This window comes from Coenobita brevimanus, chromosome 70 (assembly GCF_032717465.1).
Source record: "Coenobita brevimanus isolate Jiangsu-jjx chromosome 70, ASM3271746v2, whole genome shotgun sequence".
NCBI classification, from domain to species: Eukaryota; Metazoa; Arthropoda; class Malacostraca; order Decapoda; family Coenobitidae; genus Coenobita; species Coenobita brevimanus.
The window spans coordinates 26,223,815-26,295,903 of record NC_137023.1 but is presented as its reverse complement, the minus strand read 5'-3'; positions in this window follow the sequence as shown (position 1 = coordinate 26,295,903).

Sequence of the window (72,089 nt, the reverse complement as noted above, 5' to 3'; positions counted from 1 at the left end):
TCAACTGCTACATTTCCCACTCTAGCATTCAGATCTCCCATCATTACCACATTCACATTCTCTTCAAAACTCTGCAGACACTCGTCAACATCATACCAGAAAGACTCCTTCTCTTCTTCATCCCTTTCACTACGAGGCCTATATGCACTCATAAACACCCACAACTCAGATTCATATTTCGCGTTCACCTACATCAGTCTAGATGACACCTCCTTCCATTCAATCACACACTGCTGTACTTCCGGACTCACTAACAAGGCCACACCGTCTCTTGCCCTTCCTCTATCAACACCAGACAATCTTCCATTCACACTTCCAAACACAGACTCACCCTTCCCTTTCATCTTCGTTTCACTCAGAGCTAACACATCCAACCTTCTTCTCACAAACATTCTCCCAGTCTCCTCCTTTTTAGCCTCAATCCACGCACATTCATAGACCCAATCTTTATGGTACGGGGATAACTCAGTCCTCCATCCCTTTCTCAGTTTATGGAAGAAGAAAAGACCACGTATACTATACTCATGGGAGACTTCAATGCAGAAGTTTGGGAAAATAAAAAAAATGGAGAAGCATGTATGGGAAAATTTGGAGTTGGAATGAGGAATGAATGAGGAGAATCCATCCATCCATCATCCAATTCTACATTGTCCCATGAGGAGCGCAGGAGCCCGGGGCTAGGCAGTTGGTCCCAACATTTAAGATGAGTGACCAGCCTCACTCATCCCTGAATGGCATTACATGAGCAATCAACCCCAACCACCCCTGGGATATAAACCTTCACCGGCTCAATCCGATTGAAGCACAATAATTACCCACTAAACCACCGGGCGCCAAAATTTTGTTATATGGTTACCACCCAGCGTAGTAAATGGTTTCTTGGTGCACAGGAAACCATTTGGCTTGTCACTCAGTGTAGAGTCACCAACAGGCTGAAGGAAGTGGAAAGAATGAAGGAAAGAAAGACAGAAGAGGGAGTGCAAAGTCTCCCGTAGGCAGAAGGACAAGGAAAGAATGAAGGAAAGAAAGACAGAAGAGGGAGTGCAAAGTCTCCCGTAGGCAGAAGGACAAGGAAAGAATGAAGGAAAGAAAGACAGAAGAGAATAAAAATGGTGGTAAATTTTGCTGACATGTATAACATAAGAATAATGAACACATTCTTTCACAAAGAACAGGGAGGAAACTGACCTGGAGAAGTCCGTAAGAAGCAGATAAGAATAACACGATCACAAATGTCACAGTTATCAACAAAGTAAATATGGGAAGTGACCATAAAATGGTGGGTTGCACAGGAAGATTCAGTTTTGGAATCGGAAGAAAGACGGTGATTAAAATAAAAAGGTATACTCAAGAAAAGTAAACGAAAACTAAGCAGCCTTTCAGTTGGAAATAACGAACAGATTTCAGGTCCTAAGTAATTCTGAATGTGACACTGATGAGTAACTATATATATATATATATATATATATATATATATATATATATATATATATATATATATAATATATATAACCAAAGAGAGAGAGAGAGGGGGAGAGAGACATCTTGCATATTATGTACAGCCTACCTGTACTGACACAAACTACATTAGTAAAATGCAAATCGTTCTGTGATAGGCATGCTATATTATTTAGGAAGAGGCATTACGATTTTTCGAAAGCCAAGAAGAAATAAAAGCAAGTGTCCGCCAACAGAGGAACAGGTCCGCCGTGACATGGCTCACGCCCATCATCAGGAAGCGTTGCCTTGTCTCCACAAAGTTGTTTTACATTAGTAATGCAGTGATAGGTAATTTGAAACTTACGAAAAAAAAAAGTCGCCTTATCTGCAGCCGTAAAACCGCCACATCGTAATAAAATGGCAGTAAGCGGTCTGAAACTCTCGAACCCACAACGCTGATAACCACCAGCCCAAACAAACATATGCATTACAAGAAGTCAAGGGACGGGGTAACAGCAGCTTTTAGACGTGATTTCATTGATTCATTAACTGTCATTATGTTCGCACGCCCTTGTTCATTCCTGCCCGTGCCATTCCCAAACATTATTTTCCCTTACCCTCCACAGTCTGCAGTTTGTTCCAGTGCATTAAGTCTTTGCGTATTAAATGAAGTTATCGCATCATTACCTTCTTCCTGCTTGTATATTGTACACATCTATGTCGTGAAGCTGGTAGCATTTTATTTTGCTTATTCACGACGAGAGGATTCTCCTTAACTATAAAAAAAAGAGAAGAATTATATCTCGTAGTAGCAAGAACAAAATGAATCACTCATCTTACTTAGGCATCGTATTTAAGGGCTGTTATTGCTGTTGACGTTGCTCAACCATGGTCTGCCTGGCTGAGCAGACCCGTCGACTGCAGATAAGCAACTGCCCCTATGGGATCCTCACACAAGTTATTTACACCGCTAATGTCTTCTCGGTGTCTTATGTGGCATTTGCTGTACTGTCCTGGGCGTGAAATGTAAATGATGCTGTTTCTTCATTGCTTGCTTTGGGGATGGGATGTGGTTGAAGGAGGTTTAGTAATGTTTGTGTGGTGATTGTTTTACGTGCCTAGTTGTGTCGAGAAGCTCTGCCATGGGATAAGAACGATGATGCGTGTTCGCACAGGCTACCTCACAGAATCATATGCCTTCCATTTCGAAATATACTTTAATAAGGAGGACTTTATTTTCAAAGCTTAAGGAAACTGTGGGAGTGTTATTGATGCAGCCAACGATGGTGCATAGATTATTCTGATTCGTTTGGTCTACAAGATTTTGTACGGAGTTAGATACGATAGGAGCACATATCAAGTAGGCATGGGACATCGCTAATCTCATCTGTTATTGACAGAGTAAGGAAAGTATCCGAAGTCTGTCCTTGTTAGTGCCTTGAGTGTGTTGAGTCAGGGGGTGCACTGCTTCTTGAAATATTGTGTGTAGTCCTTGGGATGAGGCCATTGTCGTATACCATTTCAAGAATCTTAGTGTATATGTGCGGCACAACGACACAGGCACGTTGGCAATTGTGGTGCTGTGCTCATGGTTGTTGCTGGTAATGAGTGTGGTTGTGGATTTGTCTAGAGCGATGTTCAGCCTGGTGTCCTCGAATGCCTGAAATACGTTGAAGTAGTCTTGTTGCAGTGTTCCTCCTGTGTCTGTGATACTGTGTGGGGGCAGTATGGTAATGTCGTCTACATAGAGAGCATTGTTTGTGGGGGGTTTGGTGTGCGGGGATATTAGGCATGTATATGTTGAAAAATGTTGATAAAAGAGCGGAGTCCTGTGAAGCTTGTGGTTGTCTGCCAGATAAACAGCTGGCAGGCTAGCATTTGGGGTTGTTCTCTATGTTTGTGTTGTAGGATTTGGTGATTTCGTTTGCGGCAAGGGATGATATCAAAGGTTTTACGAGTGCCTATTGCTGCAAGAAGTGTACAGTATGAGTCTTGAACAGCTGATAATGTTAGATGCCTGCTGTCTGAGGGTGGTTAGTAAGGTGAGTGTTTGTGGGGGGTGGGGGAGTGTAGTGCTTTAAAATTTTGTTGTGAGAGAGCAAAGAGGAAATGAGGTGTGAATGTTACGAATCAGGCATTCATTTATCTTCGATGGCGTTTTACATACTATTACGCGTCTGCAAGAAGAAGGGTGTGCTTTGTTTTTGAGTAGCTTAAGAATAATAAAGATGATTCCATGATTCCAAATGTTGAAAATGGTGAAATGTAGGCATAAGTAGTTGCTGAAGGTTGTGGGGACCTGGACTCAGTGTGATCCTGAATATTTCATAGGTTCCTTATGCCATCATGCATTGTACTTGTAGAAGACATAATTTTCTTGTTATGCTTCTGCTCTGAAGTAGGGGGTCACGTTCTGGTTGAGTGGATATGTACTGTAATTGTTTATTGGTTCACGAGTGTGTCTGCTTGGTCTTTGTAAGAGGAGATATTTGTTGGAGGCGATGGAAGCATACAGTAGATCGGTGAAGTACTTGTTTGTCATTTATGATACGGTTAGGTGCTATGTACAGCGAAGTGGGGTCTGGAATGACTGAGTGCTGCAACAAAGATTTTCCAGTTATATGTTTTCCTTGTGGTTATTTTGTTGTTAGTTTCGTGTTTCAGTAGCTGCACCCTTGCGAAGGTGTTTTGTGCGTGTGGGAGAGGAGAGCTGCGTTTGAATGAATCACGTTGTTCCATGACAGTAGCAATTTTTGGTTCAAAGCTTGGGTTGTAATGTCCTATTTTGCCTCGAAAAATAGGGTGTTTGTTGGTGCAAAGTATTGGGTTAAATATCATAATGTGTTTGCCAGCGCTAGTGATGAGTGTGTTGTTTAGTGTGCTGAATTGTTTTTCCTTTTCTTTACTGTATTTTGTCCAGTCTTCTTTATTGTTATTTGTGTAAGTGATGTGTGATCGCTCTGGTCTGGAGTGTATTCATATGGGGATAATAACAGGGAGATGATCTGAAGGGAGATTGGGTTATGTCCACCAAGTGGCATTACGAGAAGTGTGGACAAAAAGAGTGTGATGTCTGATGAGGAGTGGAAGCGATCTGCATGGTATGCCATACACATGCATTGTGGGGAGTCACAGAGAATGTGCATATTGTTGAAGAGTGTTGCAAAGTTGTGGGTTCGTCGCTGCTTTGACTGTTTCTGCCAGGCAGTGTTATTAACAATAAAGTTCGTAGCAATGACAACTTTAGCTGCCTGTGTTAGGGGAAGGAGCTGAGACCATTCGCATGACGTGGGAAATGTCAGGGGGAAGGGAAATGTTAAAAATGTTGACTTCTTCTTTGTAACAACAACTGATACCGAGTGGTTGTATCTCAAATGCTGTGCCCTTCAAGAAAAGTCATTTTGTTGTCTGTGTTGTTGTTTTTTTTGTAGATGATGTACTTGTGAATGTAACCGATGAGGCCTCATCCATGGCTATCATTTCCGTCCGTGTGGATGTGTGAGTGGTGTCTGATGTGTGTGCAGACTTACAGGTGTGTGTGAGCTATATTTCTTGTTGGAGTGCAGTCTGTATATTGTGTTAGTGAAGAGAGTCTTCCGTTCATGTTATTCTTGTGTGGAGGCCTTGGACATTAATCTGTGATATATCTTTATTTAACGATCAACATGATGTGCATCTATTGTGGGTCTGCGTGCAAAGGCTGTTTTGTGATGGCAGTGGTTATGTGAGTGGGGTGGTTGTTTCTGGTGTGACAAGAAATGTGTTTGTGGGGGAGTTGCGCTTGTCACATATGCCTATTCTATGCTGTTGTCTGTTACTTATAAGCGTTGTACACGTGGTGTACATCCATTCTCACTGAAAACGGCACTGGGCAGATAGGCGTGTTTGTTTAATGTGTGTGATGCAAGAGGAAGAAACAAGACAAATGTATCGTCGTTGGGGCCCAGGTTGTTCCCAATGTCTCTGAGAAGTGTAAAGGGGGAATGACTGCCGTAAAGTCGTTTCCTTTTGTGTAAATTGCGGCGTATGGAACACCGGCCCCCACCCAAAAGACGGTGTTCTGCGAGGCTGAGTTGGGTCCTCTTTGCATTTACTGCCAGGATGAATCTGCATAGATCCCTAGACTGGGTGTCAATATTTGGGGTTTAAATATTCGGTTAGAGATATTCCGGGTGTAAATATATTATCTAAAAATATAAGGTAAACGTTTTTCATGTAATATGTTTGTGACTTGCACAAAGAACACAGTGTTAGTTAAAGTTAAAACCATAAACTACAAGAAACTATTATACAGGACCCCCCAAAAGAAGAAATAAGGAGGAGGAGGAGGAATGCAGTTTTATTCTACTTCCATTACCGGAAGGAAAACTCTTAATAAGACGTTTTTTAACGTAATCACACACAACAAATATGTATAAAAATTGTTTTTAAATCATTTTTCGATAGTGATACAAGACGATGACTGTACCTGTTTTACTTTACCTTGGCCTAAAATTGCCATCTTTCCATTTTCAGTGCTGAATTGTAACAATTGATTAACACCAGAATATAGTGTTAATCTTATATAAGAGCTATGGGAAGTATGTAGAACCATAACATTGTCTATTTCTGCCATTGAGTTACCAGAAATAAACTAAAAAAAGAACGAAAATCTGGTCCAAGTTAATTTAAAATCACTATAGAATAGACGACCTACATGAGTATTGATATAGGATTGTTTTAGTACAAGCAAACTGATTATGATTATTATTTATTATTATAAAAGATACTGACTTTTTTGGGTGAAGGCGGCCATTTAACGCATACTTTCAATACAAGACTATAAAAAATTTAATATTTCACTTAAATTTCACACCTTCTTACTACGTACGTCAGTAACATTAACATTCCGAACGTTACGTAGTAAACAGACATTATCTTATATGTTTATCTCATATAATATGAAGAAATTACAGAACAAACAGGCTAAAAGGTCTGTTTTATCGGACTTGTTCCGAATCACAACCGCGTCTGAGCAGAACAGAACAGGTGTCTATACTGGGATGATTATTTTAGAGTTTGTTGGTTTCCACCCATCTTTTGGTGGTTAACCCCCGTCTTTTTACACTTTGGGGTCCCTAAAAAAAATTTCAAGTATATAATTGCTTTTTTTAAATCTTACCCTGGTGAGTACATAGCAAATATGACGCCATTCTTCAATTAACAACAATAAAAAAAAGTTTTTCCATTCAGGAAATGTAATAATGTACAGTACACTCTCATCATCATCATCATCATTTTCCCACTTGAACGATGAGAAGTAACATCCAGAAAACAAAGTAAGAGAAAGCACGAATGAGTGATGACTCATTCTTACATCTTAGTCAATCACTCACCGTTGTACCACGAGCCGCCAACAATGGATCTCTGGAGGAAGATAAGCTTGCAGCGTCCCGGGAGCCTATTGAGCAGGTGTCCAGCGTACCTCCGCCTCCGCTTCCATGTCCTCCAGCTTCCACCACACAGGCCGCATCCACTAATCTCACGTCGCTCTGCCCGCCTTGTGCTGCAGCCATCTGTCCTAGGTAACTTCCTCCTCTCACCTCTCCAGTAATACCTTCCGTTGCCTCAATGCTGTCGGTCTGCTTTCGCCTCGAGTCTGTGAAGTAATTTGCCTGTTTCAATAATTATTGAAGGATGTTTCAGAATATCAGCTTTCCTAGGTCCGTCTTCTCATATGATTAAGAGGGTTTCTAACACCTTTCCCTCCGCGAAATAATCTGCAAATTACATCCTAATTTTCTCTGTTTGTTCATCATAGTTATGGAGTATCAACGTAGTTTCTATAAATCTCATAAACGAGGATATTCATGAACGAAATAAATAAACAAACAGCCAATTTTTTCGCCCACGACTATCACCGGCCATCACTGAAAGATTAGATCGATTATCTTTGCTAAAATAAAATTATTGCAATTTACTCCGCCGAAAAATAATCTGTTCAAGCCACATATTTTGGGATACTGCCCAGAAAGTTTTGGTTACTCTTTGCACACTTGATTGTGAGATATTTGGTAACACACACACACACACACACACACACACACACACACACACACACACACACACACACACACACACACACACACACACACACACACACACACACACACACACACACACACACACAGGCGATTACATTATCGCCTTGCTAGGTGGACAATAACTATTACAGAATAGCAAAAGAAAACGTGCTGAAACGACGAGAATGCGGCCTTTTGAGTTATGGATTATACTACAGTGGCGGATTCAGAGGGATAAACCAGGGAATCTGGCCTGACAGATTAAAACAAAATATGACCGCAAACCGGGACTAGATAATCTTCCGGCCTCGATCTTGTATCACTTGCTTATCTGTGTGTGTCGAATTAGGCATCACTTCATCTGAAGCCCTGTGTTATTAAGTTATAAACCTGGTCTTTTGGGTGGCGCTGTTATTTAATTGTTTCAGAATTGAGGGGAACTACTTCACAGCAACTTCATCAACACTTCCCCACTCTCCATGCAACTTCACATGCTGCACATCCTTGCAACGTGGAAATTTCATGGGTCCTTTGAAAAGAGATTCCTCATTTCCCACATGGTTGCAAGTCATTTGAAACAGCTTGGTCTGCTAGTGGAAGTGAGCTTCGTCCAAGGCAAACCACTCTTCGTACTTCCACGCCACATAATAAGCCAGATAACACTCTGTTATAGATCGTCAAACGGCTTTGACCATTCAGCTGTGGATCACCGTAAGTAATCATCTCCCTGTTCCATCTTATCCTGATTACTGAGAACCGCTTACACAGTAGATTTATTAGGCTAAAGACTCTCAGTACTAGTACCAGCCTCTCTGTTCTTGTGGCACTGCAGTATGTCCACCTTCATCGCGTGCATAATCTGTTTTTTAGCAAGGGGAGGAGATGCTGTGGAGCAAAACAGACACGCAAAGCATGAGTTACGGAGCGAGAGCACGGCAATTACTTTGGCAACACACACACACACACACACACACACACACACACACACACACACACACACACACACACACACACACACACACACACACACACACACACACACACACACACACACACACACATGGCAACGCTTCACAAAGCAGCCCACACATGTGCTATGATGTGGCACTTGGCATCAGGGCATCAGCTCGTGTCCTACGTGCAAACACCATTTGGTCGGAAAACATGAAATTTGGCTCACTTTTGACCGACAGACGGCGAATGCGTACAGATGCCGCGGAATCGGGTTAACCAAAGAAATGTTGTTCCCCCACGATGTACTGGGTGAATCGCACAGTGTGAACTCGTGTACAAGCAGAATGTGCCATATTTTATTCCAGCTGGCACAATGTGGTCTTATACATCTGGACGCTAATACCAGGAGCCAAAGGGTTAATTCTAATGCCAGTAATCTCTCACGATGTAAACAAATCCACTAATTTATGCCTTTAATCTTAACATTAAAAGAGCAGTGAATGACATGCCAAGCACTGACAGAAAGGAACATTATTTTGTTATTTCTGCTTATTTATTATGGTTACACATCCTGAACCAAGTACTTAAACTTTTGTCATGCATTGCTGGAAGACAGTAATATTTGGATGGTTGGAGACTTGTGTATTTAACTCTTGCTGCTTGCAGACGATTGGATTCTGATTACATGAGACCTCTTGCATCACAGGGGTGAACAATAATTAACAAGGATTGGGGAAGTGCAAACCTTCCTTAATTATTTTGCTATCGTATAGTTTTAGTAGGTTTCGTTTTAGCGTTAGTCAGTTGTCATTGTGACTCATAAATTTGCAAAGACTTACTTTTTGATACCAACTACTTTATAATCACTGTCATTTTCATCTTCGCCAATAGAACCCGGAACCAATGGAGATTGATCAACAGGTTCGTTTAGCTACCAAAAGTGCCCCGTGAAATGCCTCACACATTCAAATACTTTTCCACTTATTCCTTCGAAAACCTTGATTCTCGCACGCTTTATCAATATCAGCAGTTGAGTTGCTAATAAATACGTGAAGAACCATGGCTAATATAAAATCTTCTTGACTGGGTATTTTTGGACTCAACAGTTTCAATGGCAAGATGGGAAAATGGGAGTTATGTAGAAAGTAAGTGGTTGATCACATTCATATGAGCAAACGCATACAGAGCGCATGGTATTACTGTGTTCTGTTATCGACTCTGACTGGCAGACAGTAATAATAATATTGTCACAGACACCAACCCTGAGCAAGGGCTTATTTGTCCAGATCATATGCAAAGGTGCTTGAAACAAATATTAAAACGTTTAAGGAACATTAATAAGATATATGAAAAGAAGTCGTCACAGTAGGCTACTAAAACCAGAACTCTTTGAGGGTATGGTTTCTGATGGAAGGAAGGATTAACAGACTAAAAGTGTTGCTAGTTGGTTCTTTGTTCATGGATATTTCAGTTAAAATCTTGATGACAGTGTCATGTTGAAAGAGAGATTTGATCAGTGTCAAATGATTTTAATGTAATCAACTTGTTCTCGCTGACTAACCAGCTAACATACATATTACATTTCTGTAATTGCACGAGTGTACTGACCCTGACAACCCTGACGTATGGAAAACAATTATAAACTGTTGTTGACAATGCAAATTTACTTTTCGTGCAGTTTATGTTACTGATTTACCGGTTATTGAGAATATATCACACTCCTGTGTTATGTAGAGACTGTATGTAGGGTGAGAAGTGCTTGTGAGTGTGACTGTAGTGTTGTAGTGGCTTTGGATGTGTGTGTAGTCTGTGAACCAAGTGTAATCGGCCCGCCTTAAGCCGACTGGGTGCAAGCATACCAGTATACGACACTGGTTCAACCACAGCACCCCTTGTGTCCGCCAAAGTAGCAAGTGGCTTGGTGAACGCTTCTCAAAGTTTTTACAACTCTGGCGGGAGGCGAACCCGCGCTTACCAGCGTGCGAAACGCACACTCTACCCCTGTACCACAGAGGCGTGTGTATATATATATATATATATATATATATATATATATATATATATATTGCACACACACACACACACACACACACACACACACACCTGTATATATACATTAGTGCTGGCTGTGATATTTGCAGGACTAACTAATATCCTTTCCATCACAAAATGTTGGCAAATCCCCCTCCCCCCCTTTTTCTTCCATAACATTATTGAGCCAACGATGACTTATTCTGATCAAAAAGTCATAAAAATAACATTCACACCTTCACGGGTCTAGAATTCCGACAATTTTGCAACGACGTGTCGCGCGTGATCGCCATTTTTCAGTACTTTTCAGACACTCCGGGGACTTAGCCGAAGTAATACAAGAAGAATTAAGTCGATATCTATTACACTTCTCGTGAAAGAAACGAATAAACGGAGAGACAGTCATTCTTGCCAATGGCGATATCAAAAAAATCTTCGTGCCGCCGCTTCCCGCGCGATTGCCAAATTTTTTGTTTAGTATTGTTTTGACACTCCCTGCACTTAACACGACCAAATGCAAACAGAATTAGATCTATCTCTATTACGATTCTCGTCAAAGAAACAAATAAACGCACAGACAGGCACACACATACACAGCTTGACAGATATATATATATATATATATATATATATATATATATATATATATATATATATAATTTGTAGGTGAGGGCGCTCACCATCCACTCACTCGATGTAGTGCTGCTCTTGGGTGTCTGCCCTTTCATCTCCTTGATCCTTCTTTCCTTCCATCCTTTTCTTTCTTTCATTCATTCTTTCCTCGTCCTTCTGCCTACGGGTGACTTTACGCTCCCTCTTCTGTCTTTCTTTCCTTCATTCTTTCCTCTGCCTTCTGCCTATGGGTGACTCTACACTGAGTGACAAGCCAAATGGTTTCCTGTACACCAGGAAACCACTTACTACGCTGGGTGGTAACCATATAACCAAATTTTGGCACCTGGTGGTTTAGTGGGTAATTATAGGGCTCCAATAGGACTGAACAGGTGAAGATTTATGTCCAAGGAGTGGTTGGGGTTTATTGCTCACATAATGCCACTCAGGGATGACTGAGGCTGGTCAGTCTCATCTTAAATGTCAGGACTAACTTGCCTAGTCCTGCGCTCCGACGCTCCTCATGGGGCAACGTAGGACTGGATGATGGATATATATATATATATATATATATATATATATATATATATATATATATATATATATATATATATATATATATATATTGATTTGGGTAAGAATATTCTTGTTTTTAATGAATCGAAAACTCAGTTTTTACGTCTTGCATCCCGTAAAAAGCTGCCAAATGAGCATCCCCTAATTTTTTTTTTTTTTTTTTTTTACAATATCCAACACAATTCTGCATCATCTTTGAACATTCTTGGGGTTTCTATCTCTCGGGATTTATCTTGGAAAGATCATATTACCTCTCTTATGCAATCTTCTTCCAAGAGACTGGGTGTGCGATGCCGACTCAGTACATTCTTTTACCCCTGAACATTTGTTGACTTTGTACAAGGGTCTTATTCGCCCGTGTGTACAGTATAACTGTGATGTACTGCATGTAGAGGCTCCCCACATACAACCCTTCGAAACATGGCGAAGTCAAAGGCTTTTCGTCTCATTAACTCTCCTCCCCTTACTGGTTCCCTTCAACCTTTGTTTCCTCACCGCACTGTTGCATGTTCATCTATTTTCTATCGCTACTTTTATGGTCAGTGCTCCTCTGAGCTGTTTGCTTGCATCCCTCCACCACTCCGGCGGTTGCGTAACAGCCGTCTAGCAGCAAACTCGCATCCCTTTTTTGTCAAGCTCTCTAACGCAAGAGTTAACCGTAAGTCCCTGTCCTTCATGTATGTAATAGATCATCTCTGGAACTGTCTTCCCATGTCTGTATTTCCTTCTGCTTATGACCCCCAGTCTTTCGAACGCAGTGTATCCAGACATCTCGAAATGAAAGGATCTTGAATTTGGCTCTATCTTGTTCTATATTTTTCTTGGAGGGAGCTATCTTGGGGGCTGCTAGCCTATGGCTCCTTCTTCCTTACATATAATTATCTATCTGTCTATCTATCTATCTATCCATATCTATCTATCTATTTATCTATCTATCTATATATTTGTGGTCGGTGGGGGCGCCCATCATCCACTCACTTACTGTAGTGGTGCGCTGTTTCAGGGTAGCTCTGCACTCAGTGGCAAGCCAAATGATTTCTCGCAAACCAGGAAATCATTTAATACGCTGCGTGGAAACCTTATAAACAAGTGTTCCCTTAGCGTCAGCAAGTGGGTTGGTGAAGTGTTAGTGTCCCTACCTGGAAAACAACTATACTCAGTTTTTTTTTTTTATTATTATTATTATTGAGGAGAAGATGCACTTGACAGATTGGTGATGATTGGTTGAATGCAACATGTCCGAGAAACATTCACTAACCCAAATTTTACCCTCAGATATTTGTTGTCAATAATAAAAATAACGAGAAACGAGATTATAAAGTACTGTTGCATTCAGCCAATCATCACCAACCTTTCAAGTGCATCTTCGCCTCGAGGAAAAAAAAAATGAGTATAACTAAAAATACAGACAAAAAGCCTCGGACGAGAATGAAAAAACAAATGATGGCCTGGGACCGAACGAAGGACATTATGCGGATTGCAACATGGAATGTAAGGGGTCAGAAGGATGAGGTTAAAGATAGATTATCCAGGCACTTGAGGATGCAAAAGTGGACATATGTTGATTAACTGAGAGTAAGCGGTGAGGTGAAAGTGTGAGAGAATGGGAGACTGGACGGGATGTATGTGCGGGAGGAGGTGAGAATGAGAGGGCAAAAGAGGGAGTATGTATTGCTGTATGCAAGAGGTAGAAGGAGAATGTAAGTGAGTATGGATCAGTTTGTTCAAGGATTGTGTAGGTAAGACTGAAAGTAGGATTACAAACGTGGGAGATTTTGTGTGTGTGTTTGTATGCGCCAGCGCAAGATCATGCAAGCAGAGTGAAAAGTTCTGGTCAAATGTGGAAACATGCATGGAAAAGCTTGAGAGGAATAATAGCGTTTTTGTTTGGATATACGAATGGAAAAGTAGGGAATATGAAGGTGGATGGAATAGCTGGTGAGTGGGGTGTGCCTACAGAGGTGGGCGAGAATGACAGTGCTCTAGTGGACATTTGTGCAGGGAGGGGGTTTGTCATAGCCAATACTCTCTTTAGACACAAAATGATCTGTAGGTATACGCGACAACAGATGAGAAGGGTGGATGGTGAACTGTATGAATGGAAGGCAATGATTGATTAGGTGAGTGTGGATGACAGAATGAGAAGGTATGCAATGGATGCAAGAGCACACTTAGTGGTGGTGAAGGTCAAAGTTCATTTGCAATGAAAGAATAAAAGGAGAGAAGAACAAGAGGAAGTAGTCCACGCATGGTGGGTAGAAAGGCGGAAAGGGGATGGGAAAAAAAACAGAATATAAGAGAAAAGTGGAGGAGCGATTGGGTAAATATGATTTGGAGCAGATGGAGGAGGTGGAAGGTGTGTGCAAGATATTCACAGAAGTATATCTGCACAGCATGTGAGGTGCTATGGGGGGTGAAGGGAAGACGAAAGGGGGAACAAGGAACAGCAAGGTGGAATGAAGAGGTGAGACAAGCTGTGGCGCAAAAGGAGAAAGCATATAGTGAGTGGATAGGAAGCAGAGACATGCAGGAAGCTGTAAGACTGAAGAGACAGTTATATGTAGCGAGGAAGAGAGAGATGAAAAGATTAGTAAAAGAGAGTAAGAAGAGAGTGGATGAGGAATTTGGAAGGAATTTGAGTGTAATGTGGAGGGAATGTAAGAAAATGTTTTGGAAGGAGTTAAAGAAAGTTAGACAGGGTGATTAAAAAGTTTGTAGGGGGATGATGGATAAAAATGGTAGATTAATTGTGGGGAAGAGAGAAAAAATGAGCAGATAGAGAGAACATTTAAAGGAACTGCTAAACATAGGGAATGAAAGAAATGAGCGTATAAGTGGCTGGGGAATGGCTGGGAGAAGGAGGGAGGTGAGAAGAGAGGAAGAGATCAGTAGGATGGTACCGGTGGAAGCAATGAGGAAAGTCATAATGGGCAAAGCCCCAGGAATTCATAGAGTGTGTGGTGAAACTCTGAAGAAAATGGGAGAGATCGTAGTAGAATGGATATGGAAGATGTGCAGACTGGCCTGGGAGGAAGTTAAAGTCCCGGACGAGTGGAAGTTAGGTGTAATTATTCCACTGTACAAAAGATAAAGAGTAAAAGGAGTGTGTGGTAATCATAGGAGCATTTGTCTTCTAAGTGTAATAGGAAAAGTATATGGTAGGATACTTATTGACAGAGTTCGGGAAATAGCAGACGAATTAGAGAAGAACAGGGAGGTTTTTAGGAAGGGAAGAGGTTGTGTAGATCCGATATCCATCCTTAGTTCTTTAATGGAAAAGTTTCTTAAGAGGGGAATGAAGTTCCATGTGGCCCTCATGGATCTGGAGAAAGACAGAGTGAATAGACAAGGAACTGGAAAATATTTAAAGTATATGTTCTCAAAAACTGTGCATCTGTGCCTACAACCTGCCTAGGTAAAGTTTTTCGCCTTTGTGCATCAACTTGTACCTTTCCTTCTTTCTGGAAGCTTGCTCTCATTCAGCCTGTCCCAAAGGAGGGTGGCCATTCCCATGCCTCTATCGTCTAATTGCTTTAACATCCTTTATCTCCAAAGTTCTCGAGTTCATACTAAACACACACACACAAAAAAGCTTCTTTCCTATCACAACTTTCTTTTTGATCGTCAGTATGGGTTCCGTTAGGGACACTCCAATGGCGATCTCCTCACCTACCTTTCAGACTCCTAGCCATCCTCCTTTCAGGACTTAGGCGAAAGCTTTACCACTGAAATTGACATCTCTCTCTCTCTCTCTCTCTCTCTCTCTCTCTCTCCGCTGCACTGTTGCACCTTTATCTCTCTACTATCGCTATTTCAACGGTCATTGCTCTTTTAAACTATCTGCTTGCATCTCTGATCAATTACGACAGACTCGTAGCACCCGCCTCGCCGCGTATTTTCAACCTTATTCAGTCCAGCTCTATTATTCAAGAGTTACCTTGTACAGTCCAGCTCTGTAATTCAAGAGTTACCTTGTACAAAGGAAAAGGGGAAAAAGAAGTGTGTGGTAATCAAAGGGGCATTTGTCTTCTTAGTATAATAGGAAAAGTGTATGGTAGGATACTTATTGACAGAGTTAGAGAAAGAACAGAGGAATTAGTTGGAGAAGAACAGGGAGGCTTTAGGAAGGGAAGAGGTTGTGTAGATCAGATATTCATTCTTAGCTTTTTAGTGGAAAAGTTTCTAGAGAAGGGAAAGAAGTTGTATGCGGCTTTCATGAATTTGGAGAAAGCATATGACATGGTGGATAGACAAGGATTGTGGAAAGTATTAAGAATATATGGAGTAGATGGGAAGTTGTTGAATGCTGTGAAGAGTATGTATGATGGTGCTAAGGCTGCAGTGCATGTGGATGGTGAACCAAGTGAATTTTTCTCTTTGAAGGTTGGATTGAAACAGGGATGTGTCATGTCTCCATGGTTGTTCAATCTGTACATGGATGGGGTAATAAAAGAGGTACAAGGTAGGGTAGTGGATGTTGGAGTGGCCCTGGTGAGAGAGGATAGTGTTTGGAAACTCCCTGTACTGTTGTTTGCAGATGATACTGTGTTGTTGAGTGAAGACGAAGGGGAGCTGCAAGGCTTGGTGGATGAGTTTGGGAGAGTGTGTAAGAAACGGAATCTAAAGGTGAATGTAGGGAAGAGTAAAGTGATGGTCTTTGAGAGAGGTGAAGTCAGTGAATGTACAGCGAGGTTGGATGGTGAGGAATTGGAAAATGTGAGTACGTTTAAGTACTTGGGTAGTGTGATGAGTAAGGATGGAGGTTTGGAGGGTGAAGTGCTTTAAAGGGTACAGCAGGGAAGAAAGGTTGCTGGTTCTTTGAAAGCAGTGATAAGAAACAGGGAAGTGAGCATGGAAGTGAAAAAATACTACATGACAATATTGTGATACCAACTCTAACGTATGGAAGTGAAACTTGGTCGTTGCTGGAGGGACACAAGTCAAGAGTGAGAGCAGTGGAAATGAGTTATTTAAGAGGAGCCTGTGGAGTCACATGGAGAGACAGGCTGACGAATGAGGATATAAAGAAACGTTGTGGTTTGGATGTGGATATGATAGGAAGCGTTATGAGGAACACACTAAGGTGGTTTGGCCATGTGGAGAGGATGGAGGGTGAGAGACTGACGAAGAGAGTGTATGTGAGTGAGGTGGAGAGGAGAAGAGGGAGGGGGAGGCCGAGGATGAGTTGGAGGGATGGGGTGGAGAGGTATATGAGAGAGGGGGGTGTGAGTTGGGAGCAGGGCAGTGAAATGGCGGTGGACAGGGCGATGTGGAGGCGATTTGTTTGTGGCCAGCCCAAACGGGATTGAGGCGTCTGGCAATAGATAGACCTTGTACAGTCCAGCTCTATAATTCAAGAGTTACCTTGTACCCACTCATTTATGTATGCAACTCCAGAACTGTCTTTGTCAGTCTGTATTTCACTCTCTGTGACAACCAGCCTTTTAAACGCAATGTGTCCACGCAAGTCGAAATGGACGCTTTTGAACCTGAATTTTTTTTTTTTTTTCTTGGTTGCATCGACTTACTTGGCTGCACAATAAAAAAAAAAAAAAAAAACTTCTGTAATCCAATTCAACGACAACAACTCAGCCTAATCTAACAAGAAACTAAGCTCTCCAGACTCTAATGAAAGAAAGAAAGAAAAAGAAAACAGCTGTGCATCTTGAACATTTGCTGCTGGTGTATGAAGTCGATTAGTTAATTTCGTGGCATTTATTACTTTCTATTTTTCTAATTATATATATATATATATATATATATATATATATATATATATATATATATATATATATATATATATATATATATATGCAGAGACTTCACTTCACCGTGAAGATATGTATGCAAACTAGCCACAGGAGAAATGAAAGGAGCGAAAGTGAGTACTTTCGTATATTACATCTTCAGACAGAGTGAGACAGAAACGTAAAGGGTAGAGGTCTTTTATGCACACCCTTTACGTTTCTGTCTCACTTTGTCTGAAGATGTAATATACGAAAGTACTCACTGTCGCTCCTTTCATTTCTCCTGTGGTTAGTCTGCATATATATATATATATATATATATATATATATATATATATATATATATATATATATATATATATATATATACACAGTATATATTGGGGTAGGTGGGAGCAATCACCATCCAATCACTCGATGTAGTGCTGCTCTTGGGTGTGTATCCTTTCCTTTCCTCCTTCCTTCTGTCTTTCCTTCCTCTTCTGTCGTTCTTTACTTCATTCTTTTCTCGTCCTTCGCCAACGGGTGATTTACACTCCCTCTTCTGTCTATCTTTCCTTCATTCTTTCCTCATCTTTCTGCCTATGGGCGACTCTACACTGAGTGACAAGCCAAATGCTTTCCTGTACACCAGGAAACCATTTACTATGCTTGGTGGTAACCATATAACCAAATTATGGCGACTGGTGGATCAGTGGGTAATTAGGCACTCTAATCGGACTGAGCCGGTAAAGGTTTATATGCAAGGGGTGGTTGAGGTTTATTATTCACGTAATGCCACTCAGGGATGAGTGGGACAACGGAGGATTGGATGAGGGATGGGTGTGTGTGTGTGTATATATATATATATATATATATATATATATATATATATATATATATATATATATATATATATATATATATATATATATATATATATATATATATATATATATATATATATATATATATATTTATATATTCATATCTCTTCATATATATATATACCCCTGGGGGTAGGGGTGTGTGTCAAGAATACTCCCCCAGTATCCCTGCTTGTCGTAAAAGGCGACTAAAAGGGTTGGCGGAGGGTTAGTGCCCCTCCCCGGAAAACAACTAACTAAAAAAACAAACAATAAGCCTCGGACAAGGACTGACCAAACGTTGACGACCAAGGACCGGACAAAGGACATTGCAATTGGAACGTGGAATGTAAGAGGAGCAAATGATGAGGTGAAAGAGAGAGAGATTGTCCAGGTGCTTGAGGATGCGAAAGTGGATGTATGTGGAATAACTGAAACAAAATGGAGAGGAGAAAGTGTGAGAGAATGGGAGTACGGATGGGGTATATGTGCAGGAGTATGTGGGAATGAGAGGGCAAAGGAAGGAGTGTGTATAGTTGTGAGTAAAAGATGGAAGAGGAGCATAAGACAGTATGGATCAGTTGGATCAAGGATTGTGTGGGTAAAGTTGAAAGTTGGAATACAAATGTGGGCAATTGTGTGTGTGTATGCGCCAACGCAAGATCGTGCAAGAAGAGTGAGAGAAGAGTTCTGGACAAATGTAGAAGTATGCATGGAAAAGTTTGGAAGGAATGATAGAGTGTTTTTGATTGGTGATATGAATGGTAAAGTTGGGAATGTGAAGGTGGATGGAATAGTTGCTGAGTGGGGTGTGCCTGCTGAGATAGATGAGAATGGGAGTACGTTAGTGGACATTTGTGCTGGGAGGGGGTTGGTGATAGCCAATACCCTCTTCAGGCATAAAATGATCCACAGGTATACATGGCGAGTGATGAGAAGGGTGGGTGGTGAATTGAGTGAAAGGAAGGCAATGATTGATTATGTGTGTGTGGATGAAAGGATGCGAAGATGTATATTGGATGCAAGAGTTTATAGAGGTTGGGGAAGTGGACTTTCTGACCACTACTTGGTGGTGGCCAGAGTTAAAGTTCAAGTAAGATGGAGGAATAGAAGAAGGGAAAGACGGGAGGAAGGAGTAGTTGCAAGGAGAGTGGAAAGGTTACAAGAGGATGAGAAAAAGGCAGAGTATAAGAGAGAAGTGGAGGAACGATTGGGCAAATATGAGTTGGAGCAGATGAGGGACGTGGAAGGTGTGTGTAGAATATTTACAGAAGAAATATGTGCAGCATGTGATGTGGTGTGTGGAAGGAAGAGAAGACGGAGGGGGGTGCAAGGAACAGCGTGGTGGACTGAAGAGGTGAAACGGGCTGTGGCACAAAAGAAGAAAGCATACAATGAATGGATGAGAAATAGGGACGTGGAAGAAGTTGAGAGGCGGAAGAGAGAGTTATATGTAGAAAGGAAGAGAGAGGTGAAAAGATTAGTAAGAGAGAGTAAGAAGAGAGTGGATGAGGAATTTGGAAGGAATCTGAGTGTAAAGTGGAGGGACTGTAAGAAAATGTTCTGGAAAGAGGTGAAAAGAGTAAGACAGGGTGGAAGTGAAGTTAGCAGGGGAGTGAAAGATAAAAATGGTAGATTACTAGTGGGGAAGAGAGAAAAAGTGAGCAGATGGAGAGAACACTTTAAGGAATTGTTGAACGTGGAGGATGGAAATAATGCAAGTATAAGTGGCTGGGGAATGGCTGGGAGAAGGAGGGAGGTGAGAAGACAGGAAGAAATCAGTAGGATAGAAGTTGTGGAAGCAATGAAGAAAGTTAAATCAGGGAAAGCCCCAGGAATTGATGGAGTGTGTGGTGAAATGTTGAAGCATGGGGGAGAGATAGTAGTAGAATGGATGTGGAAGATCTGCAGATTGGCCTGGGAGGAAGGTAGAGTCCCGGAGGATTGGAAGTCAGGTATAATTATTCCCTTGTACAAAGGAAAAGGGGAAAAAGAAGTGTGTGGTAATCATAGGGGCATTTGTCTTCTTAGTATAATAGGAAAAGTGTATGGTAGGATACTTATTGACAGAGTTAGAGGAAGAACAGAGAAATTAGTTGGAGAAGAACAGGGAGGCTTTAGGAAGGGAAGAGGTTGTGTAGATCAGATATTCATTCTTAGCTTTTTAGTGGAAAAGTTTCTAGAGAAGGGAAAGAAGTTGTATGCGGCTTTCATGAATTTGGAGAAAGCATATGACAGGGTGGATAGACAAGGATTGTGGAAAGTATTAAGAATATATGGAGTAGATGGGAAGTTGTTGAATGCTGTGAAGAGTATGTATGATGGTGCTAAGGCTGCAGTGCATGTGGATGGTGAACCAAGTGAATTTTTCTCTTTGAAGGTTGGATTGAAACAGGGATGTGTCATGTCTCCATGGTTGTTCAATCTGTACATGGATGGGGTAATAAAAGAGGTACAAGGTAGGGTAGTGGATGTTGGAGTGGCCCTGGTGAGAGAGGATAGTGTTTGGAAACTCCCTGTACTGTTGTTTGCAGATGATACTGTTGTTGAGTGAAGACGAAGGGGAGCTGCAAGGCTTGGTGGATGAGTTTGGGAGAGTGTGTAAGAAACGGAATCTAAAGGTGAATGTAGGGAAGAGTAAAGTGATGGTCATTGAGAGAGGTGAAGTCAGTGAATGTACAGTGAGGTTGGATGGTGAGGAATTGGAAAATGTGAGTACGTTTAAGTACTTGGGTAGTGTGATGAGTAAGGATGGAGGTTTGGAGGGTGAAGTGCTTGAAAGGGTACAGCAGGGAAGAAAGGTTGCTGGTTCTTTGAAAGCAGTGATAAGAAACAGGGAAGTGAGCATGGAAGTGAAAAAATACTACATGACAATATTGTGATACCAACTCTAACGTATGGAAGTGAAACTTGGTCGTTGCTGGAGGGACACAAGTCAAGAGTGAGAGCAGTGGAAATGAGTTATTTAAGAGGAGCCTGTGGAGTCACATGGAGAGACAGGCTGACGAATGAGGATATAAAGAAACGTTGTGGTATGGATGTGGATATGATAGGAAGCGTTATGAGGAACACACTGAGGTGATTTGGCCATGTGGAGAGGATGGAGGGTGAGAGACTGACGAAGAGAGTGTATGTGAGTGAGGTGGAGAGGAGAAGAGGGAGGGGGAGGCCGAGGATGAGTTGGAGGGATGGGGTGGAGAGGTATATGAGAGAGGGGGGTGTGAGTTGGGAGCAGGGCAGTGAAATGGCGGTGGACAGGGCGATGTGGAGGCGATTTGTTTGTGGCCAGCCCAAACGGGATTGAGGCGTCTGGCAATAGATAGACCTTGTACAGTCCAGCTCTATAATTGAAGAGTTACCTTGTACCCACTCATTTATGTATGCAACTCCAGAACTGTCTTTGTCAGTCTGTATTTCACTCTCTGTGACAACCAGCCTTTTAAACGCAATGTGTCCACGCAAGTCGAAATGGACGCTTTTGAACCTGAATTTTTTTTTTTTTTTTTCTTGGTTGCATCGACTTACTTGGCTGCAAAATAAAAAAAAAAAAAAAACTTCTGTAATCCAATTCAACGACAACAACTCAGCCTAATCTAACAAGAAACTAAGCTCTCCAGACTCTAATGAAAGAAAGAAAGAAAAAGAAAACAGCTGTGCATCTTGAACATTTGCTGCTGGTGTATGAAGTCGATTAGTTAATTTCGTGGCATTTATTACTTTCTATTTTTCTAATTATATATATATATATATATATATATATATATATATATATATATATATATATATATATATATATATATATATATATATATATATATATATATATATGCAGAGACTTCACTTCACCGAGAAGATATGTATGCAAACTAGCCACAAGAGAAATGAAAGGAGCGAAAGTGAGTACTTTCGTATATTACATCTTCAGACAGAGTGAGACAGAAACGTAAAGGGTAGAGGTCTTTTATGCACACCCTTTACGTTTCTGTCTCAGTTTGTCTGAAGATGTAATATACGAAAGTACTCACTGTCGCTCCTTTCATTTCTCCTGTGGTTAGTCTGCATATATATATATATATATATATATATATATATATATATATATATATATATATATATATATATATATATATATATATATATATACACAGTATATATTGGGGTAGGTGGGAGCGATCACCATCCAATCACTCGATGTAGTGCTGCTCTTGGGTGTGTATCCTTTCCTTTCCTCCTTCCTTCTGTCTTTCCTTCCTCTTCTGTCGTTCTTTACTTCATTCTTTTCTCGTCCTTCGCCAACGGGTGATTTACACTCCCTCTTCTGTCTATCTTTCCTTCATTCTTTCCTCATCTTTCTGCCTATGGGCGACTCTACACTGAGTGACAAGCCAAATGCTTTCCTGTACACCAGGAAACCATTTACTATGCTTGGTGGTAACCATATAACCAAATTATGGCGACTGGTGGATCAGTGGGTAATTAGGCACTCTAATCGGACTGGAGCCGGTAAAGGTTTATATGCAAGGGGTGGTTGAGGTTTATTATTCACGTAATGCCACTCAGGGATGAGTGGGACAACGGAGGATTGGATGAGGGATGGGTGTGTGTGTGTGTATATATATATATATATATATATATATATATATATATATATATATATATATATATATATATATATATATATATATATATATATACCCCTGGGGTAGGGGTGTGTGTCAAGAATACTCCCCCAGTATCCCTGCTTGTCGTAAAAGGCGACTAAAAGGGTTGGCGGAGGGTTAGTGCCCCTCCCCGGAAAACAACTAACTAAAAAAACAAACAATAAGCCTCGGACAAGGACTGACCAAACGTTGACGACCAAGGACCGGACAAAGGACATTGCAATTGGAACGTGGAATGTAAGAGGAGCAAATGATGAGGTGAAAGAGAGAGAGATTGTCCAGGTGCTTGAGGATGCGAAAGTGGATGTATGTGGAATAACTGAAACAAAATGGGGAGGAGAAAGTGTGAGAGAATGGGAGTACGGATGGGGTATATGTGCAGGAGTATGTGGGAATGAGAGGGCAAAGGAAGGAGTGTGTATAGTTGTGAGTAAAAGATGGAAGAGGAGCATAAGACAGTATGGATCAGTTGGATCAAGGATTGTGTGGGTAAAGTTGAAAGTTGGAATACAAATGTGGGCAATTGTGTGTGTGTATGCGCCAACGCAAGATCGTGCAAGAAGAGTGAGAGAAGAGTTCTGGACAAATGTAGAAGTATGCATGGAAAAGTTTGGAAGGAATGATAGAGTGTTTTTGATTGGTGATATGAATGGTAAAGTTGGGAATGTGAAGGTGGATGGAATAGTTGCTGAGTGGGGTGTGCCTGCTGAGATAGATGAGAATGGGAGTACGTTAGTGGACATTTGTGCTGGGAGGGGGTTGGTGATAGCCAATACCCTCTTCAGGCATAAAATGATCCACAGGTATACATGGCGAGTGATGAGAAGGGTGGGTGGTGAATTGAGTGAAAGGAAGGCAATGATTGATTATGTGTGTGTGGATGAAAGGATGCGAAGATGTATATTGGATGCAAGAGTTTATAGAGGTTGGGGAGTGGACTTTCTGACCACTACTTGGTGGTGGCCAGAGTTAAAGTTCAAGTAAGATGGAGGAATAGAAGAAGGGAAAGACGGGAGGAAGGAGTAGTTGCAAGGAGAGTGGAAAGGTTACAAGAGGATGAGAAAAAGGCAGAGTATAAGAGAGAAGTGGAGGAACGATTGGGCAAATATGAGTTGGAGCAGATGGGGGACGTGGAAGGTGTGTGTAGAATATTTACAGAAGAAATATGTGCAGCATGTGATGTGGTGTGTGGAAGGAAGAGAAGACGGAGGGGGGTGCAAGGAACAGCGTGGTGGACTGAAGAGGTGAAACGGGCTGTGGCACAAAAGAAGAAAGCATACAATGAATGGATGAGAAATAGGGACGTGGAAGAAGTTGAGAGGCGGAAGAGAGAGTTATATGTAGAAAGGAAGAGAGAGGTGAAAAGATTAGTAAAAGAGAGTAAGAAGAGAGTGGATGAGGAATTTGGAAGGAATCTGAGTGTAAAGTGGAGGGACTGTAAGAAAATGTTCTGGAAAGAGGTGAAAAGAGTAAGACAGGGTGGAAGTGAAGTTAGCAGGGGAGTGAAAGATAAAAATGGTAGATTACTAGTGGGGAAGAGAGAAAAAGTGAGCAGATGGAGAGAACACTTTAAGGAATTGTTGAACGTGGTGGATGGAAGTAATGCAAGTATAAGTGGCTGGGGAATGGCTGGGAGAAGGAGGGAGGTGAGAAGACAGGAAGAAATCAGTAGGATAGAAGTTGTGGAAGCAATGAAGAAAGTTAAATCAGGGAAAGCCCCAGGAATTGATGGAGTGTGTGGTGAAATGTTGAAGCATGGGGGAGAGATAGTAGTAGAATGGATGTGGAAGATCTGCAGATTGGCCTGGGAGGAAGGTAGAGTCCCGGAGGATTGGAAGTCGGGTATAATTATTCCCTTGTACAAAGGAAAAGGGGAAAAAGAAGTGTGTGGTAATCATAGGGGCATTTGTCTTCTTAGTATAATAGGAAAAGTGTATGGTAGGATACTTATTGACAGAGTTAGAGGAAGAACAGAGAAATTAGTTGGAGAAGAACAGGGAGGCTTTAGGAAGGGAAGAGGTTGTGTAGATCAGATATTCATTCTTAGCTTTTTAGTGGAAAAGTTTCTAGAGAAGGGAAAGAAGTTGTATGCGGCTTTCATGGATTTGGAGAAAGCATATGACAGGGTGGATAGACTAGGATTGTGGAAAGTGTTAAGAATATATGGAATAGATGGGAAGTTGTTGAATGCTGTGAAGAGTATGTACGATGGTGCGAAGGCTGCAGTGCGTGTGGATGGTGAACTAAGTGAATTTTTCTCATTGAAAGTTGGGTTGAAACAGGGATGTGTCATGTCTCCATGGTTGTTCAAAATGTACATGGATGGGGTAATAAAAGAGGTACAAGGTAGGGTAGTGGATGTTGGAGTGGCCCTGGTGAGAGAGGGTAGTGTTTGGAAACTCCCTGTACTGTTGTTTGCAGATGATACTGTGTTGTTGAGTGAAGACGAAGGGGAGCTGCAAGGCTTGGTGGATGAGTTTGGGGGAGTGTGTAAGAAACGGAATCTAAAGGTGAATGTAGGGAAGAGTAAAGTGATGGTCTCTGAGAGAGGTGAAGTCAGTGAATGTACAGCGAGGTTGGATGGTGAAGAATTGGAAAATGTGAGTACGTTTAAGTATTTGGGTAGTGTGATGAGTAAGGATGGAGGTTTGGAGGGTGAAGTGCTTGAAAGGGTACAGCAGGGAAGAAAGGTTGCTGGTTCTTTGAAAGCAGTGATAAGAAACAGGGAAGTGAGCATGGAAGTGAAAAAGTTACTACATGACAGTATTGTGATACCAACTCTAACGTACGGAAGTGAAGCGTGGACGTTGTTGGAAGGACACAAGTCAAGAGTGAGAGCCGTGGAAATGAGTTATTTAAGAGGAGCCTGTGGAGTCACATGGAGAGACAGGCTGACGAATGAGGATATAAAGGAGCGTTGTGGTGTTGATGTGGATGTGATAGGAAGCGTTATGAGGAACACACTGAGGTGGTTTGGCCATGTGGAGAGGATGGAGGGTGAAAGACTGACGAAGAGAGTGTATGTGAGTGAGGTGGAGGGGGAAAGAGGGAGGGGGAGGCCGAGGATGAGATGGAGATGGGGTGGAGAGGTATATGAGAGAGGGGGGTGTGAGTTGGGAGCAGGGGAGTGAAATGGCGGGGGACAGGGCGACTTGGAGGCGATTTGTTTGTGGCCACCCCAAACGGGATTGAGGCGTCTGGCAATAGATAGATAGATAGATAAAGTGCTTGCAAGATGTGGGAGGTGTTTCAGTCTAGATATATTTTCGAAGCAAAAGATTTAAGTTAATGAACTCCTAATATTTAGTGACATGTACTGCATTTCATTCTTGACATGTTTAGAGGATTAAGGAGACTCTTTTGTAACTGTTGGGGTTAGGTAGAATTTTAATTCTTTTACTGGTAGACGTTTCACCCAAGCTAAAATATTGTAAACGTCTGTTGGCACCAGGAATAAAACACTGATGTCACCATATTGTAAACGTTAAAAACTGTATTGCTACCAGAGAAATACAAGATTAATATTAAAAATACAATGAAATCAACGAAGTTCTACGCTTTCAACTTCGCTCAATCCCTTTGTGAACGCCAATACTGAGCGTCCATTGCTTTGGAACATACAGTATCCCTCTTAACTCATTCAAACAGATGATGTGTGCATTATATTTGTTGCCATCAGATGATTTTTAGATCTTAAGGAAATGCTCCCCAAGTTGAAAGGTTATAAAACTGAATCCTGCATGTATTCCTGCAAGTCGAAAAGTCTCTCACAAACACTGTTAAAACATCTGGAGGTAACAAGATTGTAATGATACACCATCGGACTGAAATGGTTCACCTCACTGATATGGATACGTCTTTTATCATACTGTATGTTTGCTGCCTCTGTACGATTTAATTGAACTTATCGAGTCTTTTTAGGAGTACAATTACAAAATGTTACCTCTGTAAACTCATTCAGTACTAAGGGCTATATCCTAAGCTGGATATAATAGTCTGAACAGCAAGATTGCCTTATCAAGATGACGTTGTCATAATTACGTGACATAGTTAAATAGTTTTTTTATCCCACCAGAAGATTATTTATTTCAGTTTAGGACAGCACTCGAGTAGAAGAGAAGTTATCTATCTATAGCCAGACGCAGTAATCCCGTAAGGGGTGGCCATTTGTCTTTGAGTTATTTATTTGACAGGGAGGGACACTAACTCTCAGCCAACCTATATGTTGACACGTAGGGAACACGTATGGGTTGGTTAAATGGTTACCACCAAGCGTTGTAAGTGACTTCCAGGCTTACGGGAAGCCATTAGTCGTGTCACTCAACGTAAAGCCATTTGAAAAGGAAAGAAGAGTAATAAAAAGTGACAGGAAAGATGGGAGAAATAGGAAGATAGGATGGCAGACACAGAAAAAGAATGATAAAGGTGAAGGAAGTCTTCAGCACTTCAAGTGGGTTGAGGCAGAAAGAGCAAAATTTGAAATACGTCTCAGAGGCCAGAGGGTTAAGAGAGCTAGATTAAAACTGTCTTTCCATGTGTCTCTGCCTCCATTACTTTTTGTCACCATAACCCATTCACAACGATGACGCCCTTTAGTATTTTATTCGCGTTATGCTTACATGATTTTATTTAGCTACAGGGAGACTACTCGTAGAAAGGGGTAGAAAGAAACTCTATTAAGAGGTCTTTCCGAAACTCAAATTAATCGTCATGGCGTTGCTAGGACAGGTAATCATACTAAATTGGTACAGAAGCAAATATTTATGTTTAGAAGAAATCACATCTTAGCCCATCAGTTTAATTACGTATTTGCTATATCATTGTTCGTATTTATAGATTATTAATTTCATTAATCTGGTGGAGAGCCTTTGTAATGAAGGGGTAAGAGAAAAGTAAATGTAATGATATCTACTCTGAAGTCTCTCGTAAATTTAATATAACCTTATGCAGGAAGCTGGAATGAAGTAAATAATGCGTTTTCGAACTGCTGAGGGTAACTTTCCATTTGTTTGATAATTTATAGTGCAAGACTTGTTCCCTTTGGTGCAAGATGTGTTGCCTATGAGCTTATTGGTCAGCAAGGTTTCACTGGACTATGTTATTAGCGATTCCGAAGGCGTATGTATTATGATCGGATCCGTTTCTGTGTAAATTCGTATGTATGTGTATGTATTTATGGTACCCAGATATCTCATGAGTGCTTATTTGAATTTGGTAAAAATGACACGTAGACTGTGTATGGGTCTGAGAGATGTGGCTCGATTCAGGTGCTTATCTATGCAAGGTCAAGGCCACGAGTCAAGTTCAAAGTTCTGGACAGCGTGACGCTGGCTCGTGAATGCAATGATCCTTTTATCTTTCATCGAATTTGGCCTAAATATTGTGTCCATGGAAAGGAAGAATTGCATCGATTTCGTTGAAGATCGATTAAAGGTTAAGATCAGTATTAAAAATCAAAGTTCGGGCTAGCCGTGACTGTTGTCTCTGAGTATTTTGGTATACTTGCTGGAAGGCTAAAAACATATATGGTGTAGTAATACAAGATAAAGAAGAAGGCTTAGATTAACGCCTTTGGACTATACATAGGTCATCGCAAAGACAGTCTCTCCACTGACAGCGACACTATCTATCTATCTATATACCTAGGCTGCTTCCCCCAAGGAAAGGGAGGTAGCCGAGACAGGACGACTCACTCTCCATTTACTCATCCATTCAAACACATTCATTCGCATCTTAGCCCCAAAGGGGAGAACGGACAGATCCTCACCGCATCACACCGCACAAGGGTCAACTGCGCAATGCAAGCAGTGACATCCACAGCAGGGCCCGACAGCAGAACTGGTTTACCCCTGCCACATCATAACAGACCCATCCCCTTACCCGCACCTGACCTGACTAGCTGATCAGACCAAATGCGGGAGAATATCCCCTCAGGGCTGCGTCATCACTTATTCATTCACAATTTCTCTCCATTTATTTCTGTCACGCACAGCCACTCTTCCTTGCTCAACAGACATCCCTCTCGCATCCAGCGCTCTCTTCACACTGTCCATCCATCCTATTCGTGGTCTTCCTCTCAGTCTTACACCTCTCACATCAGATCTAGTTATCTTTTTCACCAATCGCTCATTATCCATTCTCTCCATATGCCCAAACCATTGCAACACCCTCTGCTCAACTCTACCAGCCATCTCCTGAACAACTCCAGTTCTCCTTCGCACTTCATCATTTCGCACTCGATCCATACGCGTCACTCCACACATACTCCTCAGACATCTCATCTCCATTACATTCAAACTTTTCCTCTCTGCTACACCCATATTCCATGTTTCAGCCCCATATAACGCAGTCGGTACCACAACACCCTCATACAGCCTTCTCTTTACATCCATTCTAAGCGAGCGACATTTAAACACTTTTTTCATTCCTCCCAGCACCTTTCCTACTTCATTTATTCTAAACTTCACTTCTGCATCTATTCTTCCATCCACAGCAACATGTGACCCTAGATATTTAAAACAATCTACCTCCTCAAGCAACTCACCATTCAAAACTATATTAATCCCCCTACCATCTATCAACCTCGTACACTTCATCACTTTACTCTTATTCTCATTTACTTTCAATTTCCTCCTTTCACACACCCTTCCAAACTCCTCTACCAACTGTCTCAATTTCTTCTCTGAATCAGTCACCAGTGCAGTATCATCTGCAAACAGCAGCTGCTTCAGATTCCACTCTCCTCCATCAACATTTACCAGACTCAGACCACCTAAAACTCTTGCATTCACCTCCCTTACAACACCATCCATGTAAATATTAAACAACCAAGGCGACATCACACATCCCTGTCGCAGCCCCACTCTCACGGGAAACCAATCACTCACAGCATTTCCCACTCTTACACACGCTCTACTATTTACATAAAAACTTTTCACCCCTTTTAGTAACCTACCATCACAATTGTCAAATTTATAATCGAGATTTCTTTTTCAGTCACAGGTGCAAACTGATTGATAAACGAAACCTTACCCTAAGGTCTCTAGAACTGCCACAAATTAAAACAAAGGTCTCTCGGCTGCAGGTCAAGTACTTCCCATCACACCACCGTGACTCCTGGAAATATGTTATTGCCCAAACCTGATACTACAATGCGCATTAAATTTTCTTAATCTACATGCTAGGCCATGAACAAACGGCAAAGAAATAAATAAAGTGCTGGTATAGTTAAAATTTATATTGTATGATTAAAACAAAGGGGAGCTGCAAGGCTTGGTGGATGAGTTTGAGAGAGTGTGTAAGAAACGGAATCTAAAGGTGAATGTAGGGAAGAGTAAAGTGATGGTCTTTGAGAGAGGTGAAGTCAGTGAATGTACAGCGAGGTTGGATGGTGAGGAATTGGAAAATGTGAGTGTGTTTAAGTACTTGGGTAGTGTGATGAGTAAGGATGGAGGTTTGGAGGGTGAAGTGCTTGAAAGGGTACAACAGGGAAGAAAGGTTGCTGGTTTTTTGAAGGCAGTGATAAGAAACAGGGAAGTGAGCATGGAAGTGAAAAAGTTACTATATGACAGTATTGTGATACCAACTCTAACGTATGGAAGTGAAGCTTGGACGTTGTTGGAAGGACACAAGTCAAGAGTGAGAGCAGTGGAAATGAGTTATTTAAGAGGAGCCTGTGGAGTCACATGGAGAGACAGGCTGACGAATGAAGATATAAAGGAGCGTTGTGGTGTTGATGTGGATGTGATAGGAAGCGTTATGAGGAACACACTGAGGTGGTTTGGCCATGTGGAGAGGATGGAGGGTGAAAGACTGACGAAGAGAGTGTATGTGAGTGAGGTGGAGGGGGGAAGAGGGAGGGGGAGGCCGAGGATGAGATGGAGGGATGGGGTGGAGAGGTATATGAGAAAGGGGTGTGTGAGTTGGAAGCAGGGCAGTGAAATGGAGGGGGACAGGGCGACTTGGAGGCGATTTGTTTGTGGCCACCCCAAACGGGATTGAGGCGTCTGGCAATAGATAGATAGATGATTAAAATATAAATAAGCTTTGCAGTAATAAAACTTTGTGCCGCATCTATGTCAAGAAACTACAAGGATGAAATATTGACATCTGTGGAAGAACTTTGTTTTTGGAACAGTTGATTATCTACCATAAGAGTTAAAATCAGGACCCTCTTTAACCTTTTGAACCCGAGAATTGTAGTTTTCAGTTTATCTTTGTTGCTACTTGATGATGTTACTGCATAATTGGTAAGGTTTTTCATTTCTTTTTATATGCAAGGAAGATGGAAACAAAGACTAGAACCGTGCAAACCGTTCTCACCAAGAAAAAATATAAACAAGATATAAATGAGCCAAAATCAAGATAGGGTATTTCAAGATACCTGTACACACATGCGTTTAAAGGACTGGAGGTCATAAGCAGTAGCAAATACAGTCATAAGAAAACCGTTCCAGAGCTGATCTGTTACATACATGAAAGACTGGATTTATAGGACTACATAATAGATAGATAGATAAATAGATAGATAGAGAGACAGATAGAAGCAGGAAGTCAAATGATGAGAAGGTGTTGTGTTTGCGAGAGGCGAGCAGCGCTAAACGCTTACACGGGGGAAAGCTGACGACAGCGGCCAGTAAGGAGATGATTCATAGCTGTCAGCAGTCCTCTCGTGAGAAGGTTCTGTTGCCATGAGGAAGGTGCGGGACACACACACCCTACTACACGAGATTTCAGGAAAGAGAGTTTAGAAGGAGACAAGCGACCCTATAGAGAGGTCGAGACGGAGATTAGCTTGAGAACAGAGAGAGAGAGAGAGATAGCGAGACAGGGAGGTAGCTACCCAGGACTTATACTATTATACCTGTTTAATATTTCCAAGACAAATAAAGATAGTCCCATACTATTCTTTACCTCTCCCGTCACTACATGACATCTGGTGGGGAAACTACTACAAGATATAAAAGCCGCTCGACCACAAGTCTAACATATACTTCTCTACAATTAACTACAAAGTCTTTATGACATTTGGTAGCAGCGAACGTATACGAACCTCGTCTACGAATCAACATTAAATTCCTACAAAATATCAAGATTGACAACAACCAACAATATCAGCTCCTGCCCCCTCCGTCTCCCAGATCATTACGCTGATGCAGAGGTCAAGAGATCACTCGACGCCTTGCAAGTAGCTTAACGACAAACCAGCAAATCTGCGGACATCGTCTCCGAATTAAAAGCAAATTTCTACAAAAGCAACCGAGACTACAAGGTTAGCTTCAGTTCTACAAAGTCTACAGCCATCTACAATCAACTACAGCCATCTACAATCAACTACAATTAACAACTCTACGAATAAATCACTAGAGAAAAGGACAGAGAAAACTTCCACATAGAATAAAGGGAACAAACAAACGAAGAGTGAGACACGATTTACAACTCATCTTACTCACTCGTCTTCACTCAAGTTACTCATCGCTACTCATTCACTCACCACAGCTACCAGTGTGGGAAGCCGACGTCACCATGTGCTGAGATGACATCACAACGCGAGTCTGCCATGCCAAGCAACGTGTGACGGACACCAGGCACTTCTCACCCACTACTCATTACTCATTATTCACATAGCTCCTACTCATATTCACTTATTTTCACAGTTAAGTTGGAAATTCGACGTTCTATGTTGAGGTTTGCCTGGGACAGCCGTTAACCACTACAAATACCAGGCCATGGAGTTTCCTGAGTAATATCGTCCATCAACACACCACTAGAATTATCAAGAGATCTTCAATCAAACCTGGTATTTTCTTCCGAGATCGACTTTTGTATCGACACACCTCTACGATCTGTATCAAGTGGGTAAAATTATACTTGCTCATTTCTTCTCAGTGCTAAAATTAGCTATATTCAACTTATTTAATCATCTAGTTTGCTAGGACATAAATAAACAAGAGGCATATTTCATAACATCATATCTTAATGACAGGAATATTTTCGCAACCACCCACGTTAATACCAGATGACACACAAATTGCCACAACATCAGACTCACAATTAAGAGACAGCCCACCCATTGTACAACCCACACCACACGTTATAGATAAGGAAACAAATACGGGAGTTTCGGATGATGAGTGGGAAACCCCTTCAGATGTTGAGAGTATCGACTTCGCAGCTGCCTTAAATACGTATGCCAATATACTTAACAGGGTTCACCGGTCCGGTCATACATATTCTACCATTCCCTCACATAACGATAAACTCGTACAAGTTGAATTAACAGGGCAATCATTAAAGATGAATCAAGAAACAAATACTGCTGATCTAAAAACCACACCTCACGTTTTTGTGTATCACGAGGATAAGACTGCCCCAAAATTCTCTGGCACAGACAAGGATCGCATTGATGTCATTTCATTAATCAGTCAGTGCGAACAAATGTTCATCAAGCGCCATATACTAGATGAACAAGAGAAAATTGCTATTTTTTCATCTTGCATAAGCCAGGAAAGATGTCCAGCAAGCAATTTATTGCGCTCCGATAAGCTACATCGTGCTAGGACATATGATGAATTTAAAACTGAATTTCTGAAGAAATTTTCTGGAGGTATGAACTTCTTGCCAGGTATAATTCCAGAATTACATAAAATTGTAGATCTTGTAAGGGAGCACACTACAAACCATGTGCTCAGTGAAATAACTGCTGATGTCTCCACAATCAAGAGAACCCTATTAGCTACTCTGGAGAATTCTAAGTGGATAACAGATGATGGAAAGATGTCCCCAGACCTCGTCGTGGACATCATTGGTTATGTAGCTGCCTTGTGTAAATTACCTGATAGAACCCTTAAGATCGCCAAAACAATCGCGTACATCCCTGGAATGTGCTTACTAGACTTAATGAACGAGGTAGAGATGCAGTGCAGTAAAGCAGGTGTGGTCGACACACATGCACATTCTGGTAGAATCAGGGTACCTGAGACAGTATCAGCTGTGAAAACATCAACACCGACCCCAAACAGAGAACAAAATCGATCGCGACCTGAAATGAGGCAGCCCAAACAAGCAAAGACGCCTAGACCTCGTTCCCACACGCCTTCCTACAGGCAGTTTCATAAGTTTTCGCGCAGCCCGAGCAGGTCTCGCGCTATAAACAACACTTTTTATGGGAAATCACCTCGTAGGTCACAGTCAAGGGATAGGTCCATTCTGTGTCATTACTGTGCAAAACCAGGACACACAAGGTATGAATGCTTTATCAAGGCAAAAGAGGATAATCAAAAGACACAAGGGTTTGGTCCTTACTGTAGGCATCATAGATACCAAGGGCACTGGACTAGTGATTGCAAAACAGTAGAAAAAATTGTGTCTATGTTCAAATCGGGGGAAGACCAAGTCATGACAAAAAACGAACAAACATAAAAAAGAACAAGGTTAAACTTCACATAGGAGGCATGTTGGGAAATGAGTGTATCTTGATACCAGCTGTATGTGAGGATCAAAACGTTTCCTTATTTTTAGATACAGGCTCTCCAGTGAACTTAATAACACATGAAGAACTAAATAGAATTCTTAAAAATAAAAAGAAAGTAACTTTTCTGGATGAAGCTGATTTAGAATTAAACACAGTAGATGGTCAAGAGATTACAGTAAAAGGTATGATAAGATTAAATCTCAGTTTCACAGAAACTACAAGACCATTCTCTGCATTGTTCTATATCGTTGAAAACTTAGCAATTAAAGCTCATATGTTACTGGGCTTAAGATCCATGAGAACTGAGAACATAACTATACTCCCACAAATGAATGGAATAGACTTTGATAATGAATTTATAGAGGAAATAACTTCAGAGCCCTCACCGATTGGTAGAAGAGAGCCAAAAAGAATTGGTAATATTAAAGGCTTAAACAAACATACACAAACAGATGAGTGTATAGATCCACTTACACCAGCAACCCCATCCTCCAGAATTAGTGACCCAGCTAACAGTACTGATTTATCAATTTTTCCAGCCCATCTCACTAATGATTTGGTTATACCACCTAATTCATACATGAAGGTTACCATAAAGAGCAAATTACGGAATAGTACTGTTCTTGTCTTAGAAGAATTATGTAAAGTAAAAGGATTGTCAGTAGAAAACGCATTATGTCATACGAACGACGAAGGGCTAACTCAGATATTCATTATTAATCACATGAATGGGGAAGTTCAGTTGAAGAAGGGAACTTGCATAGTTAATATTGAAAAATGTTTAGCCCCGGTGAAGGAAATACATATTGGTGGAGTAACGAGTGAGATAAAATCTACGGATAGAGAAAGAATAAAGGAGAATTTAATTCACTCAGGTGAATTTGACGAAGAAAATGATTTGTTAACCCTGCTGGAAACACACAGGGACACCGTAGCCTTGCCCGGAGAACGATTAGGGTGTACTAACTTGATTAATCACATGATTAATGTGCACCCAGAAACACCACCAATTTTCGTACCAGCTTATCGCATACCACACTCCCAACGTACACTTGCAAATCAGTATGTCGATGAAATGTTAAAGCTTGGAATTATTGAGCCTTCAGTTTCTCCGTGGAACGCTCCCCTTTTCTTTGTGCCCAAGAGAAATGGAGAAATGCGTGCGGTAGTAGATTACCGTAAACTAAATAATCACACCATCCCAGACAGATTTCCCATGCCATTGCTAAGTGATGTTCTACAGAATATTGGTCCTGAGAATAATATATTCTCGACCATCGATCTCCTAAACGGATACTATCAGATTCCGGTATCTCAGGAGTCACGTAAATACACTGCCTTTTCAACAAACAGAGGCCATTATCAATATACAAGAATGCCAATGGGACTGAGGACAGCCCCTGGTACGTTCCAGCGTCTTATGAATTACGTATTGTCCGGAATTTTAGGACAAGGAATATTTGTTTATCTTGACGATATTATTATCGCAACGAAGAATATTAAGGATCATCTCAGGAAATTAGACTTACTCTTACAAAAGCTTAGTGATGCTGGATTAAAAATTAAACTTTCTAAATGCAAATTTTGCTTTAAGGAAATAAATTTCTTAGGCCACAAATTAAGCTCTGATGGTATTCACACCACTGATGACAAAATACAGGCAGTGAGAGATTTTCCTGAACCCACTACGACTGACGAAGTTAGACAATTTTTAGGTCTGGCTGGGTACTATAGGTCCTTCGTACCACAGTTCTCTCATATAGCCTTCCCTCTATTCCAACTACTCAAAAAAGATGCTGTATTCCAATGGGAAGAAGAACAAAAAAGGGCATTTAACAATCTAAAAATTAAACTAACGAATGCACCTTGTTTAGCATATCCAGATTACACGAAATCATTTCTTATTTGTACAGACGCATCAGTTAAAGGATTAGGGGCTGTACTGATGCAGGAAGATAAAAGAGGAAAGAATCAACCAATTGCATTTGCCAGCAGACAAACAAGAGGTGCAGAAAAAATTATAGCACTACAGACTTAGAGGCACTTGCAGTGATTTTTGCATTACAAAAGTTTCGAGATTTGGTATATGGTTACGAAATCCACTTATTCACCGACCATAAACCACTGGTGGGTATGTTTAAAGAAAAACTCCTTTCTGGGAGGAGAGCAAGATGGAAATGTACAGTTGAAAACTACAATGTACAAATACATTATATACAAGGTAAAATGAATATAGTAGCTGACGCATTATCTAGGAACCCGAACACAATTCATGTCGCGGCGTTAGATCTCAAAGGGAATATCCCAAACCACGAGGATATCGCAAAGGCACAAAGACTTGACCCAGTATGGTCAAAAGTAATATACAAGTTAGAAAGTGGAGATGACATACAATTACCCAAACTGCATGTCCCACTTGAACAATTCACAATGGTCAATAATACATTATACAAAATTAACTCTAAACAACCAAAACGCCAAAGAAATACTAACCAGTTGGTAGTACCTAATGACATGATACCCCAAGTATTACGAATGATACACGACAGCCCACATGCAGGACACCCTGGAAAGGATAAGACATTCAACCAAGCCCAGCTATTATATTACTGGCCTTCATTACGAAGAGATATACACAATCATATAGACAGATGCGAATCATGTGCGAAACACAAAGGATACCCAATCACACCTGCACCGATGGGTAATTACCCAGTACCACATCAGCCATGGGACGTTGTCGCTGTTGATTTACTCAAGATGCCATTATCATACAATAATAACCTATACTTATTCGTAGCAACGGATCATTTTTCCCGTTATGTCATTTTAGCTCCAATTAAAGATAAGACAGCAGAGACAGTAGCAAAGGCAATAACAGATAATGTAATATGTCGCTTTACTACCCCTAAGGTACTAATAAGTGATAATGGAGGAGAATTTAATTCTGAGATCTTACAAGAAATATGTAAACAATACAACATTAAAAAGGTTAACGTTTTGGCCTATCACCCAGCATCGAATGGGTTGGTAGAGAGACAAAATAAAAGGTATTAGATGTGCTACGACACATTCTCAGTGAAAATTATGCAAGCTGGGATGATTGGATTCCCAGAGTAGAGGCCTCCATTAATGGGTCTATAAATAAATCCATTGGTGACACACCACATTTCATTATATATGGCACGGATAAAAAATTACCATATGAGCTCCTAGAAGGTGACAGCATGCCTATATACAATTACGATGATTACTCTAAACTCCGTTTACGTGAATTCCAGGACATACACAAAAGAGTGCAAAAACAATTAACGATGTCCAAGGAAGAAATGACGGAGGCATTTAACAAAAAGGCAAAAGATTCACCTATCAGCTTAGGAGACATTGTTTACGGAGTCATTCATACGAGAGACAATAAATTATCCCCTAAATTTGAGGGCCCATACAGAGTAATTAACATAAAGGCAAACAAAGTTTTAATTAAGTCACTTTCAAGTGGCGAGGAAAAACAAGTTCATATTGACCATTTAAAACGAGTTTCAAGGGAATTATCACATAATTATTCAGCCTCGGATACAACCGAACAGGTGAACGTACCTCAAGAAACCAAGCAAGAACACAACAATGATTACAAAAAGAAATTAAGGTCATATACCAAACAATCGAACATAGGTGCAACTATTCCACTGAAATCTACAGTACATCATTTACGAGAATTAAATATCGATTTAAACTCCTTCTATAAATGAAATAACAGCCAACCGTAACGCACATCATCACTATCATCAACCACAGCTTTATAGGAAATTAATAGATTTTTTTTTTTTTCGGTAGGTTACGATGAAGGGACTTATGCTATGGATTCTCCTATACATAGTAAGAGTATATGCGCACCTAGACCCCAAGCATATAGTACGACAAGGATGCCTCATAGCTCCAACGGCCACGACTACAATCGTCAAGGATGTCATGAGTACTGAAATAAGTCTAGATTACTTGTATGACTTACCTACTTATATAGAAAGACTTGCGACGCCGATGCGAACTCTGGACTTCAAGATAGGGAATTATGTTTCACAATCACATATCACCAAGGAGGTGGATGAAATGGTGAAGTTAGCGAAATGGAAACTAGAACAGGCGAAGTCAACTATGCTCGTCATGATCCAAGATCTCCCATCTTATGGAACAGAGGTGCTGAGCGACAGGAACAACATCACACGTACTCGCCAAAAGCGCGGTTTGTTCGATCTGGGCGGCGCAATTCTTGGGAACATCTTTGGATTGGCTACAGAGGATGACCTTAAAGAAATAAACAAAAAATTTAATAAGATAGCTCAGGTACTAACATACCAAGATAAATTCATCACAGGACAGAACTCAGCAATGAAAACAATTGTGAAAAATCTGAAACAAGCAGAAAACGTAGCTCTCGAGAGTATAGATAAAATAAATAACTTGGAGGGTAACGTTACCCTTTTCCAGCACTTCTCCATCATCACAGAACATATTGACACGATTCTACTACAATTAGAGAACACTAGAGATCATTTCAGGGCACTTATGCAAGGAATTTCGAATGCTGGTGATGGCAAGATCACAAATGACTTACTCCCAGTTCATGAGCTACGTCAGATAGTTAGTCAGGGCATACATAAACATAAATTGAAGCCATTGTTCCGCAGTAGGGAATTTATGCAATATTACCCGTACTTGGAAGCAACACTAACACCAACATCAGTGATAGTTCATGTACCATTCATCACGGAAGACCTGTTCACAGTATACCAAATCCACCCCTTCCCCTATAGAAACAACAACACTTTAGTCATCATCAACATCAACACAGACACCGAACTCATCATGGTCTCCAAGAGACGAGACACTGTCACTTTCGCAAGTGAGTCAACGATTGAGCGAAAGTGCCGCACATCCTTACATGCTGTTCATCTTTGTCCTGCGTACATTTTCACGTTTCAGCCTACTGATACGGTCCCTTGTGAAATGGCTATCATCAGCAATAACAATATTCATCATCATTTGCAACTTCACTTTTGCTCCAGATAAACTTGTACACCATCAACGCATTGGACACTCGCAGTTTTTTTATTTCCCTCATAACACATCAGTTTACATAGTCTGTCCAGATATACCACCATCTCATACATCAGCCTCAGGATTATACATAGCACCAGACTACTGTGCGGTATTTACACCATCCATGTCTACTTTTTCCACCATCAATCACTACGCCATTCTCAATCATACACACAAACATTTCCACCCACTGCCTGATATGGACTTAAACATGAGCACAAGTATTAAGCTGACTTCACCTAAGTTTGAAACTATGCAGCTGATCAATGAAACAATGAAGCCCTGGGAAGATTTGAGTTTGAGTATGTTCAACCCATATTATGTGTATAGCCAAGCACCTTCTGTCTTCATAATTATCTGCATTGTTGTTGCAGTATTGCTGTTGGCCATGCACAGAATGCATGCAAGAATTGCTAATTTGGAGTCATTGTTTAGTGGGGGAGAGTTAACATCACAGTTAACCACCCTGAATGAAGTGTATATATTTTGTATATAGTATTAATTATATATATAAAAAAAAAAAAAAATAATAATAATAATAATAATAATAACACAAAGAAGAATGACCCATATATGGCAGACCAGTACCATTATCTTTAAATGAAATATTAGTAACTCTTACAATATTCTTAATTTTAAACTATTTTTATTCTTGCATGTATGCAATTCACTATAATAACCCAAGTACATACTGTATTACAGTTAAATAATTTACTTTAATGCATTTATTCCAATATGTATTCAACTTATTTAAAATGTAATATTACTGAATAATCAATATTTACTATGCATAATATATGTATACAATATTCATACAATTATGTTACTTTACAATATTATGTATTTCACTTAATTAGCTTATAAGTTCATTATAATGTGTATGTAGTATGTATTAATATATTATAACTATTAAATGTCGATGGTACGTCATTTTCGCGCGGCCGAGCAAATATAGGACTACATAATAGATAGATAGATAAATAGATAGATAGAGAGACAGATAGAAGCAGGAAGTCAAATGATGAGAAGGTGTTGTGTTTGCGAGAGGCGAGCAGCGCTAAACGCTTACACGGGGGAAAGCTGACGACAGCGGCCAGTAAGGAGATGATTCATAGCTGTCAGCAGTCCTCTCGTGAGAAGGTTCTGTTGCCATGAGGAAGGTGCGGGACACACACACCCTACTACACGAGATTTCAGGAAAGAGAGTTTAGAAGGAGACAAGCGACCCTATAGAGAGGTCGAGACGGAGATTAGCTTGAGAACAGAGAGAGAGAGAGAGATAGCGAGACAGGGAGGTAGCTACCCAGGACTTATACTATTATACCTGTTTAATATTTCCAAGACAAATAAAGATAGTCCCATACTATTCTTTACCTCTCCCGTCACTACATGACACCGTTCCAGAGCTGATCTGTTACATACATGAAAGACTGGATTAACGGTTAACTCTTAAATTAGAGAGGTGACAGAGAAGGGATAAGCTTGCTGCTAGACGGGTCCTACGTGACTGCCGTAATGGTGGAGGGATGCAAGTTGAGAGTTCAGAGTAGCAGTGACCATTAAAGTAGCGATAGAAAAGAGACAAGGATGGAAAAGTGCAGGGGAGAGATAGAGGCTGAAGGGAGTCAGTAAGAGAAGGAGTTATTGAGATTTTTTTTTTTTTTACGCTAGGAAGAAGGAACCAAAGGCCACGAGCCCGCAAACTCTTCCTTCCAAGATAAAAACAAAATACAAAAGAGAGCCAAATTCAAGATCCGATCATTTCGAGATGCCTGGACACACTGCATTTGAAAGACTGGAGATCATAGCAAGCAGGAAATACAGACAGAGAGAGACAGTTCCAGAGTTGACCTGTTGCATAAATGAGGGCTGGGAGTAACGGTTAATTCTTGCATTAGAGACTTGGACAGAAAAGGGATGAGAGTTTGCTGCTAGAAGGGTGCTACGCCCCCGTCGTAGAGGTGGAGGGATGCAAGCAGACAGTTCAGAGGAGCAGTGACCATTGAAGTAGCGATAGAAAAGAGATAAAGATGGAACAGTGCGGCGAAGAGACAGAGGTTGAAGGGAGCTTGTAAGAGGGGGGGAATTAATGAGACGAAAAGCCTTTGCCTTCACCCTATTGAGAAGAGCTGTATGTGGGGAGCCTTCCCACACATGAGAGTTGTACTCTACACAGGGGCGGATAAAACCCGTGTATAAAATCAACAACAGTGCAGGAGTAAAGAGGGAACGGAGTCGGCTTAGCACACATAATCTCTTGGAAGCAGATTTTACAAGAGATGTAACATGATCTTTCGAAGATAAGTCCCGAGTGAATGAAACCTCCAAGCATGTTCAATGATGATGCAGGATTAAACTGAATATTATTAGACATTATTGCAGTGGTTTCCAACCTGTGGGGCGCGCCCCCCTAGGGGGGCACGAAGGGCTGTCTGGGGGGGGGTGCATAGGCTTAATAAAGAGATAATTGAAATCTATGCATTATGATGGAATTCAGTAATTTCTAAATATAGAGAAAATATTTCAGATATGATTAAGAAATCTAGTTATCTGAATATATAAATAATTTCAAAGATTAAGAATCTATGATATTTATTGACATGTGCCAATTATGCCAGTAAAATACAGTATTTGTAGAAAGGGGGCGCAGGGAACGTGTCATTCAGTGAGGGGGGGATAATTAGAAAAGGTTGCAAACCAATGCATTAGTGGGTACTCCTGCGGAAGATTTTGTCCGGATGATAGGTGTAAGAACTGAGTCTTTGATGCATTAAAAACAACAAAATTATTTTTACCCCAGCCAGAGATACGAGCCAAGTCAGACATGGGTGTGCCATAGCCTCATCCCTTGTTTGTTGAAGTAACTGCTGAAATGTACGTTGCGGGAACCGAATGGAAAGGTGAAGGATGAAGTCATCAGCATATGAGTGAATAGGGTTAGATTTACAGTTTAAGAGATCAGTGATCAATAAAAGGAACAGAGTTGGTAACAGGACAGAGCCCTGACGAACACAACTATTTACAGCCCTAGGAGTAGAATGGTGGCTGCCTACATGAGCAGCGATGTAACGACCAGGAAGCTAGAGATGAAGGCACAGGTTATAGGACAGAAACCGTAAGAGGGCAGTTTGAAAATTATAGATTTATGCCAGAACCAATCAAAAGCCCTTGAGATGTCAAGCGCAATGGCAAAGCTCTCGCCAAAGTCCGGAAAGGAGGATGACCAGGAGACTGAAAGGAAGGTAAGAAGATCGCCAGTGGAACGTCCCTGGCAGAGCCCATACTGATAGTCGAAAAGAAGGGTTTGATAGGAAAGGTGCTTTATTTAAAAAAAAAAATAATATTCATTCAAAATCTTTTGAAATACAGGCTGTAATAGCGATTGGATGACAGTTGGAGAACTAGGAATGGTCACCCTTCTCTGAGACAGGCTGAATGAAAACTAGGAATGGTCACCCTTCTTTGAGACAGGCTGAAGTTCCGCAAGATGGATAGGTACAAGTTGACAGACAAAGGTGAGAGAGATTACCTAGGCAGGGTATAAGTACAGAAGCACAGTTCTTGAGGACAACAGGAGGGACTCCATCAGGCCCATATGCCTTGTTAGTATTGAGGCCAGTGATGGCAGAAAGCCCATAATTCAAGAAATTTCATTGTCAGCCATAAATAGGTTAGTGGGGGGGAAGTGATGGAGGAACAGCATCAGAATCGTCTAAGGTGGAATTAGAGGAGAAAGTCTGAGTGAAGAGGTCTGTTTAATCTGTAGAAAAAACAGCTAGAGTCCTCAGAACGGAGAAGAGGGGGGGGGGAGGATAATATAGTTAAGTTGTCAGAAAGTTGTTATTTTTTTTGGGGGGGAGGGGGGGCAAGGTGCCAGAAGGAGCGGAAAGAATCGGAGTTGGAGAGTTCAGAGCATTTAATACGAATTAAATTATCAGTAGCAGAGCGAACGACTCTAAGCGCGATTCAGGGCAGGAATATAGATATGAGACCCAGGTGTTGAATGGTTCTGGTACATTTTGAAGGCCCTCTCCTTGTTGTGGACAGCACCAGAACAAGCGTGATTAAACTTTTTTTTTTTTTTTTTTTTTTTTTTTTTTGCATTAGTCACAGGATAAGACAAAAGGAATGTATGCTCCAATGTCCGAGATAATAACCTCCGTAATGCGCGAGACACTCAGATGGCACTCGACCTTGGAAACAATAATAATTCCCGGGAAAATCAAAGCAGTACTGCCTGAGGGCCTCCCAACCAACAGCTCCCAAATTCCAAAGCCGCTGCTTCCTTGGAGGGCCAACAGGCCTTACTAGAGCAACAGGACAGGTTAAGGAGACAAGGTTGTAATCGGAGGAGCCAAATGGAGAGAAAAGATTAACAGCATAAGTCAGATGTGTTGGAATTCTCTCCAAGACAGTCCAGGAAACGGGTAAGGTGCTCTACAAGCTTTTCTAGATCATTAAGGATAGAAAAGATGTAGGTTTGTTCACCAGCTGGATCACCTAAAGTAGAGGAAAGCCAAAGGTGGTAGCGATCACTGAAAACACCTAGAATGGAGATTTCAGAGAAATGAAAAATTGACAGGATGTGTTCCATCTTAGAAGAAAGATAGTCAAAGAATTTTTCATAGTCAGGTGAATATAGGGATAAATAAACAACACAACTATATCTGGTATGAGAAAGAAAGGATAGCCGATGCCAGAGACTAGAGAATTCGGAAGATTCAAGTTCAGGAACACGAAAGCACACTATGTTGTTGCTCTTGTATTCCTGAACTTGAATGTCCTGAATTCCTATTTTCCCTAGCTTCGGTAATCCTGTATTCTCTTACTGATAGGGTCCTTGCCCTTCTTTAGGGTGAATCTCTGTTCATTTATGGCAGAGAAGTGATCGTACTCTTGTGAGTCTTACCCCATCTCCATACTCATCAGCACTATATACATACTGTACATACATACATACATACACACACATACTGTGTATATATATATATATATATATATATATATATATATATATATATATATATATATATATATATATATATATCCAATTAGAGCCCAGTGTCCGGAATATTGGACAGAACTGGGATTATTCAAGTCTTTATAAAGTAGGGAACCCCGGGTAGGGATCTATGAGCTTCTGCGACTACGAGCCGATAGGCGGAGGGCGGTACGCTTAGTACCCACCCAGTGCCATGCCTCGCCCAGCATCCCTGGACTCCAATGGGATATATATATATATATATATATATATATATATATATATATATATATATATATATATATATATATATATATATATATATATATATATATATCCATCCATCCATCCATCATCCAATCCTAAGTTGCCCCACGAGGAGCGTAAGAGCCCGGGGCTAGGCAATTGGTCCTGACATTTAAGATGAGAGTGACCAACCTCAATCTTCCCTGAGTGGCATTATGTGAGCAATAAACCCCAATCACCCCTTGGATATAAACCTTCACCGGTTCAATCCGATTGGAGCACAATAATTACCCACTAAACCACCAGGCGCCAAAATTTGGTTATATGGTTACCACCCAGGGTAGTAAATAGTTTCCTGGTGTACAGGAAACCATTTGGCTTGTTACTCAGTGTAGAGTCACCTATAGGCAGAAGGAAGAGGAAAGAATGAAGGAAAGAAAGACAGAAGAGGGAGTGTAAAGTTACCTGTAGGCAGAAGGACGAGGAAAGAATGAAGGAAAGATAGAAGATGGAAGGAAAGAAGGATGGAGGAGAGGACAGGGCAGACATCCAAGAGCAGCACTACATTGAGTGAGTGGATGGTGAGTGCCCCCACCTACCACATATACTATATATATATATATATATATATATATATATATATATATATATATATATATATATATATATATATATATATATATATATATATATATATATATATTTACCGATAATTGTCAAAGCCTAATGTTGCTGTTACACTAAAGGCAGTGTTACTTTGTGCCAACCCTCATAACTGAAATTGGTTTTGAGAGCGGTGCTGTGGAACTGCGGCTCAGTGGGGCTGCCGGTGCTCAAAGCTTATTGCCTCTATGCAAATGAGGCGTCCTGCTCCTCTATCGGCACCACAAGACCTCCACCTCTTTACACTCCGAGGTTAATATCCTGACTCAGACAGTGAAAACCACTTGAATGGTTCATGTAATTTATCAGCATGTAAATGAAATGACGTTTAATGAATAATAAATGACATGAAGAAAATATACATAATAAAATTTAATTATAAAAATCTTACTATGTCTTAAAGCCAGACAGGCTAAACAGATTTAAATTCACAGGACTTAGGTTTTAAGCCTCTTTAATGATACATCCTCAGAGATATTTAAAAGACTGAGCTTCCATCTCTGAAGAAATGGCCAAGAAACTCTATAAACAGACAAGAATGGCGTACAGTATGCTTCATAATGTGTAAAATTACAGTCTTTTTGTCCTTTTGGAGTATCATGACAGTCCATTAGTTTCAAATACTGTGTGATTTTTCACAACAGTAGTAGCCTTTTTGAAGACAATTATTAATAATCTGAACAGAATGTGTTTTATTCTTCTAAGTGAGTAAAGCATGCTGTTTTAAATAAAGCCAGACAATGTTTGGGTTTTAAAACATTAGTTTTGCGTGTTTAAGTATTTCCGCCACTATGGAGTTACTATAATGAGTCTGGGACAGTTGTACCACTGCATGTGTTCTTATTAAGAACTCACTTTGCGTGTTTCACAGCACTAATGGGATGTACAATAAAAGCCTAAGTCGTGTTGTGAAACTTAATGAAAACATTTGCTGGAAGGTTCTACGTTTGGTATGATCTGCTTTGTGTCATAAGAACATTTAGTAGCATTGACATGAGTTGCCATTTGCTCCAGGTGACGAGCCTGTGGATGCGGGCATATTTTTGGTAACTCAGCGAAACAAATCCTCGTATATATTGTTTTCCTACTGCTACTTTATGTGCCCCATGAGAAGCGTAGGAGCCAGGGGCTAGGCAAGTTGGTCCTGACATTCAAGATGAGTGACCAGCCTCACTCATCCCTGAGTGGCATTACGTGAGCAATAAACCCTAACTATCCCTTGGATATAAACCTGCACCAGGTCATTCCAATCGGAGCGCCTTAACCCGCGCCATCCCGAGGACGCACTTCCACGTCCTCACGTTTTGTCACAGCTAATCCCGAGGACGTACTTCAACGTCCTGCAATTGCAAGGTTCATAATTTCCACAATTTTCAATTTTCGCGAGTCATTTTTGGTACGTATACACGGGACACCTTCCTCAACAAGATGCCAGGCAGAGACAATGCCTTACCCAGCATGACCTCCTCCCCCCCCTGCATGCCCTTTTCTCAGCAATTCACCTGTTATCAGTGACCTGGCCAGTATAGCCATGTCATGCCACGGTACGAAATTCAGGGCCAGAGTGATTCCCCAATCAATGACAATGTGGAGGACAAACTTTACATAGCATTAGAGGAAGAAACAGTTAGAAATGATGATCAGGTAATGTGGCAAAAAAAGGTCAGGTATTAGTGAGTGAAACAATGCTTATAATGCCTATATTACTGCTTGAAAACCAATATACTCTTGTACTACATATAAATTCGTAACAGTAAATAAATAAATACCGTTTATGAGTGGTGTGAAATAGTTATCCTCCCATAGAACTTGTTTTCTTTGGTGCCAGCCTGATAGAAAACCCAGTAAGGTAAGGAGGCTCTCCTACCTGTAATGAGTATTTTAAACCTCAGGTGAGCGATTTCTCTATGAATTTTCGATGTTTCTCACCAAAAGCGAAAGTTTTAGCAAAAAAAAAAAAAAGGGTCGAAAAATGGTCGGGATTGGGGGGTACCAGTGGTCAAAAAGTGGTCGGGACGGGGCGGGTTAATTGCTCACTAAACCACCAGGCGCCAATTCTTTCTCTCTCTCTCTCTCTCTCTCTCTCTCTCTCTCTCTGTATATATATATATATATATATATATATATATATATATATATATATATATAAACATATACACACACACACGCACACCTCTTCTCATATGTTTCTTGGGGACTTTGATGGATGGTCGTGAAGAGAGTGGATGTACGCTCGTGCGCTCTCTTCTCTAGATTTATAGGGCTGCCTCACTGGCATTAGTTCTTTCTTTTTCACCCTTCTGGTGCGTGATAGGATAGTAAGTTACTCATTTTCCACCCCTTCCTCTAGCTAGGTACAGTAGGAGTCTGTGCCACTATACTGAGTTTACCTTTGCTTACTCGCCCACGGAGGGTCCCCCCCACTGATTGCTCTGGGGAGTGAACAGACACGGTCGGGCCTCCCTGGAGTGGTTTGAGAGGGGTACCTCAGACCTAGGTGTTCGACCCCAGGTTATCTGTCCTTTGGTTGTTTTCTCACCTCCTTCCCACTTCCCCCGTTATGGGGGAGTGGATTCTATGGCGGACGCCCCTACTGCCTCCCCCCCCTCAGGAGGGGAGGTAGTCCTGACCGACCCCCGACTACTATACAGACTGACAGCCCCCAGACAGAACGGCCCCAGACTCGTTTGCCTCGTGACATTAATGTCAAAAACGTGGAGTTTGTCATCATCCATGCTCTAGGTTCCACTCCCTTGAGCAGTCTCAATCCCTTCATGATTAAGAAGGTTACTGATGGCTGTGCTGGGGAGGTGGAACAAGTAAAAAAACTTGCAAATGGAGACCTTCTCGTAAAGACATGCAATTCTTCCCAGGTTAAGGACTTGTTGAAGCTGCGCAAGTTTCATAGCTATGATATCGAAGCCAAGATCCCAACTTCCATGAATTCCTGCAAGGGTGTTATCACTTGCAGGGATCTCATGGTAATGAATGAGGAAGAGACCATAGAGGAACTCGCTCAGGAAGATGTCATCGATGCCCACTTCATAACAAGATTTTTGGAAGGTGTCAGGACAAAGACTGCGACTAATGTTTTGACATTTGGTAAAGTATCACTGCCTAGACATGTAAAAATTGGCTACAAAATTGTTCATGTGTGGCCATACATCCCCAACCCTTTCCATTGTATGAAGTGCCAGTTATATGGGCATGGTGCCAAGACTTGTCAGGCTTCCTAGCCAGTGTGTGGCAAGTGTGCAAGCCAAGGTCATGATGCGGACCATTGTACATCTGAGACAGATGTTGCTTTCACTGTATGGGCACTCACCCCACTTCCTCTAGGAACTGTCCCAAGTGGAAGGAGGAAAAGGAGGTCTACATGGTGAAGGCAACTGAGGGCATTTCCTATTACGAAGCTAGGAAAAAGGTGAAGGAGTTGCATGCAACTCCCACGCCGAATAGGTCCTATGCTTCGGCTGTAATGTCCCGTCCTGTGATGTGCTCTGTAGAGACGCAGACTGATCTTGTCCTTCTCCCTCCTGCCACTCACAGTACCTCTCCATCTCGGCCTCCCGTCCGCTCCAACTCTCTCTCTGACATCCTTAAGGTTTCAGCCTATTCTCAGGCTGCTGCTGCCTCTCCATCAGTTTGGCCTAAAGTGAAGTCTGACAAGTCTAGTAAAAGTAACATGACCACCCTCACAAAACAGTTTCGTCCTTATGTTCTTCCAGTTCCCACTCCAGCGAGGGAGAGGAAGGTTAGCTCTTCCTCGGGGGAGTCAGGGAACCTAGTAATTGATGAAAATATGGAGGTTTCCGCAAACAAGCACCGGGATAGGTCCCCCAGTAGTAGCTCGCCTGCCGGCGGGCGACAAAAAAAGACAAGGCATACTGGCCTCCAACGAAAATCTTAAACCGTCGCTTTCACTGTATTACAGTGGAATTGTAGAGATGTTGGGAATAAGTTACGTCGCTTTCACTGTATTACAGTGGAATTGTAGAGATGTTGGGAATAAGTTACAAAATCTAGCAATTTTGCTTTCAGTACATAGGCCAGACGTTGTTTGTTTACAGGAGATGTGCCTGGAGGATCACCCTGATCCTCCACAGTTCAAACACTACCACTCGTATAGAAGATATGAAGGTCACAGAGTTGCCATTTACATACACAAATCACACCCACAAACGGAAATGATTCTAAATTCTACTCTGGAAGCTGTCGCATGTAGAGTAAAATTTAATAACACGTATCTGTCTACTTGCTCTCTGTACTGTCATCCACATGGCCTCACTGATAGTGATGCTTTAAATTCACTATTGAACATCTTCCTGGAAATAAGTTAATGTTGGGCGACTTTAATGCCCATCACTATCAATGGAGGAGCTTGAGGATTGATGGTCGTGGGGAGCAAATAGCTGACCTAATACTACAGTCGAACCTCTGTCTTCTGAACGATGGTAGAGCGACTCGTGTAGATGATAGTACTGGTAACTTTTCGGCCATTGACTTATCTTTGGCCTCCCCTGGTATACATCAAGATTTCTCATGGGACCCTTATGACGACTCCTTGGGAAGATCATTTACCCATCTGTCTTTCTTATACAGGTGACATCGTTTCGGACCCTCCACCTCCAAAATTTAACTATAAGAAAGCAGATTGGGGATCCTTCTCAAGGATCTCTAATTTAGATATATCTGGAGAGACCATAGATGTTAAGGTTGAAAATGTAACGACTTCCATATTACACGCAGCTGAGGCTGCTATTCCCAAGACTTCCACAGTTCATGCAAAGCATAGAGTACATTGGTGGATGCCAGATTGCCGACATGCATTAACCCGCGCCGTCCCGAGGACGTACTTCCACGTCCTCACGTTTTGTCACAGCTAATCCCGAGGACGTACTTCAACGTCCTGCAATTGCAAGGTTCATAATTTCCACAATTTTCAATTTTCGCGAGTCATTTTTGGTACGTATACACGGGACACCTTCCTCAACAAGATGCCAGGCAGAGACAATGCCTTACCCAGCATGACCTCCTCCCCCCCCCTGCATGCCCTTTTCTCAGCAATTCACCTGTTATCAGTGACCTGGCCAGTATAGCCATGTCATGCCACGGTACGAAATTCAGGGCCAGAGTGATTCCCCAATCAATGACAATGTGGAGGACAAATTTTACATAGCATTAGAGGAAGAAAGTTAGAAATGATGATTAGGTAATGTGGCAAAAAAAGGTCAGGTATTAGTGAGTGAAACAATGCTTATAATGTCTATATTACTGCTTGAAAACCAATATACTCTTGTACTACATATAAATTCGTAACAGTAAATAAATAAATACCGTTTATGAGTGGTGTGAAATAGTTATCCTCCCATAGAACTCGTTTTCTTTGGTGCCAGCCTGATAGAAAACCCAGTAAGGTAAGGAGGCTCTCCTACCTGTAATGAGTATTTTAAACCTCAGGTGAGCGATTTCTCTATGAATTTTCGATGTTTCTCACCAAAAGCGAAAGTTTTAGCAAAAAAAAAAAAGGTCGAAAATTGCCCGGGATTGGGGGGTACCAGTGGTCGAAAAGTGGCCGGGACGGGGCGGGTTAAGAAAACGGAATAAGAGATACAGGATTTTTGATAGTCAGCCCACTGAGGAAAATGTTATTGCATACAAACAGGCATGGGCTGAGGCAAGGAGAATAATAAGAAGGGCCAAACGTGACTCCTGGCGGTCCTTTGTGTCCACCGTGACTCGTACAACACCATTAAGTAAAGTCTGGTCCACAATAAGAATATTAAATAATAAAGGCCCATACTTCCCTGTGACCACCCTGCAGGCGAATAACACCATCTATGACGAGCCCGTGGACGTTGCTAACATCCTCACCAGGAGTTTTTCTCATATAAGTAGCTCAGCCAATTATGATCCACGTTTTCAACATCATAAACACATGGCTGAGCTACAGTTAATTGACTTTGCCACAGAAGACGTAGAATCCCCGTACAATCGAGAGTTTATGCTAGATGAACTGCTCCTTGCCCTTAAATCCTGTAAAGGCACCAGCCCTGGACCCCGACACCATGACATATGGTATGATCCAGCATCTTAATCAGGACAACCTGATTAAGATGTTAGCATTGTACAATGAGATTTGGGCGTCTCGAACATTCCCAAACTCATGGCACTTTGCGCACGTCATAACGATACCCAAAGAGGCTGGTCGTCTTATGAATCCCACTTCATTTCGTCCTATTGTGTTGACTTCTTGTCTATATAAGGTCATGGAACAAATGGTAAACAATAGGCTTCTTTTTGTTTTAGAGTCAAAGAATTTGTTAAATGATGAACAATGTGGCTTCTGTAAATACAGAAGTCACTAGATCATTTAATGAAATTGGAACATTGTATTGCAGAGGCATTTGCCAATAAAGAATTCATGATAGGGGTGTTCTTGGACATCCATAAAGCCTTTGACATGACATGGCGACACAGTGTACTAATGAAGCTCTATGCTTATGGTTTAAGAGGAAATTTGCCTATTTTTATTTCAAATTTCTTAAGGGACAGGACTTTCTCTGTTAAATTGCCCCATAACATAACATCGGATATATTTATCGAGGAAAACGGGGTGCTGCAGGGAAGTGTGCTTAATCCTACTTTATGTGGCATTATGATCAATGATATTCTGTCATCAGCTCCCATCCCGAGGAATCTTAAATACTCGCTCTATGATGACGATTGTGCAACATGGCACTCTTCCTGTAATGCACAATTTTCGGCTGGGCGGATTCAAGCAGCCCTTGACTTCGTCCACCAATGGGCCTTGCAGTGGGGATTTAAGTTTTCCATCTGTAAGTGTGCTGCTGTAGTTTTTACGACTCGTAACGTACCTAATTTGTGCTTAACTTTGGATAATCAGGCGATACCATTTCAAAATTCTATAAAGTTTTTGAGCCAACATTTTGATCATCGTTTGAATATTAACCCGCCCCATCCCGACGTTTTCTAGGCAGTGGTACGCTCCAGTCCCGACATTATTGGACCTTTTTTTTTTTTTGGCTCAAACATCTGCTTTTGGTGAGATACATCGAAAATTCATAGAGAAATTGCTTACCTGGGGTTTAAAATACTCGATCTAGGTACGAGTACCTCCTTGCCTGACTGGGTTTTCTAACAGGCTGGCACCAAAGAAAACGAGTTCTATGGGAGGGTAACTATTTTATCCACTCATAAACGGTATTTATTTATTTACTTGGTACGAATTTATATGTAGTACAGGAGTATATGGGTTTATAAATAGTAATATAGGCATTATAAGCATTGTTTCACTCACTAACTCATCACCATTCATGACCTTTTTTTCCCACATTACCTGATCATCATTTCTGACTGTTTCTTCCTCTTATGCTATGTAAACTTTGTCCTCCACATTGTCATCGATTGGGGAATCACTCTGGCCCTGAATGTCTTTATTGCCCAGGTCACTGGTAACAGGTGAATTGCCGAGACAATGGCGTGCACGAGGGGGGGGAGAGGTTATGCGGTGTAAGGCATTGTCCCTGCTTGGCATCTTGTAGAGGAATAGAGGAAGGTGTCCCGTGTATACGTGCCAAAAATCACTCGCGAAATCACTCGCGAAATTTGAAAATTGTGCAAAATAGGGACCTTGCAACGTTGCCGCATTAATTCACGTCTCCGGGATATGAGTGCACATCATGTGAGGACGTGAATTCACATCTCCGGGATGCGGCGGGATAAAATTCATGTTAATACTTTGCTTGCTTGTTGCGATAAACCAGTAAATGTCCTCAAGTACTTAGCAGGTATTACATGGGGTGCCGACAGAAAATCTTTATTAATGGTGTATAAGTCCCTCATTCGATCAAAGCTAGACTATGGTGCACAGGTGTATGGCTTGGTATCTGATGCCACGCTGAAAGGATTAGATATGCTACAGAATAAATGTTTGCAAATGTGTCTTGGAGCCGTCCGGTGTACCCGTTTAGTTCATATGGAAGTGGAGGCGAATGTGCCTCCCCTCCGTATTCTCCGCGAACATCTGACCTTGTCCTACGGCATAAGGACATTTAGGAAAAGTAATATCGGCAATGTGGCCTGTACCCCCCTGCGTCAATACCACCACCTTCTGCAGGGGGTGCATCGGCCACTTGCTGTTCGCCTCCACTTACTGACTCAGGAGCTTGGTGTGGACCCCAGTGACTGTGACAAGTTGGTGTTAAAAAATATAGCGCCTTGGGAGCCATCTGGCTTTACTGTTGATGTTACATGGCTCCCAGCACCTAAGACCAAGGCGCCGGAGGCGGAGGTCTACCACTTGTTTCGTAACATCATCATTCATCACTTGTACTCCGATGGCTCCAAGTCGAGTGAATGTGTGGGTGCAAGTGTGTGGTCGACTGAATGTGCCCTCAGGTATTGGTTGCCGACTCATACATCTGTGTTTACCTCCGAACTTTTTGCTATTGACAAAGCCATAGACTATGCTCTCAGTTCTAGGCATGACTCATTCGTCATATTTTCGAATTCAAAATCAGCCCTTCAGGCAATTGAAACTTGCACTACGGACTCTCACGAGATCCAGGGCTGCATCGTTAATAAGTTGCATTCATGCAACAAGTCATTCACACTGACCTGTGTGCCTGGTCATTGTCGTATCTACGGCAATGAGCAGGCTGACTTACTTGCAAAGTCGGCTGTAGAACTCGAGGAGGCTTGGGACGTTCCTCGTGATCTATAGTCGAGTCTCTCTCTCAGAAAGAAATCAATAAATCTTCTGTGGCAAGGTCAGTGGACTAGATTTAATATTCCAACCTGTAAGCCGTACCTGGGCGACTGGGACACTGCCAACCGTCCCAGTCGCCTTAAAGAAAAAGTGTTGGCTCGCTTACGGCTTAATGCCACCATATTAACACATACGAAACCTTATATGGAAAAACGATTCCCGCCGCACTGTGACATCTGTGATGCGGCCTTATCTATCAGTCATATCATCCTGAGCTGTGGGCGATTTATTCGTGAATGTGCTTCACTTATAAACTACTGCGGCGAAGCAGGCGTCCCCTTCACCTTTTGCACCAACCTGGGTGATGGGGATATTGTTTGACTGAAAAATTGATGGCTTTCTTGAGAGAAATCGGACTGATCAGAGTGATGTGACTTTTTTACTGTGTGGTTATGTTTTTTTATCATCGGTAAATATGTATATATATTGTAATAATAATTAGGATTGACAGTTGACATATTTGAAATAGTTCCTCCTCCCACTGATCTATTTCTAATATAGATGTCCCCTACATTAAGCCAAGTTCCTCGCCTGACAGTCACCAGCTGATGAGTGCAAGTGTGCAATATAGAAAGGTATTGGGCACTTGCAGTCGATGGTGGTCTGCTGGGCGAGGTTCTTCACTTTTTGTACAAATTATGTAAATATAGTATACCATCTTGTTTAACTTATTCTAATTAGGGCCGACAGCTGACGTATATGGAAATGTTCTTGACCCGTCTGGTTCCCTTTCATATATTGATGTCCCCTATATTAGGTTGTGCCTAGACTGACAGACACCAGGTGATGAGTACAGGTATGTAATGTAGAAAGGCATACATATCTGCAGTCGATGGTGTTCTCTTGGTCGAGGCTTTTTTACCATTAGTGTAGGTCTAGTTATTTGTCTCTTAGGAGTTAGTACAGATTAGCGATTTGTCTGTTAGGTGATTTGTTTTAGGGTCTTTAGAATATATATATATATATATATATATATATATATATATATATATATATATATATATATGTACTGTACGTGTGAATGGAAGTGTGTATGTTCATATGCATGGATGTGTGTATATATATATATATATATATATATATATATATATATATATATATATATATATATATATATATATATATATATATATATATATATATGTTCGTATATACATATGTATATATGTGTCAATGTATATACACATGTATATTTTTGCCCTAATGACCAGGGGCTCCGGCCCCAATGGTCGATAGGCAAAAAAAAAAAAAAAAAGTTCTTTAAGTTAACTTCTACTTAAGTTCTTAATTATGAGCTGCGATTATCTTCCTCTGTTAGTGCTATCAAAGTTGTCCAAATTGTTCTACCTATGAGGATAGTTACTGAATAAAGGTAACTGAGTGTTATGTTTAGAGTGGCGAAATGAATCCCACAGGCTGGAGTTCGAACATATAACCCAGAAGACCGAAGTATGATTCACTTTTGGTGCAATCTGATTCTAACGGCGTAAGACTCCTTGCAGGTGCTACCTTCCATCGTTGTAATCATTTCCTGGTCCTGTATTGGTGTGGTAATGCGAGGGTGAACTGAACAATGACCGCTTTCCGTTGTGCCTTCCTCCCGAAATCGCCTAATCCTGCTTTCCGCTGTTCTGTATATTTGTCTATCTATTGCCAGACGCCTCAATTCCGTTTGTGGTGGCCACAAACAAATCGCCTCCACGTCGCCCTGTCCACCGCCATTTCACTGCCCTGCTCCCAACTCACACCCCCCTCTCTCATATATCTCTCCACCCCATCCCTCCATCTCATCCTCGACCTCCCCCTCCCTCCATCTCATCCTCGACCTCCCCCTCCCTCTTCCCCCCTCCACCTCACTCACATACACTCTCTTCGTCAGTCTTTCACCCTCCATCCTCTCCACATGGCCAAACCATCTCAGTGTGTTCCTCATAACGCTTCCTATCACATCCACATCCACACCACAATGCTCCTTTATATCCTCATTTGTCAGCCTGTTAATACCAAGGATATCCAATGACATACTAAACTTAGAGGAATACAATATATGGAGAAGAGACAGAAATTTAAAAAAAGGAGGAGGAATTATAATATTAACTAAGGAAAATCTAAAAGTCAATGAAATAAAACTATCACAAGTAGAACTGATTGCAGTAGAGATCAACACATCTGAAGGTAAAGTAACTGTAGCCAATTTGTACATGCCACCCAGATCAAACACATGGGAAAGTGATGAATATGAGGACCTGACAGAGAGTACAATTCAGAGTTTAGGATCATTACTACATAAAATGGAAGAGAAATCAGAAAGAATTATACTAACTGGGGATTTCAATACAAATATAAATTGGAATACTCTAGATATAATTAGCCAAGAAAGCTGTTGGGACCAAAAGCTCCTGGATCTCATACAAGAGTTCTTCCTAACGCAACATGTGAGGGTAACCACCAGAAAAAGAGGACTTGATGTACCTTCAGTGCTAGATCAAATATTTACTAGGCAAGAAAATGATATTGACAGTTTAATATATCACCCTCCACTCGGCAAAAGCGATCATAAAGTACTAAATTATAACTTCAGGATAGCATATGACATAGTAAACAGCAATGACAGTTACAAAAAGAGCCAAAACTATAAAAAGGGAAATTATTAAGACCTAAAGAAGTATTTCTTAGAAGTTGATTGAGAAAATGAGCTTAGAGGACAAGATTTAAATGCTGTATAAAAAATTTTCTGTGAATTTTATGAAATAGGAGTCCAGAAGTACATCCCACAGCACAAAGAAGCAGATAAGAAAATACAGAAATGGTTCAATACAGAATGTAAAAAATCAAAAGAAAGAAGAGATTTGTTGTGGAATAGATACAGAAGACATAATAGTGAAAGGGCGTATAATAATTACAAACAGGCAAGAAACGATTATACAAGAATAAGGAGGGAAGCCCAAAAACAGTTTGAGGAGGATATAATAAATAAAAGTAGTGATCAACCAAAGCTATTTTACAGCTATATCAGAAGCAAAACCAAAGTAAAAGATATAATACAATCAATTACGGACGAGGGAATCACTTATACACAAGAGAAAGATATTTGTGAAGCACTAAATAAGAATTTCCAATTAGTTTTTACAGAAGAAAAAAAAATTGAGAGGGACTATGTGGAACATGCATGTCCACACATACTACCAGATATACAAATATCAGAAAAAGTAATACAGGAGGAGTTAAGTAGATTAGACAGAGGAAAAGCAAGTGGTCCTGATGAAATTTCATGTTGGGTTCTACGAGAATGTGCAAATGAGTTAAGTAAACCATTATTTTTAATTTTCAAGAAATCCTTGAGTCAAGGTAAACTACCTGATATTTGGAAAAAAGCAAACATTGTCCCCTTATTCAAGAAAGGAAATAGACAAAATCCACTCAGCTACGGACCATTATCAATGACCAGTGTTGTAAGCAAGGTATTAGAAAAGCTTATAAGAAAAGCTTGGGTAAATCATCTAGAAGAACACAGTATGATAACAGAAAGACAGTATGGTTTCAGAAAAGGAAAATCATGTGTTACAAATCTGTTGAGCTACTATGACAGAGTAACAAACACAATACAGGAAAGGGAAGGATGGGTGGACAGTATCTATTTAGATTTCAAGAAAGCTTTTGACACAGTACCACACCAAAGACTTTTATGGAAACTGTACCATCAAGGAGGAATTCGTGGCAAACTGTTTTGATGGATGCAAGACTTTCTCATAAAAAGAGAAATGAGAACAGTACTAAGAGGAAACTACTCATCATGGAAAGAAGTGACTAGTGGAGTACCACAGGGTTCAGTGCTGGCACCAATCATGTTCTTAATGTATATAAATGATATAAACAGTAACACTGGAAATGAGAGCTATCTGAATATGTTTGCAGATGGTGCAAAAATACAAGTGTCATGTAATCAAGTTTGGTAAAAGTGGAAAAAGACCTGATTGGGATTATAAGTTAGGAAATAAAACCCTATACACATCAGAAAGAGAAAAAGGCTTAGGTGTGATTATCAATAACAGACTATCTCCGGCTGACCACATCAGCGAGAAGGTACGGAACATGTATACACTGCTTGCAAATATGAGAATAGCTTTCACATACATAAATGAAGACATGCTAAGAAGGATAATAACATCATTCATTAGACCAACCCTGGAATATGCATCAGTAGTCTGGAGTCCTCATCTCAAAAAGCACATAGACAAGATTGAAAAAGTTCAAAGGGCCGCTACAAGATGGATACCAAGCTTAAGGGACCTAAGCTACGAAGAAAGACTAAATAAACTGAATCTACCAACACTACAGGAGAGAAGGAAAAGAGGTGACATGATAATGCTATATAAGTGCATCTCAGGGAAGGAGAAAATAGACATAAATGATTACTTAACATATGGAGAAGCATCAGCAAGAGGACACTGCAAAAAACTGCATAAGAAGAGAGGTGATAAAGACGTAAGGAAATTCAGTTTCCCAAACAGAGCAATTGATCAATGGAATGCACTACCGAATGAAATACTGTGTGCCAAAACAATTCACAAATTTAAGGATATGTACGATAAATATGGTTTAAGACACGGGACAGTACAAGCTTGACTCATTCCTGTAAAGATACAATTATGTAAGGCAGGTAAGAACACACACACACACACACACACACACACACACACACACACTGATAAGTACTAATACTATACATGCATTAGCACCTATAGCATCAGTAGTCCTAAACATATGTAATGCATTACACTGTGAACTAATTCTACAATTCATATATATCCATCCATCATCCAATCCTAAGTTGACCCATGAGGAGCGGAGGAGCCCGAGGTTAGGCAAGTTGGTCCTGACATTTAAGATAACAGTAACCAGCCTCTTTGATCCCTGAGTAGCATTTCGCTAGCAATAAACCCCAGCCACCTCTTGGATATAAACCAACACAGGCTCAATCCGACTGGAGCACTTTAATTACCCAATAAACCACCAGGGGCCATAATTTGGTGATATGGTTTTATACATACATATATATATATCCCATTGGATCCCAGAGGTGCTGGGCGAGGCATGGCACTGGGTGGGTACTAAGCGTACCGCTCTCCACCTATCGGCTCATAGTCGCGAAGCTCATAGGTCCCTGCCCGGGGGTTCCCTACTTTATAAACACTTGAAAAATCCCAGTTCTGTCCAATATTCCGGACATTGGGCTCGAATGGGATATATATATACATATATATATATATATATATATATATATATATGGAGCCTCTGTGGTACAGTGGTGCAGTGTCCGTTTTCGTACACTGAAGAACTAGGGTTCTCGCCCCGCCAGGGTAATAAACTTTGGGAGCGTTCTTCTGACCACGTACTGCTTTGGCGGACATAAGGGGTGCTGTGGTTGAACCAGTGTCGCATACTATAAAGTATGCTTGCACCCAGTCGACTTGCACTGGCCGATTGCACTTGGTTCACGGACTACGCATACATCCAAAGCCACTCCAACACTACAGTTATACTTACAAGCACTTCTCACCTTACATACAATCGCTACCAGACAGCCTAAGCCACTTGGTAGAGTTACAGTGGCTGTATCGTCCCCACTTCGGTCGGGATAGGCCAGTCCTGTAGTGGACACTCAAACGGTTGATATATATATATATATATATATATATATATATATATATATATATATATATATATATATATATATATATATGTATATATATATATATATATATATATATATATATATATATATATATATATATATATATATATATATATATATACTGTATATATATTCCAACTCGAATTCTTGCCGCTTCTACTAGCGCCTTGCCAAAAACCTTTCTAACAATTTTACCTCATCATCCTTCTCTCCTCTTTTCTACTCTGATGGTTCTTTAGCTATTTCTTCTACTGATAAAGCAGATCTCTTTGCACAGACTTTCTCCTCCAACTACACCTTAGACGATTCCGGTGCTGTTCCTCCATCACTTCTACCCTCTGTGTTCCTCATGGCTGACATTAAAATTTCTTCAGCTGATGTATTTTCTGCCATCACTGGCCTCAATACTAACAAGGCATACGGGCCAGATGGAATCCCTCCTGTTGTTCTCAAGAACTGTTCTTCTGTGCTTACACCCTGCCTAAGCAAACTCTTTCGCCTTTGTCTGTCAACTTGTACCTTTCCTTCTTGCTGGAAGTTTGCTCTCATTCAGCCAGTCCCAAAGAAGGGTGACCACTCCCAACCCTCCAACTATCGTCCAATTGCTTTAACGTCCTTTATTTCAAAAGTTTTCGAGTCAATTCTGAATAGAAAAATTTTAAGGCATCTTTCCTATCACAACCTTCTTTCTGATCGTCAGTACGGGTTCCGTCAGGGACGCTCCACTGGCGATCTTCTCACCTACCTTTCAGACTCCTGGTCATCCTCCTTTCGGGACTTTGGCGAAAGCTTTGCCATTGCACTTGACATCTCAAAGGCTTTCGATCGTGTCTGGCATAAATCTTTTGTTTCCAAACTGCCCTCTTACGGTTTCTATCCTTCTATCTGTGCCTTCATCTTCAAGTTTCCTTTCTGGTCGTTCTATAGCCGCTGTTGTAGACTGCCATCATTCTTCTCCTAGATCTATCAACAGTGGTGTTCCCCAGGGCTCTGTCCTATCACCAACTCTCTTCCTTTTATTCATCAATGACCTTCTAAGCTGTACATCTAACCCTATCCACTCATAGCCTGATGACTCCACCCTTCACCTTTCCATTCGGTTCCCGTAACGCCCATGTCAGCAGTTACTTCAACAGACAAGGGATGAGGCTATGGCACACCTAATGTCTGACTTGGCTCGTATCTCTGACTGGGGTAAAAATAATTTGGTTATTTTTAATGCATCTAAAACTCAGTTCTTACACCTATCAACCCGACAAAATCTTCCACAGGTATACCCACTAATGTTTAATAATATTCAGCTTAATCCTGCATCATCCTTGAACATGCTTGGGGTTTCATTTACTCGGGACTTATCTTCTAAGATCATATTACATCTCTTGTAAAATCTGCTTCCAAGAGATTGGGTGTGCTAAGCCGACTCCGTTCTTTCTTTACCCCTGCAGAAATGTTGACTCTATACAGAGGTTTTATCCACCCCTGTGTGGAGTACAGCTCTCATGTGTGGGGAGGCTCCCCGCATACAGCTCTTCTCAGTAGGGAGGAGCCAAAGACTTTTCGTCTCATTAACTCTCCTCCTTTTACTGACTCCCTTCAACCTCTGTCTCTTCCCCACACTGTTGCATCTTTATCTCTTTTCTATCACTACTTTAATGGTCACTGCTCCTCTGAACTGTCTGCATGCATTCCTCCACCTCTACGACGGGCTCGTAGCACCCGTTTAGCAGCAAACTCTCATCCTTTTTCTGTCCAACTCTCTAATGCAAGAGTTAACCGCTACTCCCAGTCCTTCATTTATGCAACAGGTCAACTCTGGAACTGTCTCCCCCTGTCTGTATTTCCTGCTGCCTATGATCTTCAGTCTTTCAAACGCAGTGTGTCCAGGCATCTCGAAATGATCGGATCTTGAATTTGGCTCTCTATTGTATTTTGTTTTTCTCTTGGAGGAAACTGTTATTGCGGGCTCAGGCCTTTGGTTCCTTCTTCCTCGCATTATATATATATATATATATATATATATATATATATATATATATACACACACACACACGAGTATAATCAGCACATCAGGAATGGACCCACTGCACCGTAATTTCCACATAAGAGATAAGGATGGAGATGACACCTCCAGCATTTTCCTTTTGATATATATTTCACCAAATTTTCGGACACCTCTGTTGGCTACCATCAGGGTCCAGACGTACGATCCTGCCAAAGAGCATACATTTGTTATCATCGCCCTCCTAGCGAGGCGATAATGAAATCACCTGTGTGTGTGTGTGTGTGTGTGTGTGTGTGTGTGTGTGTGTGTTACTAAAATATCTAAAAAAATCAAGTGGGTAAGTTGAATCGAATTTGGGTGTTCAGTATCCCCGGATATATGCCTTGAACTGATTTGATTTGGCCTATTTCTAATATTGATGTCCCCTACATTAAACCCCGTTCCTCGACCAGCTGATGAGTGTAAGTGTTCAATATAGAAAGGTATTGGGCAGTTGCAGTCGATGGTGGTCTGTTGGGCGAGGTTCTTCACTTTTTGTACAAATTATGTAAATATAGTATACCATCTTGCCTAAGTTATTCTAATTAGGGCCGACAGCTGACGTATATGGAAATGTTCCTGACTCGTCTGGTTCCCTTTCATATATTGATGTCCCCTATATTAGGTTGTGCCTCGACTGACAGTCACCAGGTGATGAGTGCAGGTATGTAATGTAGAAAGGGATACATATCTGCAGTCGATGGTGTTCTGTTAGTCGAGGTATTTTTACCATTAGTGTAAGCCTAGATATTGTCTCTGTAGGATTAAGTATAGGTTAGCGATTTCTTTGTTAGGTGATTAGTTTTAGGGTCTTTAGATTAGTTTTTCTTTATAAGGTATAAAAAATATAAAACCAAGAAAAAAAATAAAAAATAAAAATACAAAAAATAAATAAAACTAAAATTATTATATATATATATATATATATATATATATATATATATATATATATATATATGTACGTTTGCATGAAAGTGTGTTATGTATGCATGGAAGTATATATATATATATATATATATATATATATATATATATACGGCCTAAATAACCATGGGCTTCGGCCCCATAGGTTGATAGGCCAGGAAAAAAAAAAAAAAAGATTTTGCCGACGAAATTTGCAACCATTTAAATTACCAGATATTATTGTTCCTTTTTTTTTTTTTTTTTTTTTAAATTGATGGCGGACGATACTCATCGTCGGCGAATGTTCTGGCTGTCATTTTTGCAAGAATTTATTTTATTACTTTATTAAGGATCTAAAGTGTACCATTTTAATATTTTATGTCCCAAACAGCATTAATGAGATCATAAAAAAATAGAGATTATCAATATAAAGAAGCAAAGATTTTATATTTAATGCTGTTTGGGATATAGATGTAAAAAATGGCAAACTTTAGATCCATAACTTAAGTAATGTACTGGGTGGATGCTCCTTGGCATGATCCTGCGTTTGTACCCTGATGATGGCCACGTGAATTGTCCGAAAATTTGGTGAAATTCATTAAAGGAAAATGCTAGTGGATGTCATCTCCATCCTTTTTTTTTTTTTTTTATGCTAGGAAGAAGGAACCAAAGGCCATTAGCCCGCAATAACTGTTCCTTCCAAGAGAAAAACAAATTACAAGAGAGAGCCAAATTCAAGATCCGATCATTTCGAGATGCCTGGATACACTGCGTTTGAAAGACTGGAGATAGTAGGAAGCAGGAAACACAGACAGAGGGAGACAGTTCCAGAGCTGACCTGTTGCATAAATCAAGGACTGAGAGTCACGGTTAACTCTTGCATTAGAGAGTTAGACAGAAAAGGTATGAGAGTTTGCTCCGTCGTAGAGGTGGAGGAATGCAAGCAGACCGTTCAGAGGAGCGGTGACCATTAAAGAAGCGATAGAAAAGAGATAAAGATGCAACAGTGCGGGGAAGAGACAGAGGTTGAAGGGAGTCAGTAAGAGAAGCAGAGTTAATGAGACGAAAAGCCTTTGACTCCACCCTGTTGAGAAGAGCTGTATGTGGGGAACCTCCCCACACATGCGAGTTGTACTCCACACGGGGGTGGATAAAATCCCTGCATAGAGTTGACAATGTGCAGGGGTAAAGAAGGAACGGAGTCGGCTTAGCACACCTAATCTCTTGGAAGATTTTACAGGAGATGTAATATGATCTTTCCACGATAAGTCACGAGTGAATGAAACCTCAAGCATGTTCAAGGATGATGCAGGATTAAGCTGAATATTATTAAACATTAATGGGTACACCTGTGGAAGATTTTGTCGGGTTGATAGGTCTAAAAACTGAGTCTTTGATGCATTAAAAACAACCAGATTATTTTTACCCCAGTCAGAGGTACAAGGTAAGTCAGACATAAGGTGTGGAATAGCCTCATCCATTGTTTGTTGAAGTAACTGTTGAGATGGACGTTGCGGGAACCGAATGGAAAGGTGAAGGGTGAAGTCATTAGCGTATGAGTGGATAGGGTTAGATGTACAGCTTAGAAGGTCGCTGATGAATAAATGAAGAGAGTTGGCGATAGTACAGAGCCTTGAGGAACACCCCTGTTGATAGATGTAGGAGAAGAACGATGGCCGTATACAACAGTGGCTATAGAACGACCAGAAAGGAAGCTATAGATGAAGGCACAGATAAAAGAATAGAAACCGTAAGAGGGCAGTTTGAAAATTTAAGATTTATGCCAGATTCGAACGAAAGCCTGTTTATTTGCCTTATCTGTCTGTCTATCAATCTATCTGTCTGTCTGTCTGTCTGTCTCTGTCTCTCGCTCTCTCTCTCTCTCTCTCTCTCTCTCTCTCTCTCTCTCTCTCTCTCTCCAGTATAAGCACTAACCGCGGAAAACTTTTTTATTGCAGTTACTTTCCAATATTATTGCGAGACAACTTGACAAGAATATTGAGAAATACAGTGACCATGTACTTAATGCACTGTCATATACTTATATTTACAGAGATCTATCTATCTATCTATATACCTAGGCTGCTTCCCCCAAGGAAAGAGAGGTAGCCGAGACAGGACGACACACTCCCCATTTACTCATCCATTCAAACACATTCATTCGCATCTTAGCCCCAAAGGGAAGAACGGACAGATCTTCACCGCACCACACCGCACAAGGGTCAACTGCGCAATGCAATCAGTGACATCCGCAGCAGGGCCCGACAGCAGAACTGGTTTACCCCTGCCACATCATAACAGACCCATCCCCTTACCCGCACCTGACCTGACTAGCTGATCAGACCAAATGCGGGAGAATATCCCCTCAGGGCTGCGTCATCACTTATTCATTCACAATTTCTCTCCATTTATTTCTGTCACGCACAGCCACTCTTCCTTGCTCAACAGACATCCCTCTCGCATCCAGCGCTCTCTTCACACTGTCCATCCATCCTATTCGTGGTCTTCCTCTCAGCCTTACACCTCTCACATCAGATCTAGTTATCTTTTTCACCAATCGCTCATTATCCATTCTCTCCATATGCCCAAACCATCGCAACACCCTCTGCTCAACTCTACCAGGCATCTCCCGAACAACTCCAGTTCTCCTTCGCACTTCATCATTTCGCACCCGATCCATACGTGTCACTCCACACATACTCCCCAGCCACCTCATCTCCATTATATTCAAACTTTTCCTCTCTGCTACACCCATATTCCATGTTTCAGCCCCATATAACGCAGTCGGTACAGAGATACCTCTAAATAATTACTCATACGAGTACAGTACGTTGCCTACAGAGGGAAGTAAAGATCAGTGGGCAGTTTGCTTACAACACTTTTTTGTATTATTGAAGAAAGAAATTCCATAATGGGTGGCCACGCACTAATCCCCTTCATGCATCTCTCTATCCTTTGTCACTGGGCTGCCCTTCCTCCAGCTAACACATCCCGCTCTCATAGGTCTCTCCACTCCATCCCTCCATTTCATCCTTGGTCTCCCCCTATATATATCCCCCTCTATTGTACTCACAGACACTCTTCAAATCGGTCTCTCGTTCATCATCCTCTTCACAGGGCCAAACATCTCAGAGTATTTCTCTTACGTCTTTCAATTACATCCACATCAATATCACAATGCTCCTGTATATCTTCATTTGCCTGTCTGTCTCTCCATGTAACTCCACCACGTGCTCCGCTCAGATAAATAATTTCCACTTTTCTCACTCTTGACTTGTGTCTTTCAAACAGGGTCCAAGCATTTTTTCTACACGTTAGAGTGAGGACCACAGTACTGTCATGCAACGACTTTTTTACTTCCCGTAATAATTCTTTCAGAGAACCAGGAACTATTAATCTCAGCTGTATCCTTTCAAGCACTTCATCCTCTAAACTTTAATCCACACTCACCAGACAACCTACGTACTCAAATGCGTTCACATTTTCCCTGTCCTCACCATCCACGTCATGGCGCATTCAGTGCCTATATTTCCCTCACAGACCGTAACTTTGCTCTTATATACATTTGCTTTTAGATTCCGTTTCTAATATATAGTCTCAAACTCATTCACCAAGGCTTGCAGCTCTCATTCATCGTCTCTTAACAGTATAGTATTGTCAGCAAACAAGTGGAGGCAGTCTGCAAACCCCAGCCTTTCTCACTGTGGACAATCCAGCATCCACTGCCCTACCTTGTATTTCTTTTATAACACCACCTGTATATACAATGCACAACCACGGAGACATAACACATCCCTGTTTCAATCCAGCTCTCAGATAATGGAACTTATTTCTAACACACTCCCCACCCCTTGCAACCCTAGTGCCCTCATACACTCTTCACAACACTGAACAACTTTCCATCCTCTCCTTATATTTTTAATGCCTTCCTTATCCATGAAAGCAAATAATAATAATAATAATAATAATAATAATAATAATAATAACAATAATAATAATAATAATAATAATAATAATAAACGATAATAATAATAATAATAATAATAATAATAATAATGATTATGATGATAATAATAAACAGCAGTATTAGTAGTAGTAGTAGTAATAATAGTAGTAGTAGCAGAAGCAATAGTAGTAGTAGTAGCAGTAGTAGTAGTAGTAGTTGTAGTAGTAGTAGTTGTAGTAGCAGCAGTAGTACTCATAATCATCATCATCATCCGGACTTCCTCTCCCACCCTAGGGCTGGGTGAGGAGTAGCACGTCCAGACAGACTAAGTTTGCCCAGTCCAACGGGCCACGCTTTCATTCACTCACCATTCAAGCTCCCGTAATCCTGTCTCTATCTGATACGCCAAAAACATTCACCACATTCTATAGCTTCATATAAACATATCCGATAAAGTTAATAATAACAATAATAAGAGTAATAATAATAATAATAATAATAATAATAATAATAATAATAAATAATAATAATAATAATAATAATAATAATAATATTATTATTATTATTATTATTATTATTATTAATATTATTAATTACTAAAACATCAAAAAATTGTTCAAGGACAATTTTGATTAAGACAGACATCCCACAGTCATTGCCTACTAAAATCCTAAAATAAAAATGGACCTTGAGGTTAAGGTCACTCGTCTTGTGCATGTCATCTCAGGTCATCACAGTCTATAAGTCCACCAAGTTTTGTGACTTTAGCTTTAATCCTTCAGGGAAAATTAGGTGGCATCTGGAATATCCGGAAAGGTCCCAATACTTGACCCCAAAGAATCTCAAAGAATACGCAACCGATTGGACCATATTCATTTCTGCACTGCGTCCTGTTCAATATTATAATGAAGTAAAATTGATGAGGTTATAAAAGAGATACAAGGCAGGCCAGTGGATGTTGCAGCGACCCTAGTAAGAGAGGGCAGTGTTTGGAATCTCCCTGTATCGTTGTTTGCAGATGATATTGTACTATTAAGTGAAGACGAAGGGGAACTGCAAGGCTTGGTGCGTGAGTTTGCGAGTGTGTGTAAGAAACGAGTTCGAAGGGTGAATGTAGGGAAGAGAAAAGTTACCGTCACTGAGAGCAGTGAAATGTACAGTGAGGCTAGATAAGGAGGAAATTGAAACTGTGAGTGCGTTTAAGTAAATGGTTAGTGTGATGATTCAGGATGGAAGTTTAGAGGGTGAAGTGCTTGAATGGGCACAAAAGGGAAGAAAGGTTGCTGGTTCCTTGAAAGCAGTGGTTAGGAACAGGGAAGTGAGCACTGAAGTAAAATAGCCTAAGTCACTACATGACGGTATTGTGACACCAACTCTAATGTATGGAAGTGAAGCTTCAAGAGTGAGAGCAGTGGAAATGTGTTATCTGAGAGGAGCATGGGGAGTTACATGGAGAGACAGACTGACAAGTAGGGAAGCGAAGGAGCACTGTGGTGTGGATGTGGATGTGATAGAAAGCATTAGGAGAAATACACTGAGGTGGTTTGGCCATTTGCAGAGGATGTAGAGCGAGAGACTAACGAGGGGAGTGTATGCGAGTGAGGTGGAGGGGGGGGGAGAGGTAGCGGGAGGCCGAGAATGAGATGGTGGGATGGAGTGGAGAGGTGTATGAGACAGGGCTGTGAGAGCTAGGAGCAAGGCAGTGAAGTGGCATTGGACAAGGTAACATGAGGGCTATTTTTTTGTGGCCACCCCTTAGGGGATTTATGCGTCTTGCAGTAGATAGACAGATAGACCTAACGCTGGACCTGGTGATTTCAACGGGCTTCATATGGTGTTCTGTAAAAAATAAGCAAATTTTGAACTTTTACCTTGGCTGTGACCTTGAGTTTTGGTTAAGGTCATTCATACTTGGTAGCTGTGCATAGCATATCAAGTTGTATAACTGTACAAAGTTTGGTGACTGTAGCTCAATTCTATCTTGGTGTTTTAACCATACTGTGCTGGGTCAAAAAAAAAAAAAAAAAAAACAGTCTTCTACACAGGCTGATTTTGGATATTTATTATTCTCTGGCATTTTAGGTGGGGACATATATCTATATCCATAATTCGGTACGGGTTAATTTGTGCACTCACTGACCCCAAACTACTTTCCTTTGACCCCTTGGCGATCTCAGAAATTACTGGCCCAGATGGGCCCGTTAATCATTTCAGACCTGCTCTCCGACAAAAATTTCAAGTCTGAATCTTAAACGATTTCTCAGAATCAGTGACTAGACCATTTTTATAGGGTATTTGCCGTAACTGGAAAAAACAGTATTGGGAAGTGGGTGATATTGGGCCATATGAAACCGCCAGCTAGGGGACTCAGATGGTCAAGTATGATGGTCGTAGCTCTGAAATTGGGCGAATAGGAGGAATGTAGTTCTTCATAAGAAATAATAATAATAATGATAATAATAATAATAATAATAATAATAATAATAATAATAACAATAATAATAATAATAATAATAATAATAATGATAATAATAATAATAACAATAATAATAATAATAATAATAATAATAATAATAATAATAATAATAGTAATAATAATAATAATGGTAGTAGTAATACTGACAAGAACAACGTAACTTACCATTGGTGTGGTGAGTTATAATAAGATAAAGCACTCGGAGAGTGCAATACCTGCGCCCACTAACAAAGTTAGGAGTCCAACATTTTACTTTGTCCTGTTGCCTTGACAATCGACCAATTGTTCTCAAAACAGAATGATTTCATTCTTACCTAAGCCTTAAGTATGCCACCAAGTTTGGCTGAAATGGGATCAAAATCATTAAGTTCAACATGACGTGTTACTTTGATATTTATATATTTGACAATTTTGTGGGACCTTCACATTTCAGTGATTAATCTCAATACCGAATGCCTTTATTTTTTCTCTATCCTGAAATTTTCCACGAAGTTTGGTTCAGATCTGATGAAAAATTTGAGTTAATTTTAACCATGAGAACTTGACATTTAACATTTTCTCAAATTATATTTTAACCCTTTTCACCAAGTTGGTTCCAAAACAGATCAAAACTGATTACGTTGTTTTGTTCACACATCCACACCAATCCACCAACCCCCTTCCCCCCACACACGTCATATTAAAGACACGCTCGCATGTGCAGGTGCAACAGAAACAACAACGACAACAACAACAAGAATAACTTCATCAACAACAACAATAACATCAACAACAACAAACAATAATAATAATAATAATAATAATAACAATAATGATTAGATTAATACCTATTCAATAATATATAACATGTGGTACCTGGTGTTTTTTGGTGCCTGGTGGTTTAGTGGGTGGTTGGGGCTCTCCAGACGGATTGGGCCATTGCAGGTTTATATTCGGGGGGTGGTTGGGGTTTGTTGTTCATGTGGTGTCGCCTGGGGATGGGTGAGGCTGGTCACTCTCATCTTGGGTGTCGGAGCCAACTTGCCTGGCGCCGGGCTTCTGCGCTGCTAGTGAGGCGGCGGGATTGGATGATGAATGAATGAATGGACTAAGTATTAATATCATAATTATGATTTTTCTCGATTCGGTGGGTGGTGGTGCATGGCCGTTTTTAGTTGGTGGAGCGATTTGTCTGGTTAATTCCGAACGAGACTCTGGCCTATTAACTAGTCGACGGATCTCCATTAATTGGTGTCCAGTTCGCAACTTCATAGAGGGATAAGTGGTAATTCATGCTCAACCGCCGGTGACAACAGGCTTCGCCATGCAAGTCCTTCCTGTAAGCCAAGAAACCATTTACAACGCTGGGTGATATCCATATATCCAAACCATACGTGCTCCCTACGTGTCAAGTGGGTTGGTGGAGGATTAGTGCCCCTCCCTGTAAAACAAATAACTCAGAGTCATTGGCCACCCCGTGCGGGATTATGGCGTCTGGCAATAGAGAGATAGATAACATGTGTATTTAATTATTTCATTCTCACTGCCGCTATCTATTACATTCAGCTACTGAAAATTTCACAAGCTCGAAATGGGTATGAATACTTGTTTATGGCATTCCACTTTAACTGCTCCATCAGGAGTATAAGGGCCCGAGGCTTGGCTACTGAGACGAGACAATAAAAGTTCGCCCCTGAACATCATTATAATAATTATAAACCCCAACCATCATTTGTATTTAAACTTTCATTCACCACAATTGTGAAAATACTTATTTAGATCTGACTGGAATCAAAAGAAATCTCTTACGTTTATCCATACCTGGCGTGCTTGGTGTGGCGTCCTGGGTGCTAGTCTGGATGTGGATTCCCTCCTCACTCAGCTTCACCTACAGAGTAAGAGGCAGGGATAAGCACATACCATTAGACACTGTATTGGAGATCGTATTCTCGTCCGCTGAGGAAGCTTTGTAGCACTTTTTTCTTGACTTTTTAATTCTGTATACCTCGCAAATAATTTCATGTCATTTATTCATGGAAACTATTCTTAAACTATATTAGAAAGATATTACTGTACTGTATAAGGAGTATCAGGTGTGTAATATGCAAATGAAGTTGCTAAGGAAACTGTGCAAGAATATCCACTGTGGACGAGAATGCGGGTCTAGGCGTTATTCCTAAATCGGACAGTATGGTGACGTCTATCTATCTACTTATCTATTGCCAGATATCTTAACCTCATACGCGGTGGCCACAAAGAAATCGCCTCCACGTCACCCTGTCCCCCTCCATTTCACTGCCCTGCTCCCAGTTCACACGCCCCTCTCTCATATACCTCTCCTCTCCATCCTTCCAACTCATCCTTGGCCTTCCCCTCCCTCTCTCCCCCTGCACCTCACTCACATACACTCTCGTCGTCAGTCGCTGACTCTCCAAACCACCTCTGTGAGGCAAACCTACCTCAGTGTGTCTCTCCTAACGCTTCCTATCATATCCACATCCACACAACAACGCTCCTTCACATCCTCATTTGTCAGTCTGTCTCTCCACGTGACTCCACAGGCTCCTCTCAAATAACTCACTTCCTCTGTTCTCACTCTTGACATGTGTTCGTCCAACAACATCCAAGTATCACTTCCATACGTTAGAATTGGTATCACAATACTGTCATGTAATAACTTTTTCACTTTCATGCTCACTTCCCTGTTTCTTATCACTGCTTTCAAGGAACCAGCAACCTTTCTTCCCTGCTATACCCTTTCAAGCACTTCATCCTCTAAACTTCCATCCTTACGCATCACACTACCCAAGTACTTAAATGTACTCACATTTTCCATTTCCTCATCATCCAACCTCGGTGTACATTCACTG